At 38.7% G+C, this 72,089-nt stretch overlaps 2 protein-coding genes across 2 annotated transcripts; one reads left to right on the top strand and one right to left on the bottom strand.

Annotated features, from left to right (window-relative positions):
• The first annotated feature begins 3,466 nt into the window (after positions 1 to 3,466).
• On the top strand, positions 3,467 to 19,259 carry golph3a (golgi phosphoprotein 3a). The gene is made up of 4 exons (XM_084729357.1): positions 3,467 to 3,927; positions 12,856 to 12,987; positions 13,764 to 13,878; positions 14,853 to 19,259. The coding sequence occupies exons 1-4, from the start codon at positions 3,718 to 3,720 to the stop codon at positions 15,275 to 15,277; spliced, it is 882 nt and encodes a 293-aa protein (XP_084585483.1). The 5' UTR covers positions 3,467 to 3,717; the 3' UTR covers positions 15,278 to 19,259.
• A 3,086-nt stretch (positions 19,260 to 22,345) lies between these two features.
• Positions 22,346 to 36,777, bottom strand: LOC146320915 (E3 ubiquitin-protein ligase DTX3L). Its single transcript, XM_084729358.1, has 4 exons — positions 36,653 to 36,777; positions 32,787 to 33,779; positions 25,765 to 25,982; positions 22,346 to 22,709 (listed from the first exon to the last, which is right to left on the bottom strand). The coding sequence occupies exons 1-4, from the start codon at positions 36,656 to 36,658 to the stop codon at positions 22,640 to 22,642; spliced, it is 1,287 nt and encodes a 428-aa protein (XP_084585484.1). The 5' UTR covers positions 36,659 to 36,777; the 3' UTR covers positions 22,346 to 22,639.
• Between the last annotated feature and the right edge of the window lie 35,312 nt (positions 36,778 to 72,089).

The following is a 72,089-nucleotide window of genomic DNA, read 5'->3' on the forward strand; positions in this document are numbered from 1 at the left end:
TTGCATAAAAGGTGCTATACCAATAAAGTATGATTTCTTGATTGACATGTCACATCTTGGTTAGACACGTGATTTCCATTCAGATTGTGATGAAGCTTCTATAAGTAACTTGGTGCATGAGTGATGATATTGGGGTGTTTTATAATTGACTTAATTTAGATTACTGCATAAATATTGTTCTTCACTTGGGCTTCAAAGAAGCAGTGCCAGCAATTCCTAATTACCACCATTAAGACTAAATGTGTTTTTTAAAAAAAGTAAGGCACAACACAATAAAAAGGGGTAGCAATACTTTTTGGCACTGCCCATCTCTTGCAGAGGTTTACTGGTTAATCAGTGACAATGTCACGTTACAGAATGACCATCCAGCAGCAGATTAATAGTTTCACTGTGCAACAATATCCCTGGAAACTGACTTTATACCCAGGGATGACAAGTGGGTGACCCACCTTGTTTCCCCTCACTGATACGACTGATCTGAAAAACAGACTCTCAGCCTCATTTCAACGAGGTGGATAAACTGAGTTTAACCAAAACTGCACGCTTGTTTGTCCCTACAGATCATCAACCCATCATTATTGACCACTGTTCCAAACGGTTGTCTGTGAATTCTGTTAACTAAATATTACTAATGTCCCATCAGACACAAACATCACAAGATAATATAATTCACTGACTGCTATGTTGACTGAATACGAAGGCTAACTGTGTTTAGCCAAAACACATGAAACAACTCGGCGTACAGCGACGAGGCCCATCGTTGTTGTTAGCTATAGTTAGCCGGGAGGCTAATGTTCACTACAGCTGTGTCAGCTAGGAAAATAAAGCTAACGTTAGCTTGGAGAACATCTCAGTACATAGCTTAACTTCCCAGCGTCAGTGACCTCTTTTCAAATGTAAAAAATACCACAGAATAAAAACATACTGCCTCCATACTGTTCGTCTGGTATAGCCCAAGTATTCTAAAGCCCCAATACACCAAGGTAATTTTAAAAATGTTATTTACATCATGTTTTTAGCCTGAATCTTCACTGTAGACCCTTGGCCTGGAGCTATGTTCATGTGCACATGCACACTGTCACACACAGTCTGGACTGGGTGTTTGTGGTGTGTATAAACTGCTTGTCGGGGCTTTAGGAGACACGGATTATGTCATATGTGCAGTATGGAGGCATTGCATATTTTATTTCTGTTGTTTTTCCTGTTTGAAACTGGTCACCATTCAATTCCATTGTTTGGGAGATTCTGCAACACTGCAACAAAACAACAAAACAAACCTGACCCTCAATCGGCATGAGGGTGAGAAGGTAATGACCGAATTTTAATTTTTGGGTGAACTGTCCCTTTACAGTTTGTGGACTATCCAAACAACAACCACCAAAATGATAAAAGTGGACAAGGAAATCATTTGCCAGGAATTTATCATTGCAAATAAGTAAATGAAGCATGTCTTTGGTTGTCTTATTGGAGAAGAAGATTAAGAACAGTATCGGTGGATTGTTTTATGTTCATTATGACCTGTTTGAAAGGAGAGATTAAGAAGAAAAAGAAAGATACATGAAGGTATCCTATTTTGAGTTATTATAAGAGTATGAAGATACTTAACTTGAACATAAAAGCTAATACATTCCTGTACACTGATCTTAATAAAAGGACTGACATTATGTGTTGTCTCAAAAAGAATACATGTATTTCATATTTTGATACAAATCTAATATTCTGTGATTGAAGTTGCAGATGGAACATTATTTATTGTTATTGCTATAAATAATGTGCCTCATATCTACCAGTCCTATTCTCCTGAGTGTATAGCTTATGTTTTACATTGAATGTGATGTTCAGTAGGGTTATGTGTTAAACATGCAGAAGGTAAGACTGTGATAATGATAGCCACTTCAATAATACTGTATTGGTTTGAGGTAGATGGGGCAATGATCCAAGCATGTAGAAATGCAGAAATGCTATTTAAATCCCCTGCACACACATACACACAGACACACACTTTTCAAATTAATGTTACACCCTGAAGTACCACTATCAGAGACTAACATTCTGGTTCATGGCACAGTTGATGTAACCAGCACTTTCAATGTAGTGTAAAATGAAAGTTTAAAAATTCTATTGCAAAATGACACAATAGTGATTTTTTTAAAATTAGATTACAATATTTGACCTGCACAGTAGAGATATCATTACAGAGTAAATGGTGCAAGGGCGCCAGTCATTGGTCCTTTTAGAGTACTGCCAGAGATCACACCTCTGAAGACACTTGAGGGTTCAGTTTTTTAATGCCATTTTCAAAACCTGTGAGCAGCACAGAAGAAATTCCATTCAACCACACTGGGGTGGGTGAAGACTGACAAACATTCTCAAAACCTTAAAAAGTTGTCTGGGGCAATCTGGTGATTTATAGTATGGATATGATTGTGACACATGATCTCTGGTGGTTGAGTCTCATTCTCAGGAAGTCAAATAAAGACATTTTAGGTTGGTAAAGAGACCTGAGCAGCAAAATGATGAGAAAATAAGACCGTACGGGTGGAGGGTGGCGTCTCTGCAGATGAGGCACCACCTTACACCTCTGGTGGGTCATGGGTGAGGACTAAGAGGGATTATTTTTGAATGAGTGTATGTACTGTTTTAAGGGGGGGAAATCCTGTATAACTTGGCTTCAAGTAAGAGTATGTAAGCATAATGAGGACAATTTAAAGAACTTAATACAGAAAAATATCCCCTGTGAGTGTTATAGCATTATATATTATATCATTAGATCACTGGGAGTCATGCATTAAAATAAAAGCAGGATTTTACTGTAGTTGATTAAGGTGGAGCTCATGTTTAACTTTCTGCAACTAACTATTTTCATCTGATATATTTTTTTGTATAAATTCTGAAAATAGTGAGAAAATAATAATGTCATCTCAATCACCCAAAGTCTGAAATGTCACACAATTTAAATCAATTTAATTGAAAGAAATGCAGCAGATCCTCGTGTTTGTGAACATAATTTTTTGTATGAAAAATTAGTAAGTGATTAGCAAAAAAGTTTCCAATTAATTGATTAATTCAGCTCTACTTATGTTTTCAACTAGTAACTAAATTGGTCAGATAATTGTAATGGAGTAAACAGTACAATATACCCTTCTGAACTGTAGTAGATATAAAGTAGCATGAGAAGAAACTTGTGTATTTATACGTACCTCAGTTTTTTAGCTTAGTAAATGTACTTCGTTACATTCCACTGTTGAATTTTGGTGATGATAAGTTGATAGGCGAGCTAGTACAGATGAATTCAATAGATACTAAAGTGTGACTGCACTGATGGGTAAAATGAGATAGAATAACAGATAAAAGTGTTTCAGTGTAATATTGTGTAGTTATTTGTTTATGAAGTTAGCTGATGATGTGGCATTCAACCGAACTCTTAGTTGAATGTATTCAGGTTATCTCGGCCTCTACCTGCTGGAGAAGTTGGGTACCACAGTCACCACACGGCGCCATATTAGATAGACGTTCTACTGCTGCAGACCGAGTAAGGAAAGGAGAACAGTTTTCCAGATGACGAGGGGACTCGGACCTCTCTAGTGAGTTCTTAAATACTCAAGGTGACTGCTGTATGGTTGACAACAAGTAAGCGAGTGAAAGCTCTCGGGCAGTGCAGTCCGAGCCGTGCTGTCGTCGTCGTCGTTAGCTAAGCTAACTAATTTAGCCGTAGACATGACTTCCTTGACTCTGCGGAGTTCGGGCCTCGTGCAGAGGCGGACCGAAGCCTCGCGCAGTGCCGCCGACAAAGAGCGTCCGCCCGGCCAGGAGGAGCATGAGTCCCGGCGGGGAGACGAGCAGGACGACGACGATACCGGAGACTCCAAAGAAACCCGTCTCACCCTGATGGAGGAAGTGCTACTGTTAGGACTGAAGGACCGAGAGGTAATACAACACAAATCTGGATAATTAAGCTAGACGCTGGGATGTTCTCCAAGCTAACGTTAGCTTTATTTTCCTAGCTGACACAGCTGTAGTGAACATTAGCCTCCCGGCTAACTATAGCTAACAACAACGATGGGCCTCGTCGCTGTACGCAGAGTTGTTTCATGTTTTCTGGCTAAACACAGTTAGCCTTCGTATTCAGTCAACATAGCAGTCGGTGAATTATATTATCTTGTGACGTTTGTGCCTGATGGGACATTAGTAATATTTATTTAACAGAATTCACAGACAACCGTTTGGAACAGTGGTCAATAATGATGGGTTGATGAGCTGTAGGGACAAACAAGCGTGCAGTTTTGGTTAAACTCAGTTTATCCACCTCGTTGAAATGAGGCTGAGAGTCTGTTTTTCAGATCAGTCGTATCAGTGAGGGGAAACAAGGTGGGTCACCCACTTGTCATCCCTGGGTATAAAGTCAGTTTCCAGGGATATTGTTGCACAGTGAAACTATTAATCTGCTGCTGGATGGTCATTCTGTAACGTGACATTGTCACTGATTAACCAGTAAACCTCTGCAAGAGATGGACAGTGCCAAAAAGTATTGCTACCCTTTTTTATTGTGTTGTGCCTTACTTTTTTTAAAAAACACATTTAGTCTTAATGGTGGTAATTAGGAATTGCTGGCACTGCTTCTTTGAAGCCCAAGTGAAGAACAATATTTATGCAGTAATCTAAATTAAGTCAATTATAAAACACCCCAATATCATCACTCATGCACCAAGTTACTTATAGAAGCTTCATCACAATCTGAATGGAAATCACGTGTCTAACCAGGATGTGACATGTCAATCAAGAAATGTAGCACCTTTTATGCAAAATTGCAAAACAAATTGCATAACAATACGATAATGTACAGCGATGCAGATTAAAATACAGTACCGTTTAAAATGAATAGTAATAAAGTAGGAATTTAAATTAAATAGGGAGACCAGAGTAGCACAGTAGAAGAGGGTCGATAAGAAAATAAAATGGATTAAAAGAAATGTAGGCTGAAAAGGGCATGTCTTAAGGTTTCTGTAAAAGGTGTTAAGAGATTATGATGCCCTCGGTTCCTCCACCAGGCTGTTCCAGATGTGAGGACTATGGACACAAAATGTTGCCTCCCTGTAGTTCTTTGTCCTTGCCTGAGGAACAACTAGAAGGCCACTGCTGGAAAACCTGAGTGATTATTAAAAGCATTTCTGACAAGTATTTCAGTGCTAGTCCATTGAGTGAGTTGAACACCAATAAAAAAAAAAAGAGTTCAAAGGGACAGTTCATCCAAAAATGAAAATTCATCATTCAGTCATTATGTAGTCACCCTCATGTGATTGAGGGTTGGATTTATTTTGTTAGTCTGCAAAACACTGCTGAAATTTCACAGAAAAACAGCATAGCAGAATCTCAATAGAAGTAAATGGTGACTGGTTTTCAAATGTAAAAATCATAAAATACCTCTGTACTGCACATCTGGGATAATCCAAGTCTCCTAAATTCTGACATGGTGTTTGCACACTGTCAGACCACACACACCCAGTTCAGATGGTGTGCGTGTGCATGTAAATGCAGCTCTAAGCTAAGGATCCACAGTGAAGGTTCAGACTAACAATATGGTGTAAATAACATGTTTTTAGTTAACTTGACGTGTCAGGGCTTTAGGAGATTTGGATTACACCAGATGTGCAGTATGGAGGCATTTTATATTTTTATTCTGTTGCTTTTTTATGTTGGAAAACTGGTCACCATTCACATCCATTGTTCGGGTTTTCCTGTGAAACTCCAGCAGTGTTTTGTGGACTAAAAAACTAAATCTGACCTTCAATCAGCTTGTGGGTGAGTAGATAATGACTTATAATGAATTTTCATTTTTGGCTGAAACTTTAACTTTAAAATCTACAGGAAACCACTGAAGCCTTTAGAACAGGTGAGGTGTGAGTTCTCCTTTTGGTCTTTGTCAGTGCATGTGCTGCTGCTTTCTGAATAATCTGTAGCTTGATTCTAACTTTCTTATGCTGGGCATTAGGGATGTAACAATGCATCACAAGACAGTTAAAAGTTCATACAAATTAGGGCTGGGCGATATGACCCAAAATTCATATCAAGGTATAAATTGAATCCCTTCACGGTAATGGTATCTATCGCGGTATAAATGTCACGGTGTAAAACTTATAATGGAAGTGTTTCTGAATGGGTTTTGTAGTCCCTTAGCAAAACTAAATTGATTTTAAAAAAAACAATAACAACAAAAAAAAGCAAAGATATAATGTAATTTTTTGAGCATTTATTGTGCAGAAGAACAACAGAAGTAAGGATAGTGCCTCAGAAGTACAAAAATTCTTACAAAAATAAAGTGGATATTGTAAACAGTACTTCAAGTAAGAGAGGTTTTCTATAAGGCAAATGGCAGAAGCAGTGAAAAGGTTCTGTAATCCTGTAAAAATATGTTTAAAAAATACCTAAGTAAAGAATGTGAGTATTTTTTCCATCACAGCAGGTCAGTGATCAGTGTTTCAGTGACTCTCTGTGGATCAGTGAATAGTGTTTTATTTATGGCGGCCCGCCACATTAGAAACATCGGCACCACGACATGATTTTCTATTTTTGGAGCTGCGCACCTTTTTCAGTCATGTCTAGAAGGTAACTCTTTATTTACACAACTCTCGCAAGATTTGCGTCCGTTATTTCTACTAAAGTAATCAAACTCGCGCGATCTTTCGCTGGTCTATGGTTCCCTTCTAGACACGCCCCTCTCTGTCTCTCTGTCAAACTAATGACAGCAGACTGTCTGTAAACAGTACGATGTTACACTCTGCAGTGTTTTACACAAAGACTTTATTTGTGTGGACACCCAGGTTTGGTTTGTCACCAATTTTGGCATTTTTATTTTTTAATCAGTCCGAGAGGACGACAGTATCAGTGACTTGATTAGTGATCAGTCTGTCCTCCTCCCCTCCCTCACCTGTTCACTCTGCTGTGAGAAGGTCTGAAAGTTTCTCACAGAGAAACACAGACGTTCCTGTTTTACGTATAGGCCTCCTTATACAGTTGTTCAATTTTGTAAGTGCATCTGGTTGGTGTCGATTAGGGCTGGGCGGTATGACAAAATTTTCATATCACGATTTTTTTAAAAATCATATCGGTTTCACGGTATTTGACACATTTTCTTCTCCTGAGAACAGAATTACTGCAGTTGATTATCTTTAAATAGCCCATTTAACTGTCATAAGGATTGTATCATGTTTTTTTCATGTCCAGACACAGGTAAAAGTATGACCCCTTCAAAGTATGGTTACCATCACATGGACGACTATACAATTAAACGTCCCGACCCACGCTAGTCGGCACCAGAAATACTAGTCGTTTAAAATATTTAAAAATGAAATATTTGTCAATATTTTATTCATGCATGATGCCAGGTATCTGTTGCAGCACGGCACTAGTCGGGGCTGCAGCGCTGTCAGACAGCAGCCCCTCCCACCCAGTGTGTATGAACCGATCGCCGTGGCAACACCGGATGTTTACATCAGTGAAGTGGGACAGATGAATGTAGACTGTGACAGAATAAGTTGATATATATTCACTCGACTGGAGAAACGTGACCACGTTAAGCACAGACACAGACATAAACCTGCAGGCGGAGATGCTGCTGCTACTGCTACTACTAGCTGCTAACGTTAGCCACACTGTGTGTCAGGCTGGCAGCTAACATTAGCCACACTGTGTGTCAGGCTGGCAGCTAACGTTAGCTCTGGGTCACTTACCTGCAGACACTGTGACCCTCTTCAGTCTGAAAAGGTGAAGCATAAGCGTGTAAGGTTTGTATTGCACAGTGCGAAGTAGCTAACTAGGGCAAACTAGGAATACATGCAAGCCTTAGTTTGTTTATTTGAAGAGTTTTCATTCATTTGGTTATATTGATTTATTTTTTTATTTAAGATAAAATATAATTTCAATTGCACTTCTAAGATGAGGACATGGATTGTTTTGCACAGTTTACTCTATCTCAGAGATAAAAACAAATTTAATGGATTCTCTTTAATTTGTTAAAGATAAGAGTGTGTGTATATATATGTATATATATTTAAATATACATTCATTGCATAGTTTGTGTTTTGCAGCTACACCCTGCCTCAGAAATTGTGTGTTTTTGTCTGAGAGATAATTCCAGGAATATTTTTCAGTCATAACTTGTCTGCAAGCTCATTCTGTGAAAAAAATTGTGAAAAAATCGTATCGTGAAGCCAGTATGGGAAATTGTATCGAATCATGAGTTGAATGTATTGTTACATCCCTACTGGGCATATATTGTCCAATTTAAGCTAATTTTAGAATTGGGACAGAATTTAGGCTGTGTCGGCTGTTGTTTGTCTCACAGTGTACCAGGGGAGTGAGGACAGATCAACTGCTCTCAAACAGTCATCAGATGGCTGGATGAATTGCTTATGTGTCATAAAGTTAAATTGGCTGTCATCAGCCTCTCACACAGTTAAGGCGGAGCTACACATTGATTTCCCAGTTTCACTGCCCTTTCTCCCACTTTCAGATAGAGCTTCTGCTATTGCCATGGTGACATGAGTCAAGTGGAAATAAGCCTGCCACACGGTTCATATTTTCCGTCCTCATGTCTCTGTAAAATAGACAAGCTATATAGTCCATGTCCTCACAGCCACATGCGTGTCCATATCATCCATACACACCACAGCCTGTTTTTATTTGTTTCTTTTTTAGAGGTTTTTGGCACACAGGATGGCACAAATGATCAAAGCAGCATGTTTCGACCTTATTACAAAATCAAATCACAGGGGTGTAACGATTCACTCATGCATTCAATGCATCGGACTTTAATGTGTAAGATATGAATGCATCGGTTCTAGGGCTGCAACGGATCAAAAACCTCACGGTTTGGATCATATCACGGTTTTGAGTCACGGTTCGGATCATTTTTCGGATCAGCAAAAAAGAAAAAAGTGGTGGGATTAGGGTTAAATTATTTTAAAAATGCACTTGTCTTTGATCTTTGTCTGTCTGTAATTATCACCATAGTTATGTAATATAATAATAATGATAATAGTAATGATAATGGTAATAATATTAAAAAAAACTTTAAACTTATACAGTGCTGTACTATGTATATACTATACATATATTAGATCATTATACACTGTACAGTATAATACACAACTACGCTCTGTAGTCTGGCTCAATATCCCGCCTACAGTACAGCACATCTGATTGGTTAGAAGTAGGGGTGTGCGATATGACGATATTAGATCGTGAAGGATTAGAACGTGTAGACGATCTGCCAAAGTGAGGAGATCGTATGGATCGTTCAGGGGTCCCTAACAGGCGGACCCACACGCCGTCCTATACGGACCCGGACCTATAACCAATAAACTATTAAGAGATTTTAAAATTTGACGGGACGCTTCTATTTTAACTGGCGCAACTTTTCTAGTCTTTCCGGCGCTGGTTTAGCTGATCAGGAAACACACAGACCAACTGCAGAGAAGCTGCGTGCGGAGGAGACTGTTGTTAATGACGGAGTTTATTACAACAGAAACTAACGTGATGGTTAATGACATCGACACCAACCAGATGCTCTTATAAAATTAAACAATTGTCTATACGTAAAACAGGAACGTCTGTGTTTCTCTGTGAGAAACTTTCAGACCTTCTCACAGCAGAGTGAACAGGTGAGGGAGGAGAGGAGGGCAGACTGATCACTAATCAATCGCAGATGCCGTCGTCCTTTCGGACTGATTAAAAAAACATAAAAATGTCAAAGTTGGTGACAAACCAAACCTGGGTGTCCACACAAATAAAGTCTTTGTGTGAAAACTGCAGAGTGTAACACTGTGCTGTTTAAAGACAGTCTGCTGTCTGTAGTTTGACAGAGAGACAGAGAGGGTCGTGTCTAGAAGGGAACCCTAGACCCGCGAAAGATCGCGCGAGATTATTTTAGTAGAAACAACGGACACAAATCTCGCGAGAGTTGCGCAAATAAAGAGTTACCTTCTAGACACGAGCGAAAAAGGTGCGCAGCTCCAAAAATAGAAAATCATGTCATGGTGTCGATGTTTTTAATGTGGCGGGCCGCCATAAATAAAACTATTCACTGATCCACAGAGAGTCACTGAAACACTGATCACTGACCTGCTGTGATGAAAAAAATACTCAGATTCTTTACTTAGGTATTTTTACATTGTGGTATTAGTGTTTTTACTTAATTACAATTTAAAAACCTTGCATGTTATTGTTTCCTTTTTTGAAAAATCAACATTTTTATTGCTGTTGTTGTACTTTAATGGTATTCTTGTTGGTATTTTTTGATGACTAAATACAGATGTGCAAACTCATAAGAGGAGAAAAAGGTGGCATGTTGGTAAACCAGTCCCCTGTTGGGGGTCTGGGAGCGTCTGTCCTGCTCCAGAAGAAAACTGTTGTGATTTTAACATGTTAACAAAACATTCTGGTGACTGTTTCAGTTAAAAGAGTTAGTAACATCTTCTGTTTGTGGTTTTTGCAGACATTACTACCTTTACTTTTACCTTTGTGCTTGAAAACAAAGTAGAAAGTAAAGTAAAAACAGTAAATGTAAATCTAAATACATAGCATAATACATAATATAAATACATGTAAGATCGTGATAAAATCGAAATCGTGATTTTCTAATAAAAAAATCGTGATATGATATTTTTGCCATATCGCCCACCCCTAGTTAGAAGTCATGAGTAATCAATCAGCAGACGCACTGTGTCACAGACGGGGCGAAACAGAGCTGCACCGGTGAGCAGAGAGGAGCTGTGTAGAAGTTAAGACAGCTGATATCACCAAAGGGGGGATGAGCATGGTCCGTCATTGCAGGACCCTCTCGCCAAAGGACCCCATTACCATGATTACAGAGCATTTGGACCTGAATAAACAGTTAACACTGATTTGTCTTCAAATTGTTTTTTTATTTTAGCAGTGGAACACTGTCTTTATTCATTTATTCATTCACTTACTTATTCATGCATCCATCCATCCATCCATCCATCCATCCATCATAATTTTTAATTATTAAAATCAGGATTTTAATACACCCCTAAGACAAAAAAGTTTCCATTTGACAAAAAGAGAACATTTATTCGGCTAGTATCACATGTGAGGTCGCACCAGATATGTTATCCTTTCGCACGTCACGCCACGTCACACTATGACGGTTGTTCAGCAGAAGTGATGACCGGTGTACTGAGGAAAGCTTATCATTGTCTTATTTTATACCTGCATTTTTCATCCAAACTAGAATGTCTGTAAAATGTAGACAATACAGGAGGTAGAGCTGAATGTTGCTGCCTTGTCTTCAGATTACCTTCACAGCACAGATAGTTAAGTTTATGGATGAACAGCACATCACACCGCGCTCTCTCTCCTGTTAAAAGTCATTGTAGCTCACCCATTATTCTGATCGCTTCGTTTCTCTCTCCTTACAATCAATTTAAAGAGTAATCCAGCCAGATCAAATGAAGATGCATTAAAAGGAATAAGTTTTCTTAATGAATTGATATACTGATCTACTTGATCCATAGTGAAAACATAGATAAGGAGATATCCTGTGCCATCTGAGATAAATATAAACTGCCGACTGAAACTGTTAAAAAGATTTTAAAAGTGTCATAATCAACTGGAAGTGCTCGTCGCCATCCACAGTATGATACCAGTGATTTTTGTTAAAGTGAGATTACCAGTTGGAAACAGTGTTAACTTTTGTAATTAAAAGGCCCAACCGAAGTTACCATGGCCCACCCAAAATTAAATTCCTGGCGCTGTGCCATCCATCCATCCATCCATCCATCTTCATTAATCAATTCACTCACCAAGTTCACTCTTGTACAGCCATGCTGAGTATCTACAGTCTGACAGCCATGCTGGATCAAAGCCAGACTGACGGTGGTGACCCGTCTGCAGCTTTTTACTGCGTGCTTCAGTGGGAGGGTTGGAACAGGTGTGTTTGGGTCTAGTTGTGGTGACGTTAACAGGGGCAGGAGATTGACAAGCGCTGTGGTCGGGGCTGGGAGAAATGCTCTCATTTTGGCTAACATTGGCCGCAGAGCTACCTGTGCTTCCCGTCTGTGTGTGGGCAAATAAATCATGGGCTTTGCTTTACAGCACAGACAATTTCGTTGTACAATATGAGTTGGAATAAAACCTCTCTAAAATTGTAAAGTGTATGCCAGCCTTAAGGTGGAATAGAAAGGAGAGTGTTGCAGTAATCAGGCCTGCTAGTGACAAGTGATTTTAACTTCTATGCACATGCCAAGTTTCAACAGGTGGCTAATCCATGTCTTTTTCACAAACAAAAAAGTTCATTTGCCTCAAGCTAGGGGATGGAAACACACCTGTAAGGTCAAAAACTTGGTACAGAGTGTCAGCCTCAGGTCGACACGTTTCTTATACTGTATCTACACAGCTCACGCAGACTCTTCTTCTTCTGGATTAATACTGCATTCAGATTCCCGAGTGGGGAAATCGTTCTTCTGACTTTGTTCATGACCTTATAACACTGCTTCCCAAATTTCCAACTTCAAAGCGTTCCAGTGTTGTGTTGCGCAATGCCAAAAGTAAACAAAAAACATGCCTGACCCTGACACATTGATGAGTTTTGTTGGCAAGTTTACACACAGTTGAACCCTCAGCAGTACACTCTCCTTTCATAAACACAGTGGAGGAAAAACGATGTGTAAGGGAACAGACAGCATTATACATTTTATTTTACAACACTTAATAACATTTGTAACATTTTGACATCGGTGTACAGGCAGAACAGGTGTACTTTATGGTATTATGGGTTGTTATAATTGCATGCTACTTTTTGATAAACCAGGACTCTGATATGTGTCCATGATGTAGGGCTACACCTCGTTCTGGAATGACTGCATTTCATCAGGGCTGCGAGGGTGCATGTTGATTGAACTGGCCCTGCGAGGACGCCTTCAGCTGGAGGCCTGTGGCATGAGGAGGAAAGGTCTTCTGGCCAGGAAGGTAGGACACGTATTTCTGTTTATGCTTTGACTACATAAAAAGTTGTGAGAGGTCATTTTTTTCACCTGTCTCACCCTGCTGGTACTCTGGAGCATGAGCACATAGCAGTAACCTGCACAAAGACATGACCAACTCAAATTACCTCATAACACCTCTACACACTAAACTCTTTTTCTATTTGAATCAAGCAAAAAAGGCCCCACATTCTCATGTTGCTACTTCTGCAGTATGAGGATTTGCTGCTTTTCTCTGTTGTATTTTACCATAAACTGAGTATCTTTGGCTTTATGACAACTGGTTGGACAAAACAAACATTTAAAGATGTCAGGCTTAGCTTTTGGGAAATCATGGCTGTTGTGACTATTTTCTTGTTTTATAGACCAAATTAATCAGAAAAAGTCTGTTAAGATTGAAAGTTAATTTTAGTTACATTGAGAGTGAGTGAACTGCAGAACACACAATATCCAAATCAGCTGTCAGCAGTTTAAGTGTCTGAGGTGACAATAAGATAAGGTGCATCTTTATTGATCCCCCATAGGGGAAATTTGATTTGACACAGTAGCACAAAAAAACAGCAGAACTAGGGCAACTGTAAAAAAATAAATGAAAAAATAAAAATAAGATAAAAATAGAAATGAAATAACACCGAGACTATGCAATGTGTATAGTTATCTTAACTATGAACACAGCAATATGATAAATTAAGAGTATTTTGCATTTATTTCGGCAACTGTCTTCTGATAACTCCACTGTATAATTCTGAATGAAATTTGCAGGTGATTTGTAAGTCAGATGCTCCAACAGGTGACGTGCTCCTGGATGAAGCCCTAAAACACATCAAAGACACCCAACCACCAGAGACTGTGCAGAGCTGGATTGAGCTTCTTAGTGGTGAGTTCAGCTGCTTCATAGTTCCACAGCCCTTCACTAGTGGTGAAATTTATGAGCTGTACGTCACATGTGGTTTGAAAATGAAATTGTAGCGTAAATTGTATATCAGAATATTACTGCCAAAAGTAACTCGTGAAGAGTATTTTTCCATTGCACAAATGAAAACTGTTTCAATTTGATCATTTGCGATTCCTTGGGGATGTTGGTTATATTGTCCGGACGATCAGACAGCAAACTGGGCAGATGCATATTGTAGAGCTGCCTCAATGAAAACAATGGAACACAGCTCATATATCTGTAGTTTACTCTTTCATAATGCAGGGTTTCAAGACGTGTCAGTCGGCTCTTCTGATGAGCCTTCCAAACCTAAAAAGCCTCTCCACACACACACTATTCTGGATGGTGTTGGAGTCATGGCTTAAAGAAAGTTTTGATCATGGGCAATTTGTTGTTCATCTGTCTTGAGACCTGATTTGAGTAAAATTATAACTGCAATGGACTGCCTATTTGAAAACATAAATAACAGAGTACTTAAATTACAAAAGTAATATGTTACACTGCCTGTTATAACAAAAACATAATCTAAATGCACTAATTAATGACAGTGTAACACTGTTTTATATTACTGTGATCTTTGATTAGATTGGCACACCCTGTTTCAAAACAGGAATCTATGTCAGTGTGCCATCAAGACTTTCTGGTGATTCTCAACTTTGAGCTTTTACCATAAAGCTCTTTGTTGATGAAATAATACCAGGAATTCAACAGGGAAATCAAAATGCCTTTTGCACATTTTAGTTGGCATTCCCACAAAATCTGAAGATTAGTCAGTAGTCCTTTATAGTCAATAGACTATTGGATTAAAAACAGCTGCTCTGTTTGAGATGCACTTTTTGTGATTTGTGATGACAAAACATCATCAGAGTTGACTGAGATTGAGTTCGTCTTGTGTCCGTCTTACTGCTCGTCTTTAGGAGAGACGTGGAACCCCCTGAAGCTTCATTATCAGCTACGGAATGTCCGTGAACGGCTGGCAAAGAACCTGGTGGAAAAAGGCGTCCTCACTACTGAGAAGCAGAACTTCCTTCTTTTCGATATGACCACACATCCTCTGACAAACAACAACATCAAGCAGCGCCTCATCAAGAAGGTCCAGGAGGCCGTTCTGGACAAGTGGGTGAATGACCCTCATCGAATGGACAAGCGTCTGCTTGCACTCATCTTCTTAGCCCATTCCTCTGATGTCCTGGAAAATGCCTTTGCCCCACTGTTAGATGATCAATATGACCTGGCCATGAAGAGAGTGCGGCAGCTGCTGGAACTGGAGCCTGAGGGCGAGAGCATGAAGGCCAACACCAACGAGCTCTTATGGGCCGTGGTGGCCGCCTTCACCAAATGAGGCTACCACAAAGAGGACAGAAAGCAGTTGTGGCATTCAAGTGGCATTGTACGTTGAGGTAGGAATTTGAGTACTGACCCCAACATGGTGACTTGACTGAATTCCAGTTCAGCCCTGCCTGGACGTTTGGAATGGGCTGCCCTTTTTTCTCGTCTCTCTCCCCCTCAGTTTTTTTTCCTTCCAGATAAGTGTCTTCATTGACCCTTCATGGCCCTGCTTCCCCTCATGTCTCATTTATGTGTTCACTTTTGCTAAAAATAATAACGAATGGAGCTTTGAATGAAGTGATGGATGAGGCTGAAATCAAGATGTCGATTCATATCTTCTTTCTTTTCTGTTGAAACTGTTTCTTAGAGGTAACATGTATGCCAGAGGTTACACAAGGTACCATCTTGACACACCTGAGAATACAATGACCAACCATGATGTACATGTACAAACCCATGTACAGGGCAGGGATGAAAGCTGATGATCCTGACAAGTCTTTAAATGGATAGCTTGTAACAGATGTGATTTAAGTGTATGGATATGATGTGTTTGGTCCCACTGCATTCTTTCACTTTCATATCTAGTACTGGAAGACATTGTGGTCAGATCTTAAAGTCAGAGTCCACTACCTAGTACTGAATGCTTTCAGCATTAAGAACTAATTTCCAAAGTTGATGCCTCTTAATCAACCTCATTCATCTCTTACATTCAGTGTACTTGCTTATCCTGTGCAGGGACACAGGGGGCTAGAGACTGTCCCAGCTCACACTGGCCAGGGGGAGGGAGTAAACCTTTGACACGTTGCCAGTATATCACAGGACTGAGACATGGAAACAGACAACCATTCACACCTGCAGACAGTTCAGAGTTTTCCAGCCCACCTGATCTGCATGTCTTTGGACTGTGGAAGAAAACCCTCACAGGCATTTGGAGAAAATCCAGATTGTGCACAGAAAGACCCCCACTGCCTGGATTCAAACAGAGGAAGATGTCATCAGTACTCACTGAGCCACTACACCACCCGTCATTCCATTCCCTCCGGCCTGAAGTTGTGAGGAAAATTATTCATTCATCAATAGGACGACAAGCCTAGATATGCATGGAAGCTACACACAGTCCCAGGCCAGTAGAGCACTGACTTATATGACTTTTATTGGTTACTTCAACCTTATCACATTCAATATTTTGGAAAAACTTTTAAAATGAAAAGCCAAAACATGAACATTATTAGACACTTGTTCAGGGCATTGTGTAAGAATAGTGCTATAATTATATAAATCATTAAGTTCTGCTAACACATGTAGAATTGGTGGGGCTGAAATACAAGGTATAATGGAAGGAAAAAAATAAATACTAAATCTTAATGAAGCTTTCTGATATAAATAAGTGAAAACAGGTCATACTGTTTTAAAATATGTTTTTTTCATTCATAATGAAACATGCTGTTTTTGTGGAGGACTCACACTGGGATTATATGTCATCTAGATGCGATGTGAAAAGTGTGCATGTCTATACTAGGTCACATTCAGAGCTCCAGTCTGTAATATCTGAGTGGTAACAATTGAAAGCAAGCATACCCTAGTCTGGGTCCAGTGTCTTGATTTTCTCTGTTTGCTTGCATCTCCTTTAACATAAATGGCTCCGAAATGTGTGGTTTCTGGGCTTTGTGGTGGTATCAGAAATGGTAGTGACTGGGTTTAAACACCTCTTTGCATGAGTGGCTGCTGAGGAGCAAACTGAAATATTTTAGTGTTGTGAACAAACTCAGGAAAGCAGACCCAATCAGTCCCAGCTACCTGTGTTAGCAAAATTCAAACACAGACATATTTTTCACTCATTAGTGAATTAAATCTAAATATTCACACATGTAATCCACAGGCCTCATATCATCATCTATAATGAGCTTCTCCTCAGAATGTGAGTCTGTCTACCACCTGGACTTGGTTTAGAAATAGTAAAACACCTAAAGACATTTGGTGAAATGTATGTGAAGTGTTCTACAGTATAGGGAGAGGTCCAGGACATGCTGAGTCTCTTTAAAAGACAGATCAGACATAAACTGCTACCATAGTTCTTGCAAACATCATAAAAGGTAATTTATACGATTGTATTTGATGATATATTGTCTGTATGTAAACATACAGAGTCAGAAAAGACATGTCTTAAGGGAACATTGGAGCGATTTCTTGATCTCAAATGTCCTGTTGTCACAGTACTAATCACTGTCAGCAAACTCAGTCATTGTGTCTGGTGGAATCTGGTTGTCCAGATAACTCCTAATTTGTACCTTCAGGGTTGTAGTATTTTTCACCTTTTCTGGAGCAAGGCTCCCTGCTTCCAGTCTTTAGGCTAGGCTAGGCTAATCATATTCCACACCTGTACTTCCCTGTATTGGATGCACAAATCACATGAGTGTGCAACAAGTGCATTTCCTGAACTGTTAGCGATGCTTTAATATTTGCACTGCTTTACTCTGCAGTTTTGTTGGTGCCCTCACACTAATTCCATTACATTTATAAAGATTTGAAAAAATCTGATTGATTATCCTACAAGCTCACCAAAGTCTAATCAGAAGAGTAAAAAAATGGACTCACATTCCACATTTGTGTATATACCAATACTGTTTGTATCAGGTGCAAATTCAAAAGACTTTTGTCACCATTACCCCATCATTTCTTTCAGTGTTCAGCTGCAGTCCTTCAGAATAATGGACAGGATCTGTACTCTGCCCTTAATTTCCTTTGTACACTGGGATTATATGTTTCCTTCTATTTGTTCAACTGTTTCATGTTGTTTTAACACAACTGCATAACCTCCAACAACATGTCGCCAGTATATCACAGAGACAATTGTTCACACGTGCAGGCAGTGTAGAGTTTCCAGTTCACCTGAGCTGCATGTTTCTGGACTGTGTGAGGAAATCCTTGCAGGCACTTGGACAAACTCCACACAGAAAGGTCCCGGCTGCCTGCTGGATTCAAGCAGAGGAGGAGGACAGCACTAGCCACTGAGGCACCGTGCCACCTGACAGTCCATCCCCCCTGGCCTGGACTTGTGTTAAACTGTTTAAACACAATTTTAACTCTTCAGTCTCATGGATCATGTGAAAGACATTGCTTGGTTACAGCTCACCTCCTCCTGGTACAGTATGTAGCAAAGGGCTGGGAGTGATCAGTCTGTGATGGAGAGAGGAGGTGACCAAGAGGTATATCACCTCACATTACAGAGTGAATATGAGAGATTATATATGTTATCTAAATAAAGGGACCTCCAGTCTGTGTACTTTCTTTGACCCTGGAAAATAAACCAAGAGCTTGTAAGTGCCTAATCATACAACTGATGTTGATGTTTTGAATTTGAAGCTTGTGAACGCAACTTTTTTGTCCCATGTGAGGACTCAGGTTTAGCTCATGCCTGCTGATTCTGAGGACATACACTACAGTCTCTGTGCATGTGTGTGAGAGAGAAGTGTTGCCCAAGTTTCAAATAACTTATTTACCAGTTGGACACATAAATTTCATTTGTGACTACAAATCAACCTGGCTGTGCTATTGAGAAGAATCTGACCCTAAAAGAAGCCACACTCGTGATATGTTATTTGCCGTCACTCCACTCTTCATGGTTTTTAATTCAACTCTTGTGTAACACGTTGAATCCCAGTGAAGGGAAGTAGGATGTCTACAAATTAATCTGTACAAATTAACCCTTTAGTTAATTACAAATATAAAACACAGGATAAGTGATTGCATATTGACCTGCATGGCTGTGACAGTAAGTTCAATGGAGTTCATGTTATGAAGTGTGATTCATTTTAAGCATGGTCCTCATGGTCATACAGCAGCTTTGGCTCACTTCACTGCAGACTAAAGAATTATAACAAAACTAAACACACCAAACAAACATGTTCATTCAGAAGTGGTACGAAGTACAGTCACGTTATTTGTTTAAAAAATGGAGAAATAAAAGTGCTGCAGTAGTAACTGCCTAGATTTGACTGTGTGAATAATTCAGACTCACATTACACAACATTTTCTCAGCTCTGCTGGCATCCACCAGCGTGTCTGGATTATCAAGAGTAAAAGCAGCCCAAACTGGAAAGACATGCATGTATTGGATTGTTTGAAAGTCATTTTTAAATGCTGTGAGCAGCACAAACTAAATGCCATTCACCTGCATTGATTGGTTTAGAGGCAGAAACTCTGGACAACAGATATCTTTGCAAAAACTCAAAACAAAGCTATCATCAGAGAAAAGAGAGAATATATTTTATTTTTATTTAATTTGGTGAACTCATATTTGGTGGGCATCATTGGCCAAAAATTCCATAATAACCTTTCAACGTATTGTAATTCAAATAATATGAGAGAAAACAAGACTTCTACATGCCTCTTGGCTGTGTGGGAAACTGTGGCTAAACACAAAGTGATTCCAGGGAAAGATGGTTAGTTGTTTAGTCTCATTCCCAGCTCATCAAATACACTTTGGGCTGGAATGAGACTCAACAATCAGCTATCTTTCTCCAGAAACACTTGCTGCACCTTGAAGTTCATCCATGTGCAGCCACCGCTGTGTAACTCTGTGTTAATGACAGCAATCAGTTTCACAACTAACAGAAGCCCACATGACGTCAGTCATGCTTATGTCTCAGCTTTCAGCTTAACCATAGTTTATTAGCTGTTACTACAGTATTTCTCTTACCTTCACCAAACTGTTGCCATACGTAGGCATCGTTGAAATATTAACCATAGTTTGAGCTGTTTTTCACAGAAGAGTGGAGGAAGTGGTCAGCTGTGCAGAGCTGATAGATGTTTCTGCTGCCATAGTTGCCTCTACGACTAAACACTGACTTGAAAGAAGTGAATATTTATGATATGAATATTTTGTATTTTAATAATTGTTAATAATTTGTAATTTATGTGCATAAATGTGAAGTTTGTTTTTTTTCTGTTAACTAGTTCAACATCCTGATTTCATCTGCTGTGATTTGCTGTTAAAAACAAATGAAGAATGAAAAAGCTCACAGGAGGTGAATATTTTGTGCATGTGTACTTATATATACTTATTTATACATATGTGCATATACATCCTCTAACTATGTATTTATTATTCAGGTGTAGAAAAAATTAATTACAAATACTCAAGATACTGTAATTAAGTAGTTTTTTGGGGTACTTGGGGTACATGTGTGAGTAGATATTCAAGTTTGTACTTTTACTTGTACTTATTACGCCATGTAATCTACTTAGTTACTTTCAAAACCATTGAGTGCTGAGTATAAGTTGAATTAATGTCCAAACCTTTCAGCTGCATTTTTGTAGCCATTTAATGAGTAGGGAAACTAAAACTTAAAATGAGAAAAAAAAAGACAAAAGAATGTCTTCTATTAATATTTTATTAAACCTCAATGGTTAAAAAGTAAGATTATGCATTGATTTCCCTCAGTAATATATTTGAAGTTTCTTAGAAATTAATTATCTACTAATTATCACATTTTTAACCATGAAATTTGGGGGTAATTTCTATGAAATTTCAAATATATTACTAGGCAGTTACCACCTATTTACCATAAAATGTTAGACCAAAGTAAGTAATACTCTTAGTTTTTGAGATGAGTACTTTGTACTTTTTTAAGTATTTTTCTAACACCATCACTTTTACTTGTAACGGAGTAATATTTTAGTAATGTAACAGTACTTGTACTTGAGTACAGATTGTCAGTACTCTTTCCACCACTGGCATATCTCTTTTGGCCATAATGAAGGTTGGGTGGATCTCCAGATGTGCACTCAATTCAACACAGGGCACAAATATGGTCAGTTAGTCAGAAATATAAAACAAACCCACAAGAATAAAACAAAATGTTTGACACAGTCAAGGGTTTATCCTGTGAGCCAAATAATTTGACTCGTGGAAACATGAGTCAAATTTTTTTGAAGTTACACAGTTCACTGAAGTCCAAAGTTTGGCTCAAACATTGTCATACTGCGATGGCAACTGTCCACGTGCCGTCCTCTCCAGACATCACCTGTGTTTGGAGTGAGAGTCAGTCCAGTCGGAGTGAAGTGAGTGCAGTGATGTGGCAAATACAGTCCAACTTGAAACACAGTGGGGAGTTTAATCCACTGAAGACATACATGATGTAACAAACCTTCAGACAACATTCAGCTGTCAACCTACTGTCCATCTAAAGGACCAATCACTGCTCTGAGGACAACATTGCAGGACGACATTTACAGACACAGCTCATGTAACAACAGTCACATCCCTCAGACGTCCTCAATGACAAAAAATAAAAGGTGTGTGAATTGTCATGTTACAGGCGACAGGAGAAGAGAATCACCACATGGTGGAGTGAGCAGAGGAAGAGATAAGTAGTCCTACATCCTGACCTGTTGTCCTCTTGTGCATGTTGAGGTCTGTTGGTAGCTGGGACAGCTGAAAGGCTTAGTGGTAATTTAATCTCCATCCACCTAACAACTAATCATTCAATCAGTTCTACCTGTGCTGTGACACAAAACACAGTGACTGGACAGACAGGACAAGACAGCTTTTTGCCTCACCACCAGACTTGGGGAGTAACAGATTACATGTAACAGGATCCTTTGAGTCATTTTTAAATTAAAAAAGTCCCCATTCTCTGATTTCAGCTTCTTAAATGTGAATTTCTTCTGGTTCTTTACTCCTCGCTGACAGTAAACTGAATGTCTTTGAGTTTGTGGACAAAATGACACTTGAAGACATCATCCTGAGCTCTGATTAACATTTTTCACAATTTTCTGACATTTTATGGACCAAACAACAAATCGATTAATTAAGAAAATAACTGAACCATTAATCGATGATGAAAATTGTAGGTAGCTGCAGCCCTAAAACCACTATATTAGGCTAAATAATTTAAGCATACTTTTATATTGAGGTAATCCATGTTACTTTAATATTGTGATTAGATTACAGAATACATGTTTTAAATTTTAATTAAATTAATTAATGGGTAATTAGTAACTATCAGAATATATTTAACAACATTAATCAGACCAAGAAAAACCGACTTGTTCATTTTCAAATATCTCTCCACATTTAATGATTTCAAACAAGATCATATAAAACATAAGTAAAACAAAATAAATCAAATAATTAGAATTAAAAATAAAATAAATACAGTTGAACCTATGATTGACTAATATGAGTTGGTCTCTATTTCTCAAACATTAAATTACATTAAAATAACATTAATGATGATGATGATTGTAGTCCTCTGTCCCATAATCCCTCACATCCACTTTGTGTATTTTGGAATGTCAAACATTTGTGCCCAACTTTTTGAGATATATCATCTTAGCTCTACAGTTATACCTCAACAAACCTTCAAGTAACTCATTTAATTCCTTTGACTTTCAGTTCATCTTGTACCCGGCTCAGATAATCAGGATCTGGGTATCCATAACTGCAAAAACAAGCACAGACACTCAGTTACATTTTCAGAAACAATGAAAATCTACTGTTAGTGTGTGTTAACCTGGTAGTGTGCCTCCTGTATATCAGACTTGTGTACTGATGATTACATTTTGCTCACATAAATAACTTTCTTTTGCCATGATAACATACACTTGTGGTCAAAAGTTTACATTCACTTGTAAAGAGTATGTGTATCACGTCAGTTTTGAGTCTCCAATCGTTCCTATAACTTTTAAAGCTGCAGTATGTAGAAAGCCTGAAAATAGTTGATTTTTGAGTCTCATCTGAGTTAGGTTTGGTTTTCTGTGTTCTGAGCTCCTCCCACTGGACAAGCAGCACACCCTTCATGAGCGCAGGCAACAGTTTACTGAGGCTATCGTGAGAAAGCACAGACCAACAGACATCAACTGTGTGTAATAAAACAGACACCTGACAGTAAAAAACACCAACAGAGGAGAGAAACTACATTTAAAAACATAAAGATTCAGTGTGAAGAGCTGAACACTTTAAAAATGTCTTTTTCTCTCTGCTCTCCTGCACACATGAGCTCAGTATCACAACACTCACTTGTTGGAGGGACAGAAAGGAGGTTCACCACCGTTGGGCCGTGATCAGCACAATGTGACCACAGTCTGCTTGGAGACGAGTCAGACTCGCAGGTTCATCTCGGGCACAGCTCGCCATGATATAAGCGGTCATGAAAGTGTAACTCAGCAGCAACACGGTTTCACTTGTGGACAAAAATGTCAGTACAAAAGAATAACAGTGTGGTCAGCTCCTCCATGGTGCTGCTGCACACAGGTTTACAAGCAAGCATGGAGGTAAATCCACTTTTTAATCCCTAAAGTTTACAAAACAAACTCTGAGCTCTCCTCTGGCTCTATGATTTCTTCGTTATTGCTGCAGAAGGTTGAAGCAGGAGTGAAGATAAATCCTCTTTTTAATCCCAAAAGTTTGAAACATACACTCTGAGCTCATGTCCTGCCAGTAAAGTAGCTGTCATCATAGCAACTCCGGTGTTTTTCCTCCAGAAATGCCAGTCTGCTGCAGACCCTCCTCTGAAGAGCTCTCCGGCTCTGAGCAGCTGTCTGTTGGTTCTGTGTCTCAGCTCTGCCTGGTCCTCTCGGCACTCAGCAAAGCTCCACGATACACATGAATGAAAACTGAAGGTGAACTTAAAAGTAACCGAGTGAGCTGACAAAGTCCTGGGTTAAGCATGTTGCTCATTAGGCTCTTTTCTCTTTATCATAATGCCATTTTATAGCAACTTTTCCTGCAGTAGTTTCTATCATTGATTCAGGGTCTCACTAAAGGAACACGCACACACAGCTGCACTAGTAGGAGTCGTCCCCCAGGTCCTAAAAGACCAGTGATTGGTTTAAGTCTACCGTCACGGGGCAGATTCTCTAAATGCTGAAAACAGAGCCATAGAGGAGGAGCAGAAGTCTAGTTCTCTCTCAGAACACCTGATATAGAATATGTTGAAAGGTTTTTATGAAATTATTTCTCAATTACACCAAAAAATGTCACCTACTAGAGCTTTAATTTTCTATGATAGAATGACTGAAGCGTGTCTTTATCACAAAAAACAATCATGCATTTTGCTTCTTTCATAGATTTATTACAGGTCTTCTGGAAATATGACAGAATCTACTGGGTCAAAAATACTCATACAGCAGCTTGAATTGTCAGTTTTGGTAATGTAAAAAGTTGTGTTGATCAAATTTTCTTAGTTCCATGGCCTCTTACCTTCTTGTGAATGATTATGATCGACTGCAGATGATTTCTCTGAGCCTACTTAAATAGCCCATTTGATTCACTCATTAGACTCAAACGCTATGATGAGAAAGTCCAAGGAGCTCAGCAGAAATCTGAAAAAGTAGAAGGGAATAACTGACTTGAACAAGTCAGGAAAGCCTTCTGAACCCATTTCAAAGCAGCTACAGATCCCAAAATCAACTGTGCAAACAACTGTTTGTAAGTACAGAGTGCATGGTACAGCTGTGTCACTGCCATGATCAGGAAGAAACCCAAGATATCACCTGCTGCTGACAGACAGTTGGTCAGGATGGTCAGGAGTCAACCAAGAATCACCAAAAAGCAGGTCTGCAGTGAATTAGAAGGTACTGGAACACAGGTGTCAGTGTGCACAGTCAGGTGTGCTTTACATTGCCGGGCTGAGCAAGAAGGAAGTCTTTGGTCCAGACGCAGCACCTTAAGGCTCAACTGAAGTTTTCTGCTGATCACATGGACAGAGAAAAGGCCTTCTGGAGGAAACTTCTGTGGTCAGATAAAACAAACATTGAGCTATTTGTCCAAAAAGACCAGAAATAGTTAATACCCTTAGCCCTAAGAACACAAAACCTAGACAATGACCCCAAACACACATCAAAAGTGGTAATAGGTTTTAGACTGCCCTTCCCAAAGTCCTGACTTAAACGCCATGTAGAGCCTGTGGACTGTGCTGAAGAAACAAGTCCATGTCAGAAAGCCAACAAATTTAGTTGAAATTCTAAAGAGGAGTGGTCAAAGATTTATCCAGAAGCTTGTGGATGGCTACTAAAAGAGCACTGAGGTGAAAATTGATTTTATAATATTTCCAGAAGACCTGTAATAAATTTATTAAAGAACCAAATTGCATGATTGGTTTTTTTTTTGTGACAAAGACACGTGTTTCAATCATTCCATCACAGAAAATTAAGAGTTACAGGAATCATTGGACACTCAGGACTGCCATGATATTCATGCTCTTTACAAGTGTATGGAAACTTTTGACCACAACTGTAGGTGTAAAAAAGGAATAAATACACACCAATTCATTGTTAGCAAAGGAAGTTTTTGTGTCGCAGTAGGTTATGAACACATCAAACACACAGTTAAACATCCTGCTCCATTAGGGGAATAAAGGAAAATGTCACACATGAATACAATCACCACTCTGGTCTAAAATGTGGAAATGATGACATGAGAGGCACAAACTGGGGTAAATGCAGGTAAATTAATGGGTAATTAATGTACATCAATAAAATGTAGTGTTGCCTTACTGAGTTGGTCCTCCATGTATTGAGGTTTTGTGGTGAATATCATTCCATGTAACTGTGTTGTTCCTGCCGCTGGTGGTGGAGCGACCCACAGTGAAGATGAGTCTCTGATTAAAGGCTATCCTCAGCAATTTCAGGATCCTCTGGCCCTCTGAGGAGTTTGGGAGGTAGGCTGTACGGGACACACCATCATATGGCTGACCGGGGTTAGGATGCTCCTCCTGCACACACAGGAGAGGGTGAGGGTGGGTAAAGTGGCATCTATTTTTTCATAATTTTACACCTTCCTAACATTGTACGGGGATACGGGGAATTATGGCTGCATTTGTGTAACTGGCTCAACTCCACTAGGGCTGCAACAAACAACTGATGTAGTCAACAAAAATCAATGACAAAATTAGTTGCCAACAAATTTAATTTTCGACAATTCAATTGTGCTTTTAATGCAGTGGAGCTGAACTAAACAATGTTTTTCTGGAGCTAATGGAAGTATCAAGTGAGCCATCTTCCCGTTCCTTCCCAACTCTGCAGAGACGTGCACTTGCACAGTTGTGACCAAGAAGCAACAGGTAAACAAACCAGAGCAAAATGAATCACTGAAGCATTTCACCCTCAGTGTGGCAAAGAAAAGGATTACTAGCAAGATTTGTGAGGCGGACCTTGCTTATCGTGGGAGCACATCTGTAATGCACGAACATTTGAAGAGGAGGCACATTGGACATGTGGATGACAACTCTGTCTGTACCTTCATGCAAGATTCCAGAATCACGAAAAAAAAAAAATGGCTTGATTGTCAGTGTTTCCCACATATTCATGCATTTCTGGCGACTCAACACAATTAAAATATGGGCTGCTATGAATTGCTGTTCTTGCGCTCCTCTCTGTGAGTCGCGTCTGGAAGGGAACCTTTGGTTTGCTAAAAGTCCAGCAATCTTTTGCGGGTCTGGGGTTGCCTTCCAGACAAAACCCTACAACCTGTATTGTTTTGGGCAACTCACAGATTAACTGTTTAAATAATTGTTGACTAATCAACTATCCAAACAGTTGTTAGTTGCAGCCCTAAACTCAACTGTACACCACTGTACAGTAGTACTCCATCATCGTAGGCAGAGCTGATGGTCATAGCAATGCTATTCTCACAGTGAGGAAACAGCAAACACTCAGGAACTCTGCCTTGAGAAGCTGCAGCTTTTATTCACTGACAAACTGAAACCTAAACTGTACATTTACTGCCATACTGACAGCTTCACTGCTCACTTTTTCCTTTGCTCAGCATGCATTCACCATCACTCTCTGACACCATAGATAGATATGCAATGTAAGGGGAAGAGAGAGTGGGCAGATGACACCCAGCAAAGGGCTGCAGGCAGGGGTCAAACCCATGGCCACTGCAGAGGATGCACAGCCTCAGTACATGGGGCACAAGCTTTACCAACTTTATTTTTGTCCTTTTTTGACCTTATTAAACTGCGCCTCTCAAACAAATAAAGTGTTTCAAATGATGATTGTTCATAATTGTTTTTCAGTTCGGTAGCTATTTAGAACAGATCATCATGATAATCTTAAAGTCTATTTATGAACTATGTAGTGCCGAACAGTGGAGTTAGACCATTAAACTGTGGTTCACAGTTTCTGTGTTCAAGATTGTTTGGATGGTCCTGAAACATGGCTTGGTGACACAACAGAGTCATAGTCCCCTAATATAACTAGGGATGTCCCGATCCGATATTGATATCGGATATCGGTCCGATATCAGCCAAGGATTTTATCGGACTGCATCTAAAATCTCTGATATAAGCACTCCGATAAGCAGTCCATTTTCCGCTCCAGCACTTCTATCCATAGGTGACTCTGGTTGCTCACTATTGTTCTCTGTTTGAGTAACATCACTTGATCAAGCCTTTTCTAACATTCCACACTACAAAATAAGTAATAAAAGTATGTATGATTCGTGCTGATATCGTATCAGATCGATGTTGGTATCGGCCAATATGCAAGGCTGCAATATCGGTATCATATCGGAAGTGAAAAAGTTGTATCGAGACATCCCTAAATATAACCCTCACAAATCGACTCACAACTGAAAATACGGCCAGTCAGTGACTCTCAGTCCAAATCAGCAGGCAGTTCCTGCTCACTTCAGTTCCAACAACCCGACATTACCATCCTATTGTTAAATACCATCCTGTTGCTGACTGATTCTCCAGTGAGTTCTCCAATGAGTTGACAGGTCATCGTCCTCTGGCTCTAGTGGATCAAACATGTCGGGACATGTCCAATAAAACAGCTAGATGGTGCGTCCATGTTTCAGTGGAGAGGATGTGCTTTTTTGAGACCTATTTTTTAGGGATGTTCCTGGTGACTAATTTCCCTGTTGTTTAAATGCAAATTTTAATTTAGATTAGTCAACTAGTCTAACAATAAGAAAACACTCAGAAAGCAGTTAAAATTGATCGCAATTTAATTTATTTATTACTGTCTGAAAAAATACTGTATGTATTAAGAGCTATTTGAAACTTTAAATCACAGTCTACGACCACCAAATCATATTTTAAATGGTGGTGAAATATGTGGCACAAACATTGCACATTATCCTAAAAAACAGGACAACAACACTTCACCTTTTAAGACTGAAAAGGATCACAGTGTTTACAGGCAAACAACACTGTTTAACCAGAGCTGACATTAGCTGCCAGCCTGACACACAGTGTGGCTAACTTTAGCAACATAGACATATATACGCAGACGCCGCATTGAGTGCTGAATCATACATCAACGTTGCCGCCATATTGGATGTGGCAAGAGCGAACAGAGAAGATGCCTCATTCATTCATGCAGAGTGGCAACACACGGAAATAGCTGTGCAAGACCATTCTTTTCCAAGGTTTTTAGCTCACACACACACACACACACACACACACACACTGCAGTTGTATAGTTGTATAGATATATGTATGTATATATGTTAGGGCTGCAACGGATCAAACACCTCACGGTTTGGATCATATCATGGTTTTGAGTGACGGATTGGATCATTTTTCGGATCAGCAAAAAAGAAAAAAGTGGTGGGATTAGGGTTAAATTATTTTAAAAATGCACTTGTCTTTGATCTTTGTCTCTCTGTAATTATCACCATAGTTATGTAATATAATAATAATGATAATAGTAATGATAATGGTAATAATATTGAAAACTTTAAACTTATACAGTGCTGTACTATGTATATACTATACATATATTAGATCATTATACACTGTACAGTATAATACACAAGTACGCTCTGTAGTCTGGCTCAATGTCCCGCCTACGGCACAGCACATCTGATTGGTTAGAAGTCATGAGTAATCAATCAGCAGACGCACTGTGTCACAGACGGGGCGAGACAGAGCTGCACCGGTGAGCAGAGAGGAGCTGTGTAGAAGTTAAGACAGCTGATATCACCAAAGTTTCAATGAACATCACAGTTTTATGATCTGTTTCTTTGGTGATAGCATAGTTACATTAGTGAAAAAAGTTATGGTCTGGATTTCACTCAAGGTGATGTGACGGCTTTTAAATCAGTTGCTCTTCACAGAGATGAGCTGCACACAGCAGCATCTGTCCTGTCTTTTCACTGCAACTCTGCATTGAGATTTCAGGTATTATCAGTGGTGGACAGTAGTGAGGTACATTTACTTGAATACTGTACTTAAGTACATTTTTTGAGTATCTGTACTTTACTTGAGTATTTGTTTTTTTTTGGAAACTTATTACTTTCACTCCACTGCATTTCAAAGACAAATATTGTACTTTTGACTCCACTACATTTCTAGGAAGGTTGTTGTTACTTTTCGACTGAGCTTTGAAGTCAGCTGTTGGTGTTTTTCTTTTCTAAAATGCAGTTGGTCACATGCTGTGTTCCTCACAAAAGAAAACCAATCACAGTAGCTCCTCTGGATTGATGTAAAAGTGGAAATACATCATCCAGGCGCACTGTAACAAGAACAAGCAAGTTGTCCCTCTGTCATTCAAACAAAAAGCAGTAATGGTGACGGCAGGAGAAAGACAAAATGAAATCTCAAGATGTTATTATAATTATTAATTGTTCCAGGTAGCTTTTAAAGTTGGATTGTTTTTATCGGGGTGAAAAATACCACATAATTCATGTATATATACTGCCTCTGAAGACAGAAAGAAGTCTCAGTTATTTAACAGACTTGGAGAACTCCTTACAGTTGGCTTCAAGCTAATTTTCATGATGTGATTTTAATAAAGTTACATCAGAAATTGACAATAACTGTCACTTTCTACGCTGAAGTTTTTATAGGTGTTTCTATAGACTTTGTGTAGCAGAGTGGTTCTACAAGCATCAATGCATCATTAGATGGTTTCAGAGAGTTACAAGCTTCTGTAAATGCATCATGAAAAGAATACAGCATGTATTGATAGTAGAAAATGTACTTTGTAATTTGTACTTTTGAATATTTAAATATTTTTAAAAAAATGTACTTTTGAATACTTAAGTAGTTTTAAAAGCAAGAACTCTAATACTTTCACTTGAGTAAAATTTTGACTGAGCAACTTTCACTTGTAGTTGAGTAATATTTGACCAGGAGTATCTATACTTTGACTCAAGTACTGGGGTTGAGTACTTTGTCCACCACTGGGTATTATTACTTACACAAAAGTAACAGTGACAGTAAAACTATGATGCTCACATGTGGTCCATGGATCACATGAGTGCCGAACTGTAGAGAACGATCCGTACGGAACACGGTTCAACTGCGATCCGTTGCACCCCTAATATATGTTCATCAACTGCTTGCAGGTTAGTGTTTGCATCTGTGCTGAATGTGGTCACATGTTGCTCCAGTCGAGCGGTTATTCTGTCAGTCTACATTCAACTGTCTTTCGATTTCTATATCAAAACACTGCCAAACCGAGTTGTCATCTGTCCAACTTTGCTGATTACAACATCTAGGGTTGGGTGGCCCATTGGGGCATACGTGCTGGATGAGAGGGGCTGTCATCTGATGGGGCTGCAGCCCTGTCTAGTGGCAGGCAGCTGCATAACCCCTTGGAGGGAACAATTTATAGGCATTGTACATGAATAAAATGTTGCTGAACAGTTTAGCTGACTAGTATTTCTGGTACTGACTAGTGAGGGTGGCAACATTTACTTGTGTAGTCGACTAATTGCGCACATCCCTTCTAATTTTACAGTAGTTCACAAAAGTGAGTACACCCCTCACATTTTTACATTTTAATTATATCTTTTCATGGGACAACACTGAAGAAATGACACTTTGATACAATGTAAAGTAGTCAGGGTACAGCTTGTATAACAGTGTAAATTTACTGTCCCCTCAACGCACAGCCATTAATGTGTAAACTGCTGGCAACAAAAGTGAGTACACCCCTAGGTAAAAATGTCCAAATTGGGCCCCATTAGCCATTTTCCCTCCCCAGTGTCATGTGACTCATTAGTGTTACAAGGTCTTAGGTGTGAATGGGGAGCAGGTGTGTTAAATTTAGTGTTATCGCTCTCACTCTCTCTCATACTGGTCACCGGAAGTTCAACATGGCACCTCATGGCAAAGAACTCTCTGAGGATCTGAAAAAAAGAATTGTTGCTCTGCATAAAGATGGCCTAGGCTTTAAGAAGATTGCCAACACCCTGAAACTGAGCTGCAGCACGGTGACCAAGACCATACAACAGTTTAACAGGACAGGTTCCACTCAGAACAGGCCTCACCATGGTCAATGAAAGAAGTTGAGTGCACGTTTTCAGCGTCATATCCAGAGGTTGTCTTTGGAAAATAGACATATGAGTGCTGCCAGCATTGCAGCAGAGGTTGAAGGGGTGGGGGGTCAGCCTGTCAGTGTTCAGACCATACGCCACACACTGCATCATATTGGTCTGCATGGCTGTCATCCCAGAAGGAAGCCTGAAGATGATGCACATGAAAGCATCAACAGTTTGCTAAAGACAAGCAGACTAAGGACATGGATTACTGGAACCATGTCCTGTGGTGTGATGAGACCAAGATAAACTTATTTGGTTCAGATGGTGTCAAGTGTGTGTGGCGGCAACCAGGTGAGGGTTAGACAAGTGTAAGACAAGTGTGTCTTGCCTATGGTCAAGCATGGTGGTGGGAGTGTCATGGTCTGGGGCTGCATGAGTGCTGCTGGCACTGGGGAGCTACAGTTCATTGATGGAACCATGAATGCCAACATGTACTGTGACATACTGAAGCAGAGCATGATCACCTCCCTTCAGAAACTGGGCCGCAGGGCAGTATTCCAACATGATAACGACCCCAAACACACCTCCAAGACAACCACTGCCTTGCTAAAGAAGGTGAGGGTAAAGGTGATGGACTGGCCAAGCATGTCTCCAGACTTAAACCCTATTGCTTCTTAATCTTAATCTTATTGAGCATCTGTGGGGCATCCTCAAACGGAAGGTGGAGGAGCGCAAGGTCTCTAACATCCACCAGCCCCGTGATGTCATCATGGAGGAGTGGAAGAGGATTCCAGTAACAACCTCTGAAGCTCTGGTGAACTCCACACCCAAGAGGGTTAGGCAGTGCTGGAAAATAATGGTGGCCACACAAAATATTGACACTTTGGGCCCTATTTAGACATTTTCACGTAGGGGTGTACTCACTTTTGTTGCCAGCGGTTTAGACATTAATGGCTGTGTGTTGAGTTATTTTGAGGGGACAACTGCACATTGTATCAAAGTGTCATTTCTTCAGTGTTGTCCCATGCAAAGATATAATTAAATATTTGCAGAAATGTGAGGGGTGTACTCACTTTTGTGAGATACTGTACATACTTGTGACAAACTCAGAATACATGTTTATTATTGCTTTATACAGACTTAGCTTATAGACAGGAGTGTGTGAGTGTCAACATGAGCAAAACTGGAAACTAAGTCAAAGCCTAATACAGGGAGGTTCACAGACACTCTGTCTTGCTCTTCGACGCATCAGCTGGTAAGTGTGTTGTGTGTGTGTTGTGTGTGTCGTGTGTGCTCTTACCTTTTGGATGCCACTTGGAATGTAATAGTGGATGATTATTGTTCCATATTTCTCATAACCAGGCAGGGATGAAGAGCTTTTGGTGATGTTCATTTTGCCTCCCTCAGGTTGTGTCCCTGTCAAAATGCCATACAACTGTCCACATGTTGGACAGACAGGCTTGTATTCAAAGGCTTTTTCCAGACAGTCTCTGCAGAATGAGTGTTTGCACGTTAGAGTCTTCTTCTTTGCTGTTATGATCGGTTCCATACAGATTGGACATGGTTCATCTTCAGGATCTTTGCTGTGTGGAGGTAATGGAACCATAGCTCTGCCGATGGGAGCAACTGCTGGAACTTTTCTCGCGGGACTCCTGCTCAAGCTTTGTGTATTTTGTAAAAGGAACTCTTTCAATTTAGCAACATGCATGAATGGCCCGGTGACAGTCACTTCATGTTTTCTGAGGCTGGGTTTAAACAGCAAGATTGGAAACAACCTCTGCAGGTCTATGTGCTCATGTGGATCCACAGGGACAGACGTGACCTGCAGGTCAGAGGCCATCCTCTGGTAGAATGTGATGAATCTCTGTCTGACAAAGTCACCGTGAACGGGCTCCACAGAGACACCACTTGGTCTGAAGGTCACCTGGACTGTGCTACCTGCTTTATTGTGCACTGTTCTGAGGTCAGGCCATGTCTCAATGACATAAGAGTTCCCTCTGATTCTGTCCAGCTGGTTTTCACACTTCTGCTCCATGTAATCCATGACAGCAGCAGACACCTCCACAGACCTGGATCGAACTAAAGCCTGTCCATCACGTGAGGCAGGACTGGAGTTAATGTGACGCTTCACATCTAACAGTTTGACTGAAAGTTTCTCTATTTCCTCAAAGGTTCCTCTCACCTTGTAGCTGGAACCATTTCTCTCGGCACTGTATGACTGAAGAAACTTCATTAATCTTCCAGGGTCTTTGAAGTCAGCTTCATCAATGATGACAGTCAAATTTGTGATAAACTGCAAACAGACAGACAGTAGAGTTAGCTATTAGCTACACAACTACAACTATATACTATATGATATGTAGTTCACCCATTCTTGAGAACTGGGACAGATTCTGTCCCACCAAAAAATTGAATTATATGAAATATATGTAATTTATCAAATGTTTCCAGACAAGAATTCACAACTTTGAAGAAAGACTTCAAAAACTAAAACTAGCAATACCTGCTGATAACAAAGGTGCACAAATCTGTTTTAATATCGATTTTATGGAATGTAATGAATATATGTAATGAAAATGATGGCCCCTTAAAGTTGTGTCCCAGATTTCCATCAACTCTGTCAGATTTTTTACAAAAACATCATTTAATCAGGCATAAAAAGGGTTAGCTTTACCCAACGGACCCCTGTATAAAAAGGCAGGAATACTGCTCAAGCACTGGTAAACTTTCTATTTTTTGACAAATTAATTCAATAATATTGTTATTGGATTAGAAACGTTAACAAATAAAATGGCTGCTCACTACAATTATGCTGTGAAATGAAAAAATGTGACATTTTGTGTGTTTGGGAATGACTGGTCTAAAATGTCTGAGCTGGACATTAAAAGAGAGAAAGCAAAATGAAGAGACGTGCAATAAAAATCATACAAACCTGTGTATCAGACAGGGCTACATGACATGGTTAACATAACACAATAATTTTGACAGATGTTGCAATATGATTAGCAATTAGTGTGAATGATAAGTTTTGCATTACATTTTTTATTTTCTCTGGAAAAACATGTCTTAAATCTGGAGAAGCAGATTTGTAGGTCAGAGCATCTGTGCAGCACTACAGTACAACATTATAACTCTGTTTGACACGTATTTAAACTCGATCTAAAAATTGTAGGTCCTGTGATTTGGACATTGCACTTGGCCAATATATAAATTAGCGCTGCACATTTAATCACAATATTATGTAAATCGCACTATGACCAAGTGCAATATCCAAATTGTAGAACCCTGTAAAACAGACATGTTTAATGTCTGTTTTTTTATGTTTAATGAAGCAGCATTATAATGAAGCACTGTAATACTGCAGAGATGCTCTGGCCCACAAATCTTGTTCTCCAAGTGCTGTTTGGTACAGACTTTAACAAATGTCACATCATCATGATTTTAATAGTTAGTTAATGAAATGCAAAAATCATCACTCCCACTAATATTATCACATATTGCAATCACAATGTCAGTCAAAATAATCACAATATGAATTTTTACCATATTGTGTACCCCTTATTTCAATTAACTGTGCAGCCTGAGTATCAGTGTTGTGAAAGTGTTTGCACCAACAGCCACTCTTTTATTCACATTTACCAGAGGGTTTTTGTTTTGTCCACCTGACATACTCTGATTATGATAACAATTATTCAGATAATGTAGCTGGACATTCACTGCTGCTGCGGCATAAAATCTTTTGCTTTGTCTGTGAAAGCACTTTGTAAACTAAAAGTGGTGTGAGGACCCTATTGGATTCTTAAGATTCTTCCTGAACACATCTACATGACAGTATTCAGTCATAGTTGTAGCGCCGCCTGCTGGCAACAGGAAATGACATGTTTTAGACTTTGATGTGCTCCTCAAAACAGGCTGACCATATCAAACTCAAATGTGGTCAGAAAAGCCTTAAAATGTTGATAATGCTGTTTTCCACATTTTCTCAAATTGCGTTGCCCCGATGGCATGTCAAACTTCAACAAAACACAGAAAGTTCCTACAACCTCTGTGTATGTTAATAGCAGAGTTTTGGCATGAAGACATCTACATGCCAATCAGACACTTAAGTCATAGTTGCCGCACATCTCAACTAGGACAGAGGTGTGAGGGCCTGTCCAATGCTGCTTGCCCTAACCCTAACCCAACAATGAAAATTCAGTCATTATCTGCTAACCCTCATGTTGTCTGAGGGTCAGGTTAATTTTGTTAGCCTGCTGGAGTTTCACAGGAAAACAGTGTTGCAGAATCTCCCAAACAATGGAAGTGAATGGTGACCAGTTTTCAAAGATTAAAACAACAGAATAAATACTGCTCATCTGTTCTGATCAAAGTCCGTCCTGACATGCCATCTGCACACCATCACACCACACGCACCCACTTCAGATGGTGTGCACATGTACTTGAACTGAAACATGGTTTAATAACATTTCTTTAGTCACTTTGACATGTTGGGGCTTTAGGAGGGTGAGTAGATAATGACTGAAATTTCATTTCTGGGTGAACTATCCCTATAATTACTATTCTTATTCTTATTCTTATTATTATGTAAACAAAATTGACTAGTAATATAAATACCATTACAGAAAAATTAGGAGACAATTTAGGAAAACGGGTATTCCAGTCTTTGTAACTATAAACTCTATATATTCTGTCCCAAACAAATGTAACAATATTACAGGTGAAGAAAATTCGATTATAATAATATAGTTATGATAAAACGTGCAAATATTACTGTCCACATTTCATCTCTAATTCACTGCATCTCTCGTAAATCCACACACACACACACACACACACACACACACACACACACACACACACACACACACCAAGTTTTGCCACCCAACCCGGAAGTCTTCTTCAGCAGTTTTGTGGCGCACTAACTTCTCTCGGTGTAAAATCAAACACTGTAGTCTGCTTTACACATCAAATACACATCAAATACACATCAAATATAAAGCAAATATAAAACACATCGCAACATGTCCTGCTTCCTCTTCAGCCGAACAACAACACTACGTGTAACTCGGAGGTCAAACCTAGAAACCTACAATCTACTCCTGCTGTCATATCTCACATCGGTTCACGTCTTGAGGTGAGTTTTAAATGTAAATCTATAGGACGTACCTCCATCCTGCGGAGCTCTGTACAGCTGTAGCTCCAACACTTTGTTGTTTGTCTGAACACAGTGCAGTCAGTCTGTCTGTCTGCTCTCCGCTTTCTGTTTCATTTTCAGCTTCATGCTGTCTTCAGTGTTCATCGTGTGTCCTTTGTCGGCCCCTGGCGGTGACCCGTTAAATAACATACACCATCATAAACACGAGTGAGGGCGAGTGCGTCCATGAGGAGTCGAGTTGTTGTCTGTTTGGTGAACAAAAGTAGGGTAACACCGAGAGGGAAACTTTTTTGGGATTCTTTATTTTCAGCGATGCAGTGAAAAAAATGCTTGGCTTTTGCCCCTCAGATTCTGTGTTAATAACAGGAACAAAATCTTTCATAGACTTCAAAAAGGCTTTCGATTCAATTTAGCACAATGGTCTATTTTACAAAGTTATTGAGTCCAGTGTAGGGGGTAAAACATATAACATAATCAAATCAATGTACTCAAACAGTAAGCGCAGGATAAAAGTTGGCAACAAAAGGACACATCTTTTCTCTCAGAAGCGTGCAGTGAGACATGGTTGTTGTATGAGTCCCACTCTATTCAACATTTCTGGCCACCATCCTGGAGAAGTCAACAGGGTTTACAGCAGAACCTGGACCTCCTGGAGCAGTACTGTCAGACCTGGGCCCTGGCAGTAAATGTGAACAAAGACAAAAGATTTTTCAGATTTTTCAAAATAGTACCAGATCTTAGGGAAACACATATAGCTTCACACTGGGAAAACACAAATTGGACAAGATAACAGATTATAATTATTTAGGATTGAAAATCAGTTCCACTGGAAGTTTTAACCCAGCAATAAATGGACTGAGAGAGAAAACACACACAGGGCATTCTATATAAAAGGTCAAGTTTACATTCAAATTCCAATTTGAGTCTGTCTTAAATTGTTCCAGTCTGTCGTTAAACCAATCATCCTATATGGTAGTGAAGTGTGGAGTCCTCTATTTGAAAATCATAAACAGAGATGGTCAGAAGAAATTCTTGTGTAAACCTAACTTGAGAATGTATAGTATGATTAAATGTATTTATCGCCCTGAGCACTATGTCACCCTTAATCTGACTTGAACACAGATGTAACAACTCTGGGAAGTTGAGACACAGGTGCAGAGAACACACAGGAGGCAGAGTGAGGTTCAAATGAAAACCACTGTCTTTACTGAAGTCAAAAAAATACAAACACAGGGAGTCCAAAAAAGGCAAACAAAAACAGACAGGGTAAAAAGGCACAAAACTATAATCCCATAAATTGGCAAAGTCCAAAAGGAAACATGAGGCCTATAACAGCACAAAGCAGCGTCACAGACAATAGAGACAATCTGGCAGAGACATGTGGAGCTGGTGGGGGTATAAATACACAAGGATGGCAAGGAGGGGAATCAGGGGCAGGTGAGTGAGTGGCCTCAGGTGCAGTTGATGAGGGGCGGGAAAACACAGGAAACTGAAAAGACACAAGAGGTAGCGTTAAAAAATAAAACAGGAAATAACATAATAGAACCCAGAATGTTACAACAGAGGTCTGTTTGTGCCCAGCTGAGATGTGGTATCTTGCCTCTGGCAGTGGAAACTGGTCAATTCCGTTCAATTCCTGAAGAAAATAGAAAGTGTCGTTTGTGTGATTTGGGGGAGGTTGAAAATGAAATACATTTTCTGTTCTATTGTCCTTTGTATCATGATTTCAGACACAGGCTTTTTCTTAAAATGTCTGATGATTGTTTGGATTTATTCTCCATGTCTGATGAATGTAGACTTAGATACCTGTTTACAGACAAAGTGTTTCTTTTAGCTCAATTTGTGTCAAATGCCTATCAGCAGCACACAAGGTCACTCTTTATTTGATGTGTTAAAAGATAGCGATGTGCCTTAGATATGCTTAAGGTTTGTGATATCATTTTAGTAAGCAGGTCTGAGACCTCAGTATTTGATTTGAGTTTGTCATGTATGACCTTGTTTCTTTCGCTGTCTTTGTATCTTGGTGTTTGCTCCTGACTTGTTTTGTGTCTGTTGTTTGTAGTGTCTTATAAGCCCATGAGGGCTGGGCACCTTTTTTGGTGCATGACACTGAAAAAAATAAATTACCTTACCTTACCCTTACCTACCAGCACAACACCCAATAGAAATTATGCATTTGGAGTTCTGCAAAAATATCGTACAGATACACAGAAAAACCACAAACAATGCCTGCACAGCTGAATTAGGCCAATTCTCTCTATACATCAAAGGCTCCATCTAAGAAATAGTGACCCACACTCCTACCACCACAAAGCCCTGCAATACCAAGAGCTGACCACGTTCTAACCCTGTCAACCAAATTATAACACAACAGAAACAAAACTACATCACCAATTGGAATACACAGATAAAAGCACAGAGCAAAATGCAGTGCTACCTGGCCCTAAACAGACAGTACATTGTGGCAAATGACCTGACCACAGTGACTGATCACAAACAAAGAATCACATTGACAAAGTGAAGACTCAGTGACCACAGCCTGGCCATCGAGACAGACAGATACAAAAAATCATGGCTCCCCATAGAGAAGCGCTTCTGCCAGTTCTGCAAAGAAAAAAAAAGTAGAAACAGAGCTGCATTTTCTGACAGAATGCATAAAACTCCAGCCCGTCCAAACCAAATATTTCCCCTAATTTAAACAGAAACACCCTGCATTTAACCATGTAAACAGTATAAACAAAATTCCAATCACACACAAAAACACATGATTTATTGTTAATGTTATTACTGTTATTATTTTATTGTCGCTGATATCCATCAGTTATGTTCAGTTTCCCGTTCCTGCTTGCACTTTAATGTCGCTGTAACATTATGTTTTATCACTTATTGCCTGTGTTTAATTGAAGTATTTTATATCTTGAATGTGTTTCGGCAATACTGTACTTTGTTGTGGTCATGCCAATAAAGCCTCTGAATTTGAATTTGAAAAAAGTAAATGAGTAAATTTGACAAGAATTAGAATAGAAAAAAAAACGTAAAACAAAACCAAAAAAATGTGTCTGCAGTTAAATTACACAAAGATTTAAAACTATGAGTGTTAAATTGGCAATGCTTATATGCACGGTGGTGCAGTGGTCAACACTGCTGCCTCACAGGAAGAAGGACCTGAGTTCAAATCCCCCAGCTGGTTGGGGCAGGGTCTTTCTGTGAGGAGTTTGCATGTTCTCCTCGTGTCTACATGGGTTCCCTCCGGGTTCTCCAGCTTCCTCCCACAGTCCAAAGACATGCATGCTAGGTTAATTGGTGACTCTAAATTGTCTGTAGGTGTGAATGTGAGTGGTTGTCTGTCTCTATGTGTCAGCCCTGCAATGAACTGGTGACTTGTCCAGGGTGAACCCCACCTCTCACCCAATGTCAGCTGGGATGGACTCCAGCTCCCCGCGACAAGGTAATTTTTTGCTAAATCTTTTTTGCATTTGCATTTTGGTCACATGTATTTGTAATATAGTATGAAGTTGTAACCATCGGTTATTGTCGGTTATTATTATTAATCCTGATAACAATTTCCCTGCTCTGTACTAGAACCTTCTTCTCGTAGTTGCATGTTGCTAAGGACTGAAACACACACAAACATGTCGAAGTCAGAATAATGACTCTCCATCTCACCAACTGGACCATCTGAGGAACACATGAATTCACTATCAGTCAGGTTTTCTTCTCCTTCCTCAGCAGTTGTGGAAAGAGTAGTACTCAAGTACAAATACTGTTACAGTACTAAAATATTACTCAATTACAAGTTGAAAGTACTGGTGTTAGAAATATACTTCAGTAAAAGTACAAAGTATTTGTGTCAAAACCTACTCATGGTATTAGTTACTTTTAACCGTTGATGTCACGTCACCTCTGCAAACTAGGATTGCAAATCTTGTGTGTCCTGAACTAATAGTTGAAAACACTAACAAAACAATGTCAAAATATAATAAGGATACATTTTTATTTGGTTAAATAATGATTCATCATTAACATCCTTGCTCCAAATATGTGCTACAGCTGCATTTTGTTTTGTTTTTATTTGTATGTCTTTGTTTTCATTGGTCCCTTTATGATCAGATCACCTGATTGGCTACTAAAATGCAAACGAAAGGTTTGGATATTAATTCAAATTGTACTCAGTACTCAACTATGATTTTAAAAGTAACTAACGTTACATCTTGTAATGCATACTTAAGTCAAGTAATAGTACAGACTAAAATCTACTAATAAGAGTACAAGTAACCCAAACAACTACTTAATTACAGTAATTTGAGTATTTGTAATTAGTTACTTCCACCCCTGCTCCTCACACACGTTGGCAGTGATCTGTGGGGTTCTGCACTAAACTGTGGCAGCCTACTTACGGTCTGAAAAATCACCTATACTGTGGGGCAGGTGCAGTAAATGGTACCGTCGCCTCCCCTCATCCCTTCAAATGGACCTGTCCATCCAAGTCAGAGGTCAAGCGGGAAATAATCGAATGAAATGAAGACAGCAAGACAGAAAATACAAGTGAAATGATGAAAACAGTAAGAAAGAAAAAAGAAAAACACCATAAAGCTGATGCTTTATGACGTATCCTGTAGCTTTACCATAGTTACAGTTATGTGTTTTTGCACCTCATGAGGTGAACATGGACAGTAACGTTGTATAAACTGAGCGATACACACAGTTTGTGGCAGAGAATCACTGTTATGACAAAATGAACCGAGGACTAACGACACAAAGACGCTTCACAGTTATTTCTTCTCGTGTCTGAAGTGATCAGGCCATCACTGATGAAATCTGATGATTCTGCACGAGGAAGAGCGAGGAGAAGATCCACTGCATAAAGTAAAACTGTCTTATGATTAGTTTAGACTTCTAAAGTAGCGATGCACGATAAGAATTTTTTTCAGCTCATACTGATAACTGATAATTACCAGTCTCTAATGACCGTCATTTATTAATATAACCAGTAATTTCACCTCTCCATTTAAAAAAATAAGTTAATCTAATCTAGGCCCGGGCTGGATTTTGCCCTCTGAAAGGTTTCATGTGGCCCTAGGACATCATGAAATACCAAAAATTAAAAGTCTAGTATTGACAGTCAAGAGCATTTTGCTTATCATTAAACTGTTATCAAACCTTTATTTTGAAAGGGGTCAGTACTGTGTTCATTGGTAATGATAATGAACTGTATCTTTTATATTAAATTGTAACTTTATTCACTTAGTGTTGTACATCCATGTTGTTTAAGTTGTTCTTCTTCTACTGTTGCTGCTACTATCATTGCAGCCTGTATGCAGCAGCATGCTTCACTGTAAAACATCAAGGTTTGGACATTGTCAACAAAATATTAGCCCACAATTCATCACATGTCAATTCAGAAAGGGTGACCAACAGTACAAGTGTCCTATATTGAACACTTCTGACCATTCCATTATTAGAGATTTGGCCATTATTAGGACTTTAACATAACCTAGTCTTTCGAATCATGTATTATTATAGCTGATATTTATTGGCTCATATGCACTGATAACGATATGGACGATATAGCTACCAGCCCCTATGTTTATCGTGTTTGCTGTGTGTGACACCAACTGTTTTCAGGCTCTGTGTTTGTTCATTTTAGAGGTGGCGTGAACGTTTGTCTTATTTGTGTTTGAGAGTGGTGTATTTTGTTAGTGAGCTGTGGCTTTAATTGAGTGTATCTGCACTGTGAATCTGTGTTGTTGAAATACAGCTGATGTTGATATACAGGTTAAATTAGTTATGTTGCTGTTTGCTGTAAGTCAGTGTTGTTCCACTGTCCAATATCTTAGAGAAAAATGTGACTCTACTGCACCACATTTACTTGATGATTTGGTTTTAAGAACAGGGTTAAGGTAGCGAAGCTACTGCCATCTTTTGGCACTTGTACATTCTTACAAACTACAGTTTGGTTGAGAAATGAACGTTCCGATACCCATACCACCATAGTATTTAGTATACCAGTAAATGCCAAAAATACCAGAATGTCCTACTGTATCTGGTCACATTTGATCACAACTGTGCACTGCATGCTAGCTAGATTTGTGTCTGACTTGATCCTGACTTGCTCTAACATCATGCACACATGGGCAACGATAACCTCACAAGATCAAGGTGGCTGTCACCTGATCGATGAGCTGACGGGCTCCAATTGGCTGACAATTCTGCACCACATGTTGAGGATGAGACGTTACAGCTCAGCTGAGGAAGATGTTAATGTTTCCATCCTGTGCTCTCATGACGACCCTCTTGTTTAGATTAGATGCACACTTCCTTCTGTATGCTAACATGATTGGTGGATGTAGTTTGGTACATAGAAAATAGTTCCTACATGAAACTGCTCACAACAAGGTGTGTCTATTAAGAGTAACCAGTCATGATTTTCAAATGTATTTTTTTTTTTTGGCATTTTGGTGCTTCCATATTGGAGAGAAGGCAGACATCTCTATGGCTGAAAACTCAGCAACTCACACCAAAATAGGTGAAGTGTCCCTTTAAACATGTCACAATTACCCAGCCATTATGTTCTGTCACCATAGTATGTAGAGAACAAAAGTAATACAATGTATCTCATTGTATTCTCATATCAGTTTTACTATAAACCAATAAATTTGCAATACTCTTTGAGTGCTAAAGGATCAGTTCACCCAAATTACTGACACCCTTGCCCCAGACAACAACTCACAACTTCAAACAATTTAAAGATGTGTTAAAAGCCTTTAAAATACCTACTGATAAGAGAAGAGTACAAATGACTATTGTAATCATCTTTGTTTTAAAATAGATTTCTTTATGAAAATGTTGGTCCTTTAAAGTTGTGTCCCGGATTTCTGTCAACTCTGACAGACTTTTTACAAAAGCACGATTTAATCAGGCATGAAAAGGGTTGGCTATACCCTAAGGACGCCTTCTTGGTTCAAAGCACTGGTAGACTTTCTATTTTTTGACAAATTCATTCAATAATATTGCTATCAGATGTGTCACAACCATAACATGTCAACTCTGTAGCCTTTCTAAAACAAAGCTAAATAAGAATTATGGTTTAAAAATGTGTATTTTGATTAGCATTAAGAGAACTCTGAGGAACTTTAAAGAATCAAATGGCTGCTCACTATGACTATGCTGTGAAATGGAAAAAATGTAACATTTTGTCAACTCTGTAAGACATTATTTCTGTCAGATCTTCCTTCTGAAATCTAAATATAATAAAAATGTTATCTCTAGGAGGTTTTCCCATTACAAGGATTCATAGTCAACAGTTTGACCTTTTAAAATACATTTCACAATTGAAGAGTAAAAATCATAACCTCCTCAAAATATTGTTTTGTCCCAATTCTCAAGAATGAGTGATGCTCTGGTTGATCCCCAAACCTCACTGTATGAACACTTTTCATCTGAACTACTTTCTATCAGTCTTTTTTGGAAATTGGATAAACATCAATGTCATTGAAGCAGAGAACAGCTTGTGCTCTTGTTATTTTCCTATAAATCACAGTGGTCGGATGACGGTGTGCTACACAGGCAGTTGACCAGCAGAGGGCAGTGTTTGTCTACACATACTTCGCTCAGACTCACAATGGCTCCTCTCAGTGCACATAGAGTTTGATCCATCACAGTTGCATCTGTAACTCTCATCCATTCATGTAGCTTTTTGTAATTTGGCTTCCAGCATCAATATCAATCAATTTCACCTCAAATAATCACACTTAACAAACCATATGAAGCAAGAAGATCTTTGTATCTATAGTCAGTTCTTTTCTGACTAATCATATTTTAAAGAAATAATTAATGATGTGAATATCTCAGCAGTGAAGCTTTCTCTCCCATTATATACTGTAGAGTGTCAGCATCTGGCCTGCTTCTGTGTTTTTGTAATGATAGTTGGGGGCTGCAATTTCCATGATATATTGCTATAATTGCTATAATGATATATTACAGTGGAGGAGTGACTTCAGTAGTGTCAGTGTCAATTTTATTTATTCAGCACATTTGGTCAACCACGGCTGACCAAAGTGAAAAGAGAAAACAAATAAGCATAAAATAAAAATAAGATAAACAAACAAAGCAAAAAAAAAAAAAAAAAAAAAAAAAAATATATATATATATATATATATATAAACACACATATATACACACATTCTATATATATATATATATATATATATATATGTATATATACATATATACACATATATATACACACACGTGTATACATACATACATATATACAGTTTAGTGTGGAAATGCGTAACACAGTAATACATATGCAAGAAGACTTTGACAGCAAAAGGTGACAATACAACAAACTCATCTCTCCACCTCAAGCAGAGGGCTGAGTGTGTGACATCTTGTGAGGAGAGCTCAACAGCTACTGTGAGTTCAAATCCCAAACTATTTTTCAGTATTTTGTCATGTAGTCAAGAATCATTATCGCAGAATACCCTGAAATATGCCGAAATTATTTGAGGGCTATATAGCCCAGCCCTAAATGATATTTATCATTGTCAAAGATTTAAAATTCTACAGTTTAATCAATTGCTATGTTGCATTTGGATTTAATTAATTCAACAGCGGAGGACAAATATGAAAACTGTGGGACAGTGTTACTGCTGATGTTGAACGTGAAAGTGCTTCAGCTGTGAGTGATGTTGATGTTGTGTGTATAACTGGTGACTTTTTCTCCAGTATGAATATATATAGTGAGGTGTGACTGAGGTGAGACAGGGTCAGTGGTTTGAACCCTGGATCCTCCTGTTCACATGTCCACTAAAGTTGCTCTCCATCACCCAGTGCTGATGATATCAATGACTGAATATTTATAAGTTTTCTTCGGTTGGCTACGGTGGATTTTTAATAATCTGTGCCTTCTCGTAAATTCAGCATCGAATGCAATACATTAATTTGTTTCTTTCCTTGTAAAATTATTGGATCAGTTTGTTGGGGCATTGCTGTACTGATGTCTGTTTAGCAGCTACGCATTTGAACATGGCATGGCAAATTTTACAAATACAGTAAACCAAGATAGGCTGTTTCCCCAAGAGTCCCCAGACTTATTTACAAAATCCACCAATTTTGTGAGTCGTTGAGTGAAGATAAACTTGATAAACTTGGTGAAAAGCTGTCTACAAAATATTCCTAATTATTTGGGCCTTTTTGTAAATTCTGCAAATTTCAACATTATTATTTCTTTCTAATAGCAACCAATCCAGACTTTCCACCCAACAAAGGGCATGTGACTTTTAGATTGTGTGCTTCTAAAGGTTTGTGTAAATTTGGACAAATGTTTCGGGGAAAAGAAATGAAATCTTTTGAGCAGCTGTCATTGCAATATGGTCTATCTAATTCTCATTAATTTATTTATTTCAAGTGAGAAGCAAATTTGTTGATGTTCTAAAAAAGAGATCAGTCACATATTTTGGTCATATAATGTGATAAATGGTTTCTGGGAAATATTGTTGGTATTTCTTTAAATAAAAACCCACTAGCCTTATTACCTGGGGAAATAAGAGAAGAGATCAACAAGAAAGATTCTTACTTACTATCAATAATCAGGGTAGCACTGATTTAACAAATTACAAGGAACTGGTAAAAATATAACATAACCAATGTTAAATGGAAGGATCTTGAGAATGAGACACAGGAAATGGAAAAAATCTTCATGAGAATCAGATGGCTGATTTCTGATGTTTATTTCTGTATTTTTTGTACCCTATCTTTCGTGTTTCGATATGTATGTTAAATGATCTTTAAAAGAAAATAAATACATACACACACACACACACACACACACACACACACACACACACACACACATATATATATATATATATACATACATATGTATATATGTATGTGTGTGTGTGTGTATATGTAAGTATAAACATGTCCGTGTTGTCCCAGTGTGTTAGGTGCTACTGTTGGACTCAAAATCGACAACACATATATAGAGTGGGGAAGTGAGATCTGATCACAAGTAGCCACTGAGATGCATGTGGAGACACATTCTAATGCCAGGTGTGAAGAGACATACTGAGCGGTCCACTTGACAGTGGATCACCCAGGACGACTCTCACATGAGAGATCCAGTTCCCATGTTTTATGATATTTAGCATGTAATCCTGCTCTAAATCATCCCTGAACAGCAGCACTGTGGATCACTTTACAGGATTATACTTCAGATGATATTTACTGAGGGTCTCTTGAGATGTTTTAAATGTTATTTTAATCCAACATGACTGATATTTCACCCATAGGCGCTCTAATCTTAGTGAGGAGAAGTATTAACTGGGATAGATTACTGCAGCTGGAGTGTATCCTTTTGTCCTTATCTGATATAGTCTTACGGCTATGTCACTTATTTGGAAACGAAAACATCCTGACTCAACTTTGACCTTCCAAAAGTTATATATATGGAAATGTTTTTTTCTCTGCCATGATGGATGACAACAAACATTTTGGGTTCATTAAGTTTCAATTTGTCCTCCAAAGAGAGACTTAGACAAAACACAACATTTTCAGAGAGAAGCTAACCACGGTTTATATAGCTGAAGCTTGTGAAATCAGTTTTCCCAATAATAGAACCCTTATGTCTCACCTGCTGTTAGCAGTGTACATGACAAAATGTCAAGCTCTGTGACTGTATGATTCTTATTAAAGTGTGCTGTGGGTATCAGATTGTAGTTAACTTCTCCCCAGAAATTCATATAATCACAACCTTGAACCTTTAACTTTCTATGAAAGAACTAGATATTTTCTTATGCAGTTCACACTAATGATGAGTTTTATGTTGATTCAAACTGTACACAACAGTTTATTCTGAAGCGGCATTTGATGTAACACATTAAATTAACACACTGATTTAACCACTCATCTGTGATGTATATTAAAGGGACCATTCAACCCCAAATCAAAAATAGATATTTTCCCTGGCCTGCAGTGCTGTTTATCTATCTATACTGTTTTGGTGTGAGTTGCAGAATTTTGGAGATATCAGCTGCCTTCAATATGCCTCCAATATAATGTGGCAAAATGGCCAAGAAATGATGACACGCTTGCTCAAAATAATCCACAGACTTTGTTGTGAGAAGTTTTGTGTAGAAACTACTTTCTTTCTGTAGTAGAATATCCCAGAATTGCTTTAATTCTAATTGAAAGAAAGTAGTGATAGTGTATAGTTGAGAACTCAAGCCAGGACAGCTCTGTGTATGAAAAAGGGCTATATGGGGAGCAGGTGTGGGACCTCAGAGGGTGGAAATATATTTGACTGCTGTGATGAGAGAATTGTCAAGTTTCCACCTTTTCCACAGTTTCAAAGTTCCGTTTCATTTGTTGCCAGCATGTTTAATGTCTACAAAACTGTCTGTCAGAGGAGCACTGATGGAAAGTGGTGACTGACTAAGGAGACAGAGATGGCAGAGTGACAGGCCTTGCCTCTGATTAGCCTGTTAGGCAGCTAGGCCTCTACTAGTTATCACGGCCCACTAATTTATTTAGTTTTAGCAAGCGTAGCTTTCTAAACCCTGTTTATTTGTGGGAAAGGCACCAGAGTTGATATTTCAGCTCAGCAAAAAGTGTGAGCAGCCAGATGTTTAGATAGAACTTATGGTTGGACAAGCTGCTCAGTCTGAGTACCATCGTGAACAGTTTGTAGGCAGTTAAATTAATAAAATATAGATACAAATAGATAAATAGTAATTTATTATTGCTTGATGTTAGTGGGTAATTTGGCATAAAGCTGTAATTAAAGAAAGAAGGGTTTTAGAGCTAACTTTGAAAGTACTGCTGTGTGTGAAATGGGTTTGTGCTGCTTCTGCAGGTCTTCAAAGCTAATGTCTTTTGCAGAGTTTTGTAAGGCTGGTCTTGATCATGGCTTTGCTCTAAAGAAGGTAGCTTCTATTTGGTAGCCAATTTGTGTAGCATTAAAGGTGCAAAGGCGACTGATGAACTTGATGCAGAGTCAGTTGATGCCTGGAGGTTTGTTTCCAACCAGTGTGATAGTCTGGTTTCTCGGTTATATTTGAACATGGTGTAGTCATTACTGATAGGAGACCAAAAGTCAACACCCAATCTGACCGTAGAATTATAATGAAGACAAAGAATTTTTTTTGGATGTTATGGTGAGCAGATTGTTGTGGAGTTTTCAGACGGTGTAGATGTAGAAATGTGTGTTTGTTCACTTGGCTGGTGGTGTTTGGTCAGTCCAAGGACTCAGACAGACTCAGTCTGTCATCTTGTTTCTCTTGACCTCTTTGGCATGGACGAGCATTGATCAGTGCATCTGGGCCTTCTGGTCCCACAGTGGCCAGCAGTGCTCCTGTTTCAGCAGAAAACTGAGCTAAAATCAATTTGGGTCAGCTGCTCAGACTGGAGCTGTTAAATAGCTCAACAGGAAGACCACAATGGAAAAACAGGTGTCTGTAACACTGGGACAGAGTTAGAGTCTGATGCTCATTAGGACATAGAGTCAAGAGACATTTTTTTATATTTATTTTTTTTTTAGTGAAGTTTTGGTTTGTTTGACCATTTGGAAAGTCAGCAGAGGGTTGTCCAAATACACAGTCTGCAAGGGGCCTTATGCAGACTGGCTGCAGACTTCCAGGAATAGTATATTTTAATATAAATATAGTATTCAAAAGGTAAATGTTCACATAATCAAATGAAGGGTGACATTTTACAATACGTATTAGAGCTATAATGATTAATAGAGTATTATATTAATCACAAACTCCTTTTGTAATTGATTATTTTTGAAATTCTTCAAGAAAAATTATCCAGATTCTCTGATTTCAGATTCTTACATGTGAATATTTTCTGGTTTCTTTACTCCTCTCTGACAGTAAACTGAATATCTTGAGGACGTCATCTTCCACCAGTTTCTGGACAAACAACTAATCAATTATTGGAATTGGAATTGGAAATCTATAATGAAAATAATTGTTACAGGAAAGGTGTATGTCCATACCCTCCAGTATATTTTGAGCTATTTTCAATTAGCAAGCTTAATTAAATGATCGATAATTTTGAATAATTTTTTAATGAGAAAAATATCACATAAGATATTTTGGGAGAGTGTTTGATATTATTCACCATTTGCTAACATTTTATGGACTAAAAAACTAATTGATTAATTGAGAAAATAATTAAGAGAACATTAGTTACAGCCTTAGTGTTTGTCAACCTGTAGCAGCATGAACACTGTACAACTTGTAAAAACTGTAAAACATTAAAGTTTAGCTAATTGTATTCATCCTTTGATATCTAACCTTGTTTCAGTATGTAAAGCAGCACATCTTGAAAGAATTATCAATATTAAAGGATCAAATCAAATATTTATTTTTCCTTTACCTGAAGTGCTATTTATCAGTGGTATCAGAGGCAGTGTTGGTGTGAGTTGCAAAGTTTTCTCTCCAATATATGGAACTAGATGACTTTTGGCTTGTGGTGCTCAAAATGCCCCCCCCCCCCAAAAAAAAGAAAAGAAAAAAGAAAATTGTAACATCAGTGTCTCCTTCCAGAAATCACAACCTGGTTGCTCAAGATAATCCACACACCTTGTTGTGAGCAGTTTCATGTAGGAACTATTTTCTTTCTATTGTATAAAGAAAACCACCTCCTATCTGTTCTGGCATACTCGAATTGTTGTTTTATGATTGTCATATTGAAAAATTGTGATGAAGCACAATACCTTTGGGTTTATTTATGAATTAATTTGTATTGTCACATTTGGGCAGTTTTTATCAATTTGGGTGGATTTTGAACAATTATTGGGCATCAACCCAAACTGGCGACACTATTTGAGCTGCTGTTCGACCAACCGACAAGCATTTTATTTGAAGCATATTGAGGTCACATGCTTTGTCACCCCATCAGTCCACCTCAACCTCCTCCCCACAGACTTGTGTGCACATGTTTGTTTTAGACATTTTTAGATATTTTAGGGCATCTCCTTGTCAAGCTGCAAACTAGTTTGCAGGTTAAACTTAATCTGGATGTGTGCTTCACTCCAGTGTCACAGCTGCTGCTACAGCAAGTGAAGTAAATAAGACAAATGTCAGTCATCACAGGTCAGCAGTCACATCAGCAATGACTGGATTCCTTTAATCAGCTTGTGGCTACATAGTTCCCTAACTGATACACAGGAATTGAACTGAATTACCGGAGCCACTGTATCATTTTCACTGCCCACATCTGCCCCATTAGCTTTAGATAATGGCAAAGCTTTTCACACTTGGGATGGCCCACAAGCCATCTGAGTCATTTGCATCTTTAGGCCTTGAAGCGCTAAGCATCACTGATTGCAGGCATTTTGGGAATTGGACTGACAGCGAGCGAATAGACGGAATTAGAATTGAATAGCAATAGCAGCTCATGCCAATGACCAAACACATCCTAAAATGGCAATTTATGCTCAGTGCAAGTCCAATGGGAACACGGCTGAGTGTGGCAGCATTTAGTGACTTTTTTACTCTAAGTAGAAATGACTGATGTAAAGCTGCCAGGTAAAAAAATGTCATGTAACTATTATGTGATGATTGTTAGTGGAAACTCATTTTCTTTGGGAGGAAAATCTATCACCAGCTGTGTTTCATTGCAAATCACTGTGTGTATGGACTGTAGGTAGTGCTCAGCCTCTTTCATTATTCCTTCATTTAACCTTCCAGCTGCCTTTTTCATTAGATTTCAGCTTTAAAGTAAAAAAAAAAAAAATTCCAGCAGACAAATCCACACTGACACATTGACAGCATCACACGCACGTTCTGAATGTCTAAGCCCACACTGAATATATGTTTACACAGAGTGAAATATTCATGTTCATTCTGGCTGCATGCACCTTTATACCAAATAGAAAGATTCTAGGTGTGCTGTGTGTTATTTTACTAATGTTTGTAATACACTGAAATATCGCACAAGTTTTCTTGAATTTTCTGGAACAGAAACATTTATAATAATCCAAAACATGAGTTCCCAACCTGGGCTCCAGGCTCCTCTTAGGGGGGCATCAGAAATCACAGGGGGTCTCAAAGACTTTGTCGTTCTGAGGTCCTCAACATCAAATTTGCACATTAACTAAAATCACAATTTCAGGGTTTGTACACGTTTTCCAAAATCAAATTCAAGAATGTTTCAAGCATTTTCAAGCTTTCCCAGCACCTCACAGCTGTGGTAATATTATAATATTATCTGATTTAATGTGATGATATATCCTCATCACATTAAATCAGATGTTATTGGGCTATTATCAACAAAAATTATGGTTTATGACAAAGTTTCATGTCAAACTGTGTCACATGTCTGTAAGTAGACTTGGCTTCCTATTAGGGTTATACATGTTGTGCATTTTCCTTAGTTGGAAATGCTAACAATTGATTAATTGATGAATCATTAATAATTAATAATTAATTTCCCATTTTCTTTTTTTTCTTATTTTAAGTTTGATTTTAAGTTTCTTTACCCACTGAATGGCTCCACCAGACAAAACAATGTCAAATGAGGCACAACTAAAGCCATTTCTAGACTATTAATTATCAATTAATACATGTTAAATCAGTTAAATTCTTATTGGCAGTTAATCAATTAATAATTAATCATTGACTTCCTGTACAATCTGGCTCAGCAAATATCTGACTTATTTTATTTCTTTATCTAAAAAGTTAACTAACTCACTTAGTCAAGCAGAAATTTATTATGAAAGTGTTCTAATTACAACTTCAAGCAGTTTCATTCACTTTGTCCAAAATCCAAACACTTTTCAAACTTGAAAACATTAAGTTCAAGTGTTTTCAAGTGTTTTCACCTGTACAAACTGGCAATTTATACAGAAGTCTGTGTTCGGGCTGGGGGGCTCAGCTTTCCTTAGATACAAGTAGTGGGGGCTTCAAGGAAAAGAAGGTTGGGAGCCACTGATCTAAAATATGGACAAAATTATTTGGACACCTCTGTTCAAAACCAACACAGGAAGTGGCAAGATGTTAGTGTGTGATGGATCAGTGTGATAGGAGACTGGAGACTGCATCCAAACAGTTTTTACTACTGACAAGAACTGAATTTTCCTCAACATTAACAAGTATCGTAAATCTGCATAGAGCAACTAGCCAACGCTAGTTTCATTTAAAAAAAAAAAGAGAAAAGCATATTTTGCTTGGTTTGCAAAATAGTCCATTATCGATGTTGTTGTCTGACAGGGTTGTAATATTTATTGAATTAATGTGTAGGCGCCACTTTAACATTGCAGCTGGTAAAGTGGGAGATCATTTGAACTACTTTATAAACTTCACTTATCTCCACAACAACAGAACCAACTCAATCCACTCCTTGAGTTAAGTTTTATTTAGTTAAATACTGTATATACATTATTTTCCAAAATGACATTTATATTTTGTTAGTATATTTTTTATCTGTAAAATAAGTAGCATGAATAATTATAGAGTCAATAAATGTAATAAAGTGTTCTCCCTTTTGAAAAGTAGTGATGTAATGTAGCATACAATTAACACTGAACCCAGTTACAATACCTCAAATTTGTACCTCAATACAGTAATGTAGACTAATGGAGTAACTTGCACAGTCTGGCACAGTGTTTAATATATGACAAAAATATGAAATATATTTCATAAAGAGTTGTTGTATTGGTTTACATTACTCAAAAATGTAAATGTAAATGAATCAAATTAAATCAAGGTAAATTTTACAGACCAAAAAGGTTTCCAGTAGTCATGCTGTATTTAGTATCTTTAGAGACACTGTAATCTTGACTAAAACTTCACATATATTTATATGAGTTGCTCGTCACCACAACCTGTTTTTGAGTGACAGACTCACCGGTGTGTACGGCAGGTGGATGTTGGAGGAAGACTGCATGTTGAAACCTGGTTGTATTGTAAATGTTTACTAGTGACTGAGAGTTTAAATGTTTTATTATCCCACATAATCACATGAAAATGAGTGAGTGTGCTTTAATGTGACTTCTGTCCTGTTCTTTGTGTCAGATGAAATGTGCTGTTGGTGCACACTGAATGCCATGCCACAGGCAGACGTGACCTGGCTCTGTGGGTCACAGCGCCTGTCCTCCTGCACACCCGACTAGCAGGAACAAAAGAGCAGAGTAGCATGGCAGAGACATAGGCTGAAGTCAGGGGCTTTTTGGGCCGCCTGCGTCCCCAGGGCACTTTATTTGGGGCAGCCTGAGCCTCCAGGACTTTTATCTTTCGTACTTTGGAAAATATTGACACTCACTGAGCTCTCGACCCTGTGCCATTGATTGGAGCTTAAGCTACACGGCTGGACTCTGACCAAAGGCGCTCTGTAGTATTGGAGTGATTAATTAAAAAGAAAATGGTTTTTAGTATGGCTGGCTGCATGGAGAGTGGCAGCAGCAGTGAGAGGGAGGGGGAGGGGCACGCACATGCAGACACATTCACACACATACACACAAGCTGATTGGCACGCTGCAGGGTGAAGGGAGGTGTATGAAAAACATTAACCCACAATGCACTGCTGAGTTTTGACAGATCCCTGCTCCAGGGCTGCTGAATTTATGAGCCATTACTCGTGCCGGCCCGGGATCTAGTTGGTGCATTATGTTCCATGTCATCCGCCATTAGTGGAGCTGTGAGTGACATCCATTGAGAGAGCCAGTGCTCTCTGACACTGGCCGGCTGATAGGGCCAGCTTGGCATGCTTGGACTAGGATGAAGCCACACTGTTGTTTTGTTTCCTTGCATCGCCCCCCCTCTCTTTTTCTTGTGCATACAGTTGAGTTCATGCCTGCAGTAATCAGGGGACAATACTGCAACCTCAAGCCCTCACAGCAGTCTTTGTGCTCTACAGTAAGCTCCAGCTGGCCTGTTTCCACTTTGTTTTTTTAGGGCACTCTGGACTTGGGTTAGCTTCATGAGATGGATTTACTGTTTATGTCACATTTAGAGGTTAATATGAGCCATATGTAGTTAGACTACACTTTTCAGGACAAATGATATGACAGAAGACTCAACAGACTAAAACATATCTAACAGGGAAGAGGGACAGGCCATATATACTTACCTTGGTTTGGTTTTAGAGTTAGGGTTTCAATAGTTCTTCTAAGGGAGCTGCTTTCGAAGTTAATAACTGTATAAACTCAAAACTAGTGCATTCACATGCTCCTTGGACATCCCATTTCCCAAGTTGGCAGAGTGTTGTTCTGACTTCAGTGTTTATGAGTTTTTAAGTCATTGTGGAAAAACCATGGATGCTACTAAGAGTAGATCAGGATGTATTTATGTGCTTAAACAGTTTGTAGCTGACTTGCTGTATTGTATCCTGTACATTCAAGACTTACCAAGTCTTTCCAAGACTCTTTCAGTCGTTGTTCTGACCCAGAGGGCGACATCATTTTACCCACTTGGGAACAAATTTTTCCTATTGTTTCCTTTTTTCCTGACACCACATGAATGCAGCATTACTTTGTGTTCCATTTCTCTATTTGTTTCTACAATACGAACAAAATTGCATATTTTTTTTCTGGGAAACATCTCAGAAAATTGTTCAGAAATAGGGATAAATGTAAAAAGACTTGATAAAATCAACATGGTAAAAAACATAAATAAATAAGTTGAACTGAAACACAAATATATCATTTAAGAAAAATAGAACAACACTGAGACAGTAGTACCCACGTAGAGGAAAGCTGCAGTCCTGATACAGAGATTTGGGGTCACTCAGATAAGAAATTATGGTAAAAGGTGGAAAGATAAGAAAGAGACGTGTGTGGATTTGGGTTTGTTCTTATACTTTCATGTTCTCATGAACAAAACAAACAACAAAACTGAGAAACATCAACTTTGTTTACGACTGTTTTCTATATCCACAAGGCCGCAGCATCATCAGCAGCAGCAGCATGGTAATGGAGCGCCAACCCTCCAGCCAGTCTGTCCTCATTAGCCTACAGTCTAAATAGCTCTTAAATGCGATGACGGAGGTTAATAATGGCATTCAGTCCCGTCTGTTGTTGTTTACACACTTCTTAGGGAAGGTCAATGTATTGACCTATCTGGATATGGGGGCATGCATGACAAAACGCTGACAAATAATCTGTGTGGCCTTGATGTTCCATTAAATGATCGATTCAGCTGGTCTGGGAGGGGTTAGGGTGGAGGTGGTGGGGTTGCTCAGGGACTATGAAAAGGTCAGTATCTGTTAGTTCATTGGTAGAGTGATTAATGAATCAATAAGAGCTGGAGAGAGGCCCAGTGAATCAAACAACTCCACACACAGTCCTGACTTCTCTTCAGAGGAATGAGAGGTGGTGTATGGCAGGAGAAACATCAGCCCACAGTCAGAGAAGTGGTCTGCTGTCTGAGGTCTGTGGCAGGATGAATCCAGACTATAACAGGTGGAATCAGTGTCTGGCAGATCTTTCACACATGTTCTGCTCATATTCATCTAATGAAAACTCGTGAAATGTGATGCTGTCATTGCAGTATTTGGAGTTACTCTCCAACACTACAACTGGCTACTTTTGAATATATTTGTTATTGCTTTTCATAATCAAATGTGAATTCCAACAACTGCCTTCTCACAACTGCGCTCCAAGTCATTTATTCTACATTAAATAAAATCACATGCCTAATGAAAGATTATTCAAAAAGGTTTATGAGGGTGTGTGGCCCTTGGATTTGACTGAGGAACCTGACTTACTTTACCTCATACTTTACCACACAACAGAAAAGGTTGATTGCCTCTGACTCCCAGAATGACCTCTGAAGAGAACCATTGACAGGCATACCAGAACTTAAATATGTCATCTGGTCAACATAGTGAGACAATTGCAGTCTGGTTAGGGTTAGGCTACAAAACTAATTGGTTTGGTTTTGGTAAACATCATGATTTGGGCTAAAATAAGCATGTTATGCAAGTCATGTTAATGTTATAAAACTTACAGGAGAAATTTGTATATGTATAATATATTAACTGTAATAAATCCTAAAATTACCATGATGTGTCATCAGAGATGACAGAAACATCTTAAGTTGGAATGCTTGTTTCACTTGAACGCTACAGCCTCGGTGTCCCCCTTTGAAATTTCTACTCCGGACATTACTCAGAGTTCAAGTTATTGCAGAATTTTCACAGAATGAGTTAGTGTCTGTTTATGAATTGTAAGAAATCATTAATAATCATGTTAAAGGGTGTGGATGTTTATAATGGTTAAATTGAACAAAATGTTAATGGAGTTTGGCAGCAGTGAGGCAGGGACTTCACTCATCATCCAGAGTGTGTTTTTTCAGAGCAGTGTGCTTTTGTTTTCAGGATAACAGGCTGAACTTTACACTGACAGACAACTGAAAGTTACAGTTTATCAGCTTACAGCGGAGAACACGTTGTTGCTTGTTATTGTCAGTTTACAATGTTGCATGCATCCTGCAGAGCTCCTGAAGAGTTCCTGCAGAGCTCCTGCAGCCTGCCTGTCTTGGCCACATGGAGGAGGGAGCTGGGGGATAAAACTTGCCTCAACCATAGATTGCATATTTGCACACGATTACAACCTATTTAATATACAGTGTATGGATTCAACTCATTATTTGGATTGCTGTACTCATGTTTGCACGTGCAGTGGCTACATATTACTCCTTTAAAACTTTAAATAAGTCACTGTTGATTTTTGGTATCACATGGGGCACAAATCCCAGACTCTCGGTGAACGTCCTGTATTTATCTGACTCATCTGTTCACTCATCTCCTCCATCCGTGGACTTCCTTGCTCTATATGACTCCTGTCATAATTGCCACAGCCACTAGAAACCTAAGAATCAATATAAATGTGGGTTGTAATGAGCTGCTGATACAGATGACCATCCATTTTCCTGGTGAGGACGGGCTTACTTCAGACCTGACTGTCAAGACTTGATAGAATCCCTTAGTTACTTTTAAAATAATAATAACATAATTGAGTACAGAGGAAAATTTGATTTAATATCCAAACGTTTATTCTGCATTTTTGAACGTAATAAGGCAATTTGATCACAAATGAAAACCAGGACAACTTGCCACAATTCGTCACATACCAAAAATTTGTCACCACCCTGATAACAAAGCACAAGCTACCCCTGTAGTGGCTGTATCAGATCCAGCCAGACAGCCTTTTTAACATGTGATTAATTCTGTGAAACGGTCACAGTTTGGTTAAGTTTAGGCACAAAAAAACAGTCAGTGTCAGTGTCGGGTACTGTCCATGTGTGTATGAGTGGCCAAGGGGTGGTTGGGAGTGAGACTGTGGCCACTGAGCAGAACAGAGTGAACATTTGGAGTAATTTAGACTGAAGATTTGGAGAAAAAGAAATCCCTTTGATTGCATTTTATTATTATTATTTTTTTAATCTTTATTTACCCAGGCAAGTCATTAAGTCTTGGATTGCTGCTATTGATAATGCATGGACCATCAACAGTTAAAAAGTACTCTGAGTAGTTTTTCAGAATACTTTCTACTTTTACTAAACTATTTTTTAGTACCAGTACTTTTTCTTGTAATTGAGTTGTATTTTAGTAATGTAACAGTACTTGTACAGTACAGATTTTCAGTACTCTTTTCCACTGAAAATCTTTTTTTAAAAACAGCAGTATTAAAGGAGCATTCAGAGCCTTGCAGCTGACCTGTGGTTTGGCTGACTTTGACTCATCTTAATTGACCTGGTTTTAGCCCAACAGAACAGCTCTGATATACTTGTGCTCACTCCCCTGAGACACACCTGAGAAACACACTGAATGCTTTTTCATCTTTCATTCAAATTCAAACAAAACAGTATTTGATTATACTAAAAGTCTAAAATGACTCAGTGGACATTTAACTAAACTGGCTATAGGAGACTGTAAAAAATAACTGAAGAGGTACATGTGTATACAGCTGCGACTAATGGCACATAAAATCTGCTGCTTCTGATTCAAAATGAAAACAGGTGTTCCACCACTCACTGATGAAGCCCTACATCCAGGCTGCAGTGTTATCGGTCCACATGTCATCAGCGTGTGTACTTGGAAGAAGGCCGCTGGGTTTAATGCCGCATTCACATGGTCCGTGGATGGTCCCATGTCTCCAGATGGGAAGTTGTTGTTCTGACTCTGGAGTCTTCATGAGCTTTTAAGTAATTTGTGAAAACATTGTTGCTCTAAAGAGTAGGGCTGTTGTTGTACTTGTTGCAGAGCCTCATGATGGGTTGGCTGAGAGCAGTGATGAGCAGACTGATGTTGCTATTCAATATGCTGAATAAGTTTGCACCCGACTTGTCATCGAGGTTAATGCTCATAACTTTTCTAACTGATCCAGGTCGCTTTCTGTGGACAGCAACAAAATTTCACATGAACAAAAAAATTATGTGCAGTACTTGAATCAGTACCAAATATTTACTTTCATCCACCATATTTCAGAGTGTATGATTTCAACATACATCTTAACAAGTCATGTTACATAATTTCTTCAAGCTGTTGTTCTAAATTGAGGGGCCATCCACATTCTCATTTTTCCTATTTTTCTCAGCGGTCATGTATCTTTTCCAGGTGCAAGTCTTATATTGACTTTAGATGTCTGATCCAGAGTGTGTGGTTTCTTTACCAAACCAGCACAGGAGCAGCATGTAGTGTGTGGAATCATTTCTCCACCACACATTCAGGTAACTGAGTGATTCTCTTAAAAACCTCCCAATATCTTTGCATTTGGTTGCCTGGAAACACAGAGCTAGTCTGACTCAATCACTGACTCAACTTACCCCGTTCACTGCCGTGTGTCATTAACAAACAAAAGAAACCCTTGTAGGCCAAATGTGACCAACCACTTTCTGTATCAAGTCCAGAATATATATTACAATGTATTTAAGAATATGGAATGAAAGTCCATTCATATGAAATTAAACTGGATAACTAAGACAAATAAATGTACCATTTTATCAAAAGAAAAGAACAATCCTCTCACCAAGAAATTGCAATTCTATATTATTAAATTACATTGTGGTAACAACATTATGTTCAGTGACAATGTTTCTCCTATACAGTACATTTATATTTATACATAAATACATTATTTTAAAATAAATAATATTTCTATAATGTGCTAGACTCACAAGGAAGTGTTTGGGGTGTACAGAGGCAGACAAAGAGCAGGACTTTAATTCCACAGTCTGGAGTTTGTGTCCAGATTCCCGCTGCAAAAACTTTGGTTAAGGTCAGGGAAAGATCAGTCAAATACAGTTTTAAAACATAAATTTCATGTCTCAAGTCACTGTTGACTTTAATATTGCTGTAATCACTATGAGTAGATAGTATTGCAAGATTGCCTATGTAGGCAGAAATCAAATAAAATATGTTGTCAGTGTTAACGTTCAATATTAACAGTTTTGCAACTTGCCAGGTATGTTAATTAACAAAATTCCCTTGTGATGTTAACAGAAAATATACAGTTATTCAGTCTGTATTATGTTCCCCTCAGAACATACTTGCTAATGAATTTTATATAAACATAATTTCTAAGAAGCAGGAATGTTAAAAGCAATTCACAGTACATAAGTAAAATCGAAGATAGACCCCAAAGAAAATGAAACCAAGGTAAGTGAAAGAAGAGAACACAACAATTAGTGAATAAATTGTTGTAAAACCTGTAAATGCATGTTTTTGTATTATCTTATGTTGCCTAACATCAACTTTATATCATTATTCTAAGACTAAGAAGCATCCATGATACTGCAAAATAAATACAAAAAATAAAATAAAGCTCACAAAACATCCATAGGCTCTTTTGATAAGAACAAGAAACATCACATTGACTATTTACATGCACAATACTTTTCCATTATTATTCAGAATGTGACCACCTTTATCCAAACACTGGAGGTATTCTGAATGTGACATTTTCTGATTCAGACGTTGGATATTTCTATATCATTGAGGTTTTAGGCGCATTCTTTAGACATGTATACAGCACATTCAAAATATTTCTCATGTGTGTTTTTCTGCAGTGTGAGAAACACAGGCTCTTGCCTGTTTGCGGTCAGCTCTGTGTGTCGTAAACAAACCAGTTTTTGTGCATACATGCACAAAAGAAAAGCCCACATTTCTGGTCAGAAAGAGAAACAGCTATTTTTAACATTATGAAAGATGTAGACATCTACATGTTTTTAGATATGCACAAATATCACTACACCTACCTTTTTAAGGTGGCTGAATGAATGAAGGAGGGTGGCTGTATTTGCACGGTCAAACAAGTCCAGCACCAGTGAAAAACTGTGAAAAAATGGAAGCAAAATGGCCCAAGCCCACCATTCCACTGTTCCATAATTGGAGTCTGCACAGCTGTATGTACACGGGAATGTTAGTGGAATATTCATATTCATTAGCCACGTAAATGGCTCAGTAGGGACATAAGAGTACGGGCAAAAACTGGAATATTTTGTGCATACGAATGTAGGCAGTTTCAACAGCCACACCTCAAATAAACTTCATCTCCAACAGGGCTGAGCTGGTAAATACTCATCCACAGTTCACTTCAAAAAGTGAAAGGACCATCGATCAATTAAGAGCACAACACACACACACACACACACACACATACACTCACACACACAAACGGTGCCCCCCTGCATGTACCTGTGTTCCTCATTACTGATCCAGACGCTCCGTTGGTTATTCGTTTAATGGAGTTGGTGTGTTGTGATTGGACTGTGCCTTCCCTGACATGTCCTGCTGTTGATGAAGCTTTCAGATGAGCTGAAGCGAGAAAACTAATAAACAGCGTAATTAGAGAAATCAAGTGTCACGTGTATGAGGAAGCTGCACACTGTTTGTTCAGCAGCAGATCATTCACCTCTGCAGTTCCTCCATCAACCAAGAGGGGGCAGTAGCACCCCACACCTCAGAGGGGCCCGTGCTCTATAAAGTGTGTGTACTGAGGTGAGGGAACAGAGATGGTTGCCATATGTTTATCGTCTAATGTATCGGAGGATGTTTGAGTGGATTTCAAACATATCCCTTGGAGGCATCTCTCTTCTGAATGTCCTCCTCCATGTAGGGACAGGAAGAGATGATTCCTCCCTGCAGAAGCTACTGGGGTAATGAAGGGGAACTGTACACACACACACACACACACACACATACACACACACATACACACACACACACACACACACACACACACACACACACACACACACAGGCCCACATTCATCTTTGCACACAGTTTTTGTCTTACTGTTTTATTGTAGACAAAAGAATAAGTGCAGAGGTAGAATCCCTAAACATTTCTTTATTCCATCTAATTCCTATGTTAAAATCACACTTTAAATTTACTAATGACTTGATTTGATAATTATTTATCTTACTTATACACTGTATATTTAATTTCATGCACCTATATTTGTATTATTTTATGGCTATTTTGTTAATTACTGTTTATAGTTGTCTTTTATATTATAATTTGATGACTTGTATGCTTTGACAACACATGTAGGCTAAATGTGTTATAAATGAAAGAAGGCAGGAAAAAAATTGAATGTGACTTGATGAAGTGTAACACTTGCACATTGGTTTCATTCATTCCACAGTTGTATTTAACTAGACAACAGTTTAAGAAAAAAAAAAAAAGATGGTTCCTTGTCAGGTCAAAATGTTTATATGCATTTGTCTTATATATAAGGTTATAGGCTCTATGATGACAGATGTGTCTAACAATCAAACCCATCTAAGAACAAATAACAACTCAAATATGCAATAAAAAGTACATATATGTAGGGATGTATGATAAATATCAGGTTTGGTAAATTATTGGCTGATATTGGCCTATGTAGTCATATCAGTACCTGTGTATGTTAGCCAATAAATATCTGATTTAACAGATTATGTAAAATCTAATGAATTAGATTTAATTTGGCTTTTATGGAGCATTTGCTTAAGAATTCAAAGTATATTGTTGAAGTGTTTTGGTGAACTAGTAAACATAAAGTAACACCTTCTTTGTTTTTGTTGTCATTGTGATGTCGGTTAGTTTGATTCAGTCAGAGCTGTGGGAAATTAAATCATCTATCTTTGCTCACTTTCTTACCCTCAGAAGTGCAGGTTATATGAAATTCTTTTTAAAATACAAAAATGTGAAATTATCGGTTATCTTATCAGTATCAGCCATGAGAAGCAGGTAATTATTCAGTTTTCGGTATCAGCTGGAAAAAATGTTGTGCAGCCCTACGTATATGTCTTAATATTTTTTTTCTGTGATGCTCAATATCCAAATCCTTTCTGTCGTATATATTACAGTTATATTTTTAATATATTTCATACTTTTAGTGTAGTACAGTCATGATATTCCATAATATGTTTTATTTTATACTTATTGCAGATTTGTTGGTTAACTGTCATAGAGACAGCCATCTGGCGTATACATATGGGTATGATAACTATTTTTAAATATTTTGAATTGATAAAGATGTAAAATGGATTGAAACAATATGAGTTAAGATGGCATTTTTATATACAGCAGGTCTAGACTGTAGTCTTCATAAAATTATTTAAGGAGACACAACAGAAACACGAGAGACATGAGCTGCACAATATAGAATACAGGTCTGGTCCTGTAAGGCAGGTTGAATACTAATTAAGCTTTCATTTTCCTCACATCAATAAGCTGGATGGCTGGACAGCTTCCAGAAGCTTCCAGCATCATGTCCAGAAAAGCTCTCTGAAAGTCTCACTACCAACTGTTTCAGTAATGGCATCAATCAAGACTCTACTCCTTGGACTATAGCACTTTACTAAAAGCTGCAGCTAAAACACAGGTAAACAGAAAGGTCAACAATGATTTACTGGATGTGACTTTGACAGCACACATCAAGGTTCTTTCCACTATCATCACTCATAAACACAACTAACAAATGGTGCAGTACGATAGAAAGATGGTGAAATTGAACACAATTTGCCTGTAAATCAACTGCAGTGATAGTAATAATTAACACAGGATAAGAACTAGAATTTGGATGACCATAAAGACGCAAATACTCTGAGACCTAAAGGGAGAAGGAAATATAAGAAAAAATAAAAATGGCAGCACTGACAACAAATAATCACAGATGATCACGGATGGATGACATGGATACATGATAGTTCCTGTCCTAAAGCCTCTGTGAAGGCCCTGATATGCAGCATGTGCTTCTCTTCATTCCACACTGGGTCCTGTGATCATAATTTTTTGTGTATAAGGACGATGAAAGATACTCATGCCAAAATTTACATGACATGAATGTTCATGTTTATGTGGAGCCACTAAGTATAATTTGACCATATGAGAGTGTGTCCAGCAGAGTTTTTGAGTTACTGAGTCAGGGATATTTTTTGAATTGTTTCAAAAAGGAGTGCCATCTACTTACAACATGACAAGGTGCCGGCCACCTATTCTGCACTGAATGCTTAGCAATATTTTGTGGTCACCAAAATGCTGCGCTTGTCACTGACAGTTTTTGCACAGCTGTCCAATCATAGTGGAGGAGGGGTGGACAAATAGGCTACCATAAACTTTATCTTACTCATAGCCTACTCCTAGAACCAAGCTCCAACTTCAACTCTTGAACCAAATGATGGTACTCACCAAGATATCATCACCCACAAAATCTCACGACCCCACACAGACCGATGAGTCTGACAGCCTTCCCTTCATCCAGAGCATGGACCAGAACAACACCACTCGGCCATCTGCTTACCTTGCGCTGACATTTTTATTTTCAGATAACAGAAACTACATGGGAAAGTAGGCACTTGCTAAACGTAAATTAACTGTTAATTTCACAGACTTTCTGTATCATTGCAATCAGAGCGTCTCAGCTGAAATAATGGTGTGCCTCTAAAATGCTCTGATGTGCTCCCAGCTGAGTGTTTTCAGAAGAGCACGTGTTTTTTTCAGCTGGGAAAAAAAAAACACATTACATCTTTGAGCTGTGCTAAAGGATTTCTGGCTCCTTGGGGCAAGCAGAACAAGTTCTAAGCACAAAATCGACATATTATTGCTTTATGCAGTTGCTTATTTACACATAGAAGGACATAAAAAATCATTGGGAATGATGTTTGTGTCTAATATTCACGTTTTTGGTCTTCTTTCCCTTACTGTGTCTGCCGTTTAGTGCTGACATATTTTAAATATTAGGTCTCGATATCTAAAAAGCTTTAGAAGCTAAAAGCAAAAGTTCTTTGTTTAACCAAAACCCAACACAGAAATTCCATTAGAAATTAGCCATGGGAACCCTGAGCACAAAAAAACTTGGTCTAGGAAGAGATGTCATTCCTGAGATCTGGTGTTTCACTTCCTCGCACATAAATGTTCAAATATTTGAATTGAGCACATTACTCCATGTTTTTGAGACCTTTATCACTGATGTAACACAATACTGAACTCTTAAGAAGATACCCCAACTAGCGATGTCATGATACCATAAATTTAATAGTTGATACCAGTACTGGTGAATTTCCATGATTCTCAATACCTTATTTTGATACTATGGTAGAAGACAAAACCGGGAATAAGATTCAGCCATTGTTCTAGGACAGAGACTGAGACTTCTGCTTGGATATTATGTTTATTGCTTTTTCTCTCTCATTCTCTCTATCTTTTCTCTTCATATTTTATCAGTTAATTTTAACAGAATAGTGGTCCCTATCTATAGCTCTATGCTGTATTTTTTGCCTGATGTTTGACTGCACAGTGTAGAAAAAGGAAGGTAGGAGGACTATCTCACACACAATGATTTTTGAAATCATTAATACTCTGTTTGCTGTCCATCATATCCCGTGGTGTTTTCTAGAAAGTTGATCTGAATTTGCCCCACCCTCTGGGCCAATTCATGCATAATTGCTTTTTCTTATGGATGTGTTGAAGCTGAGTTGTTGCTGCAGCTGCACATGTTACAATCTTACATGCTGTTGTAGTTATTCTTGGTCAGTGTTGGTAGGTGTTTTTGTCCTTCGTCTGGCATTTAACAGCAGACAATAGCACTTTAAATGTCCCTGTCATGTGCAGGAATTATATCTCCTGTACCTCTGGTACCAAAACAAAATTCCTCAAAATTTTGGCACCCACTTGACCCTGAAGTATCGCTTTTCATCACAACCCTAATCCCAATAACAATGTCTGGATGGCAGCATATGTTGCTCCAAAACCTGTATGTACCTTTCAGCATTAATGACGCCTCCAAAATGTGACAGTTACCCATGATGTCATGGGCACTAACACACCATCCTACCTATACAGATGCTGGCTTTTGAATTTTGCACTGGTAACTATTTAGATGGTCCTCGTCTTCTTTAGCCTGGAGAACACGACATCCACGATTTTCAAAAACAATCTGACATGTGGACTCGTCAGACCACAGCACATTTTTTCACTTTGCATCAGTCCAGCTCAGATGAGCTCGGGCCCTGGGCTTGGGCTCCGGTCTGCAGCATTGCTGGATGTTGTTTAATGTGGATTGTAGATGGTGAAATCTCTAAATTCCAGCAGTTTTGTGTTGAGAAACTTTTTCAGAATTGAGATTTATAGTTTTGTTTCTTTGTTTGTTTTGTAATTTGGGTGAATAGACCAGGACCTTTTCTGTGTTGCATTGTTGTTTTATAATGTTTCAATGATGACCCATATTGCTGTTTTTCTTGAGTAGTACAGTTTTGAAAAATTTGGAAGGATAATTGTGTGAGTTTGGTCACTTTCAAGGAGAGCAAATACTGAGCCATAAGTCCAAACTCCAACCAAAGAAAAAACATGTATGTGTGACTTATGTTCATTAGGGATGCAACAATGTATTGAATATCTCAATATATTTGCAATGATATTACCAAAATTATTTTATTTTATTTTATTCTATAAATAAATAAAACTAATTTTGTTTGTATGTTTGTTTGCAGTTGTATACACATAATTCAAACATTCATTTCCAAATGAATGTTGATGGTTTTTGGCACATGCTGTGGTCATGGCTGCTCCTTTCATTTTATTTCATTTTAGAAGGAAAGCAGGAGCTTTTTAAGTTAAAAGCTTTATTTGAATAACAATTGTGTTTACATCAGATTTATAATTTAATAAAGGCTTTTTAAAAGTCATTTTTCTTTGTTCTTTAATATCATGGTAAGTATCATATCGTGGACATTTTCTCATAGTATTATGGTTTTTGGTATCATTATATGCCTAATTTTTATCATTCACCACGGGAATAATTGCAGTGCAGTAACGAGTGTCTGTGAATTTCAGATTAAGATGAAACTGAAATGATAAGTTAGTGAGGGCGGTGTGAAGCCATGTCTGAATGTGACATGAGTGAATTTTCCAGCTGGGTAGATGTGATTATTGATCTGAGCAGCAGACGCTCCCAGTGCTGTGCTCATATAGAAATTGGGGGATATGTTAAATGCTTCATGCTGGTCAGGTATTTTCCTCTGATGAGATGGATGCTGCTGTCTATCCGTACTGAGTTGCATATGTAATGTCTGCAATTAATAATTTAGTTTATTTGTAAGTAATAATTCAGGAGTGTTTTTGACTCACCATAGCAGACGGTCAGTCTGTCTGTCTGTCTGTCTGATGTTTTTGGTCTACAGTGATATATCCTTACGACTAGCAGTCGTACCTTTTGATATGGAGTCCCATGAGGATGAAATCTAGTGACTGTCATGAGCTTCACCTTTCTTTTAGTGCCATTGTGAGGCCAAAATTACACCATGAGCACACTGGTGTATGATTGTCTGTCTTAAAAAATAATTTTCCATGATTGCCACAATAATTACTCAGGATATTTATTCCTCCCAGTGGATGAATCTTGATGATCCCTTGAGAATTTCTGCACCTTAGGCCAGAAATTTTGATTTGCACACAATATACCTATAAAATGACATTCACTGAGCACATTCAAGCTCCTCGGAGGATGAACCCCTCTGGTTCAGTCTGATGCTGAGGTCAAACCACAGGATATTTTTTATCTTTTGAGTGATTAGTTGATCACAGAGTCATAAATTCTTGCTCTGACTTCAGTCACAGACATGACAGGCTACCAGTCACAGCAGCAGCACCAAATGTTTCAGTATGTAATGAGAGTTTTGTGAATGAAGCTGGAATCATTCACAGTCACTGGGTGGTGAAGGGTGGCGTTCCCTCTCAGGCAGTAGAAGCAGGTCGAGTTTGTGGTTGAGCTGAGGCTGACGTCACTGCTGCACGTGTGATTGATTTGGTATGAAGCTATAATTATGTATGATAATCACATGGTGAGAGGTACACTGAAATGAAATTTAAAAATGTAATCACCTCCGTATGAGTGTGTGAGTGAGTCTGTGCATGATGACTGGACCCGCATCATGTCTGGAGCTAATCTCAAATACTACTTGACCTATGAATTGTTTTTGTGCACATTCATGACCGTATGCTGAAGGACCTCTGAGATTTAGAGTCCTTGAGAAACCTTGACAACTCCTTTTTTATGATTTTTATGCCTTTGTGTTTTTGTGACCAAAGGCATTATGTTTCTAGGTCATCCTATTTTTGTGAACACAATATCTCAAGAATGCATTGAGGGAATTTCTCCCAACAAAACCTAGTCTGAAAGTGAGAGGATTTTTCTCACTGTAAATTATTCCCTGACATCACTCATGTCAATATAATGGTTACTTCCATCTTGCCAAAAACATTAAATACATTTTATTAAACTCCCTCATGTCAGTATATGTAGGTCCATATTAAATTCCTTCAGTTTTCACTACAGACATGATATGAGTGTGGACAGACATGGATGTAAACTGTATCTGTTTCACCATCTGTAGCCTGGCGGAGATCCGAACTCTACTAAGTGACCTCAGATTGTTCCTCTGTTTCTTCACCATGGTTGCAGTTAAATAGTGATCTGTGCTCTTATCCTGGAACACAACACAGATTTAACATGAGGCTGAAGGACAACAGCTGAAACTGACCCTTTTGGCAAACACTGGCACATCTGCCGTGATGTTGATCATTGCACATTGTCCATGAGAATAAATAAATCAATAAAATGAAGTCAAACTCAGCAAGGGAAGGACAAATAATTTGACATGCGTTTTGAAGGGTGGGGAGTATTTTGCCTTCATTTGATAGGGACAGCTGAACATTGCAGGAAAGTGGGTAGAGAGAGAGTGAATACCACGCAGCACAGGTGGAAGTCGAACAAGCAGACGCTGTAGAGGAATAATAGAAGAAGAGGAAGGCATACGTTGTTAAAACCTTCTCCCTCTGTTGTAATTTTGTGCATACATACACATACATGTAGTCAGGTTTCCAGAGCAGTTAGGGTTTGGTGCCTTGCTCAAGGGTACCTCTCCAGCTACCAGTCCACACTCCATACTTACTTTGTGTGGGACTTGTGTGTGGGAACTGGCGACCCTTCGGTTCCCAAGCCAAGTCGTTACAGACTGAGCTACTGTCACCCCACAATAATAGCCTCACTACATGGGGTGCATGGTCTACCAACTAAGCAACAGCCCCCTCCTTCTTCTTGAGCTGATGTCACGTGATCTGATCAGAGGCAGAGGAAGCCACATGTTACATTGCAAGGGCAAGTGTAATTCACCTCACATTTTTCTTTTTATTATATTTACTTTGTAGTGAAGATGAGGACTTTTACAGTTGTCACTGCCTCAGACCTGCTGCTTTGTTAGTAATACCAGCCTCGCCACACTGGGCTGTCCCTATACACTCCAGGAGGGATTCTGTGTGTTCATCCTAGTATTATAACAATATTCATTTTCATTATTATTGCTACAAAATATAGTCAGCAACTGGAGTGTTATGAGTGAGAGCCTGGTGTCTGTGAGGGCTGGTGTGTGTGGCTCTCATTATTACAGATTGAATCTATACACAGTATCCTGCTCAGAGACACACAGGGCCTGTCCATCAGGCCATTCAAGCAGCTAACAGGGAGTGATTAATCACAGCAGAGATCTGCCTGTCACAACTGAAGCAGCGGCGGTTGGCGTTGCTGTTGGTCGCTGGTCTTTGTCCAGGACTAATCTCTGGGCAAGATCGACTTCAAAGTAATGGCAGCGTTCCCAGTGCACTGCTGCCCACAGGCTACATCTCTGCTCTGCCTCCATCCCATAAATCCAGGATCTGCTCACAGTGACAGGTTGTTATTAATCTGAGTAGCTTGTTTGATATCACTATGGATGACATCAAGGCTTACACTGTAAAACACAGTGTGTCCCTGTAGTATTCTCTTACATGTGGATGTGTGGACACAGATTGTGTTTACACACAAAAGACAGGATTTGTACTGTGGTGATAGCAGTCAAGTGGCATAATTACAGGAAGGATCCAAATGTTTCACTGCCTCAGAGGTAATCATTTTAATAATACTCCTGCTGTATGTGCTCTACAAAATAAAGTATAAAATGCAATGTAATTCAAAATACATATCACAGGAATACATTTCTGAGTGGAGTTATTTTTTTTTAGAAACACTGTACAAACACTGAATTTCCTGCATATCTGAAAGACCTCCTGACACGTCAAACAAGACCACGTGACAAGTATATGATGGACTGACCTCAAGTTCAAAGGGTTACTGTGGCATATTGATGAATTTTTATGATTATTACTTTTTTGTGCCGTTATTTGATAGCGCTACAGTCTTTCTTATACATGGTTTTTAAAGTAAAAACTAAACTAATTTTGACAAGGTTGATTATTTTAAGAGTCAGTATTTTGAGAAAGTTTCTCATAATAACTTACAGAATTTTATTTTTTTCCCTGTCATATTGGCAAAAAAGGGCCTCCACAGAGAGAGACAGAGCATTAACATGCATGTATGGAAATACAGATGTTTCACAGAGGTGTGTTTAAGATGAATCTACCTGTTTGTTACTGTTAACAGACTCCAGTCTGCAGACACAGAACTGTAGAGTAACATCAGGCTTCATGATCTTCTTCATGAACACTTCTGTCTGTATTCACTCGCTGCCTCTCCTGTGCTCTCTGCTGGGAGTCACACATCACACAAAACTGCCCACATGTTCCAGCAGTTCATAAAGTGTGGGCAGAGCCTCAACACTGCCTGCTGCTGTAATATGCTGATTTGTTTGAAGGGCATGAGGCTGAACTGAATGGACACGGCCACTGTGACATTCCTGGCTTGATAAACCAAGTCCGATTTTTCAGAGCTTACATAGAGCCACATTGTGTCTAAAACACAACACAGTGAGCTGACCAGGCGACATGCTCTTGTCGATGATGTCATGACGTACACGCAACTGACCAATGGCATACCATAATCACTCAGCTACTTACTCAGCCACTCAGCAACCCACCCCAGTGGTTCAGCCAAGAAAGGCATGCAGCATGAGTAGTTAGACGACAACCTTACTGTGTCGGACTTTGCTGTAGTGATGTAACTGTGTTCACACATCTCAGCTGTTATTGTTATTATATTAACATCTTGCTATGCATGTTTTGGCAGAAAACATGAAACATGCTGTCAGTGAACAATTTCCTGATGCGATCAGTATCAATATTTTTATCACTTGACAGATATGTTGATATTTCACCGTTAGCATTTAGCATTATGTTTCCAATAAAACTAATTTGCTCTAAAATGTAAATTTATCAGACACTGGGTTGTTTTTAAAACAGATTCTGTGATCAGCATTTAAGGCAATCAGGGTATTACTTTATGTCATTTTGTCTTTATCCTGTATGATTTTTGTGTCCATGTAATGATTTGATATTTAATTTCCTGGAATGGCCTAAAACATATATGTCTCTCTTTCTCTCATTATTTTAGCTCTGGAGTTATTATAAAGTATTTTCCATAATATCTACTGCACACACACACACACACACACACACACACACATATACACACATACACATATATATATACATATACGTATATATATATATATATATATGTACATACATATATCGTGATTTAATAATAGAAAATTACACCACTCCTAACACCTATAGAATAACGGTTTACTTTTAGTGACTACTGTTGTTCATTCAGGATTTTCTCATTTTTTGTAGCTTTTGTGAAGATTTAGATATCTTTTTCTTTTCATTTTACTGCCCATGAAAAACAGACAAAACCTGAAAAAAACATTCTCATACAAAAACACAAACAGTGTGGTCTTAATCCTGAGTGGACCTCTGAAAGCAGATCAGTCAGTAGCCACTATGACCCTGGCTGAGGTTTTGTCATCTGGCCCTGTGCCATATGGGGATGGTGTGTGTGTGTGTGTGTGTGTGTGTGTGTGTGTGTGTGTGTGTGTGTGTGTGTGTGTGTGTGTGTGTGTGTGTGCGCGCGTGTGTGTGAGAGTCTACATGTGTATGTGCGTGGAGTCTTGTTCCACAAGCAGCTGTTCAACTATTAACACCCCCCTCCACACTCACACACACATACACAC

Source organism: Lutjanus erythropterus, chromosome 10 (genome assembly GCF_056507025.1).
Source record: "Lutjanus erythropterus isolate fLutEry1 chromosome 10, fLutEry1.hap2, whole genome shotgun sequence".
NCBI classification, from domain to species: Eukaryota; Metazoa; Chordata; class Actinopteri; order Lutjaniformes; family Lutjanidae; genus Lutjanus; species Lutjanus erythropterus.

Excerpts from the sequence above, each read along its gene's own strand:
- golph3a (XM_084729357.1), top strand. The coding sequence starts at position 3,718 with ATGACTTCCTTGACTCTGCGGAGTTCGGGCCTCGTGCAGAGGCGGACC. Across the intron at positions 3,928-12,855 it reads TAGGACTGAAGGACCGAGAG|GGCTACACCTCGTTCTGGAA; the intron begins GTAATACAACAC and ends TCCATGATGTAG. Across the intron at positions 12,988-13,763 it reads AAGGTCTTCTGGCCAGGAAG|GTGATTTGTAAGTCAGATGC; the intron begins GTAGGACACGTA and ends TGAAATTTGCAG.
- LOC146320915 (XM_084729358.1), bottom strand. Across the intron at positions 25,983-32,786 it reads TTCCAAGTGGCATCCAAAAG|GAGGAGCATCCTAACCCCGG; the intron begins GTAAGAGCACAC and ends CTGTGTGTGCAG. Across the intron at positions 22,710-25,764 it reads ATACATGGAGGACCAACTCA|TTATGGATACCCAGATCCTG; the intron begins GTAAGGCAACAC and ends TTGTTTTTGCAG.